The following is a 72,089-nucleotide window of genomic DNA, read 5'->3' as shown; positions in this document are numbered from 1 at the left end:
CTACCCGGGAGGAAATTAAGGTAGGGGCTCCTCGGACCACAGGGCCTGCAGCTCTCCAACTCTTCTGGCTGATGTAATGGCTACCAGAAACACTACTTTCCAAGTTAGAAATTTAATCGAGACGTCCTGCAATGGCTCAAACAGAGACAACATCAATGAATTTAAAACTAAATTCAGATCCCATGGAGCGACAAACGACCTAAAGCGAGGTCTTATCCTTTGAATTGCCTGACAGAACTTCTTCACTAGGATCTCGTCAGACAATCTTCACTCCAACAGGACACTCAGTGCTGCTATCTGGACCTTGATAGTGGATACCGCCAGTCCTCTCTCAAAACCATCAAACAAAAATTGAAGGACCTGCAATGTCTCTGCTTTCAAGCAGACAAACAATTTGGAAGCTGCTCAATCATACCTGGAAATAATTATCTGGTGCTGGAAGGGGGAGGGGTCACAGACAAACAAACAAAAGAGGAAGTGGGGGGGGGTGCAAATCCCCACCCCCAAATTCCCTTCCGCACACCGAAAATTACCTGTAACCATCCCTGAATCTATCTGGTAATAAAATTCAGAGAATTTGTCACAAATGTTTGCAAACACATGTTTAGCTGCTGGCCACTTCACGGCTTCTCTGATACAGCAGTCCTAACTACTTGATAGCAGTGCCCACATTGGGCCATGTAATTTGTCACAGTACGCCTCATAATAAAGGCCATTACTAAAACAGGTACAGGTAATTTTCAGTGTGCGGAAGGGAATTTGGGGGTGGGGATTTGCCCCCCCCCTTCCTCTTTGTTTGTTTGTCTGTGACCCCTCCCCCTTCCAGCACCTGATAATTATTTCCAGGTATGATTGAGCAGCTTCCAAATTGTTTGTCTGCTTGTGTGCATGAGGCATTGAATGGGAGCAGCATTTGGAAGGCATGCTCAGAGCCGTCTTAACAGCAGTGTAGGCCCCTGGGCACAGCAATGCACTGGGCCCCCTACTCACTCTCCAATGGTAGGGGTGGGGGGTGATATCAGCAGCAGCTTTGATGTCCCGCGGGCGGTAGGGGGTGTTCTATCTTTCGCTCAGCATGTAGGACTTGGAGAAATAATTTCTGCTAATTACTCCTTTACTGCACAAATGGGGCGGGAAGGAGAATACTAAACTGTAAAAGGGGCCCTGGTACATGACTTCCAGGGTGGTAGGGGGTGATTAATACACAGGGGAGGACAGTGGAGTGGGCTTAATATTCATCATTTTCCAGGGGTCAGGGCAGATTGCGTTACTGCAGATATCTTCAGTTCCTGGAAATAGATTTCTTAGCTTTAATGGGATAAAAAAATAAAAATAAAAAAAAACTAGAGAGTCCCACCTTTCAGGAGGTACTGGGGACTTGGGGAAAAAAAGAGTTCAGGAGCCAGAGCAAGCCACCAACAAAAATATAAAACTGCATATTAGGCGTGTGGAGCTGCAGCATGGACCAGCTGCTTGAAGACCGATATCTCTGGTTCTGGGTATAGTAGAGACAAGCTGCCAGTGTCCACTGAAAGGGGAGAGTCCCAGCTTTTGGAGTATATCCTCAGAAACTCTATGTCAGACAAAACCCAAGATATCTGGCTGGGAAGAGCAATTAACAGGCTTGGATGGGGACCACTGCTTTGAAGTCGGATATCTCCGGTTCCCCAGGGCCGATTTTAAAAAATCTGGTACCCCTAGAAAGAGGGGACCCTTAGCTATCAGACTAGAGCCCTTTTACTTCTGGGGCCCTTGGGCAAGAGCCCATTCGAGAAGACGGCCCTGGGCATGCTGTTCCTTGTAGTGCCAATGGGAGATCCTGGGGGTGGCTCCCTGGTAAGTTAGCTCTCAGTCTGGAACTGTTTTAGTACTGGCCTTTATTATGAGGTGTACTGTGACAAATTACATGGCCCAATGTGGGCACTGCTATCAAGTAGTTAGGACTGCTGTATCAGAGAAGCCGTGAAGTGGCCAGCAGCTAAACATGTGTTTGCAAACATTTGTGACGAATTCTCTGAATTTTATTACCAGATAGATTCAGGGATGGTTACAGGTAATTTTCAGTGTGCGGAAGGGAATTTGGGGGTGGGGATTTGCACCCCCCTTCGTCTTTGTTTGTATGTCTCTGCAGGTTAAATCTGGAGCCGGACCAGGAAATGAAAGTTTTCCAGACCCTATAGTAGACCTTAGAGGATACCTTCTTTCTTGAATCAGCAAATTAACGACCTGCTCAGACAAACCCTTGTCTTTCAATAATTACGGTTCCATTTCCATGCCGTTAAATGAAGTTGTTGCAAATTCGGGTGCAGCAATGGACCCTGATGTAACAGATCCGTTATTAGCGGCAACGTCCAAGGTTCCCCTGCTGCCATCCTCAGTACTGAAGGAAACCACACTCTCTTCGGCCAATATGGGAGAACTATTATGACCTGCGCCCTCTCTTCTTTGATCTTCCTTAGGATACGTGCAAACGGAGAAAAAACATATGCTAGTCTTAACACCCATGGGAGAGAAGACATCCACCCCACTTGATCCTGGGAGATGATAGTGGAAGAAGAACAGAGGAACCTTCTCATTGATGTGTGTAGCCATCAGGTCCACCTGTGGCTGGCCGAACTTCTGTACAATCTGTTTGAACACTGTCGTTCAATTCCCACTCTCCTGGTAACACCTCTTGCCTGCTGAGGAAATCTGCCACAGAATTGTCTACTCTGGGAACATGTAGCGCTGATAGGGATTCGAGATGACCTTCCGCCCAACGTAGTATGTTTGATACCTCTTCCATTAACACATGACTTCTGGTGCCTCCTTGCCGGTTGAGATAGGCTACCACTGCTACATTGTCTGAAAATATCCGGAGATGTTTCCCCTGTAACTGCTTCCGGAAATATTTCATCGCCTTCCACACAGCTCTCATCTCCCTGTGGTTCGAAGATAATCTTTTCTCTTGGTGGCTCCACCTTCCTTGGCAGTTCTGTTGCAACAGGTGCGCCCCCCAACCAACTGCACTTGCATCTGTCGTTAGAATGAGGAAGTGACGATCCGACAAAGCCGTCTTCCTGTTGTTCAGTTCTGTTTCCATCCACCAGTCTAGGGAACGTCTCGCCCCTTGGCCTAACTTTATGCAATAATTCAGGGAATAACGTCTTCGACAATAACCTAGGATCTCTAGTTGAAGGTCCCTCATCCGCCATCTCGCCCAAGGGACCATGTCTATGGAGGAGGCCATCATACCTAAAAGACTCATCCCCTGCCGCAGAGTCACACTGTTGCATTCCCTTAGTAAAGACAGATTCCGAATCCTTGAGCATCTTTCTTCTGAAAGACCTATTGTATAATTGGCAGTATCCACCTGTACTCCGAGAAACTGAATTTCTTGCCTTGGTTCTAGCTGGCTTTTCTCCCAATTTATTAACCAGCCATGTTCCTGTGAGATCTGCAGCGTCATTTCTACCGCCATTTTTACCTCGATTCTCCGCACACCAGTAAATCGTCTAGAGACGCCCAAATTGCTATTCCTTGTCCTCTTATTACGGTCACCAGTGCCGACAGCAGCTTGGTAAATATCCTTGGAGACGACTTCAGACCGAAAGGAAGGCATGAAAACTGAAAATGCTTGCCCATGACAAAAAACCTCTGGTACTTTCTGTGCCGCGTGTGTACAAGCATATGAAAGTAAGCATCCTTTAGGTCTATGGACGCTAAGAAATCCTCTTTCCTTACCCGACAGAATGGATTTCATCGTGTCCATGCGAAATTTTATCATCTTTATATATTTGTTGAGCTGTCTTAGTATCGTCCTGAAATCTCCCGACGCCTTTTTTATAAGAAATATTTTGCAATAAAATCCGCTCTCTTTCTGAAAGCGGGACAGGCTCTACTGCATTCGTTCAGATCAACTTTTCCAAACTGTCTTCCAGAGCCTTTAATTCCAGACTCGCAGCTGGGCTTCTTGAACTTACAAATTTGTCCCTTTCTGGAACTTCGGAGAACTCTATCCGGTATCCTTGAGATATCACATCCAGTACCCAAGTGTCTTGAATTGAATACCGCCAGAGACTGCCAAACTTCTGGAGCCTGGCTCCCACCGGAAAGGATACCGGACCTCTGCGATCGTCATTGTCTTCGTCCACCTCTCCTGTAAGCCTGGCGAAAGGACTGCCTATTCGTCCCCAAGGAATACCTTCCCATATAAGCTTGCCCTGGCCTATAACTTCTTGCTTCTTTAAATTGTTGTTTAGGGGAAGGAAACAGAAATGTACTTCTTTTGTCCTGAGGTAACCTCGCGGACTTACCCCGACATCTTTTATATAATAGCCTCTAGCTTATTTCCAAATAGGGAACCCTCATATGGTAATGACACCAACCGGTTCTTGGAATGCATATCTGCCGACCAAGATCTAAGCCATAAAGCTCTTCTAGCCAACACACCTGCCGCCATGGATTTCACTGCGAATTCTAACACATCCAAAGAAGCTTTGCACAGATACTCTATGCCTTTGAGCATGATACCTAAACTTCTCTGCAAATATTGCCTTGAGATTTTCTCTTCAATATCTGTGGACAACACTGATCCCCAAACTCTCAGTGCTCTGGAAACAGACGCAAAAGCCACACCAGACCTTAAGGATACTGCTGAGGACATATGTAATTTCTTCAGCGCACTCTCCATACGCTTATCCATGCCATCCTTCAGGACAGCTCCGTCCTCTAACAGAATCGTAATTTTAGACACTGATAAAGCTGGATTCCTTTATCGTATAAACAACCCTTTATGAGGTCTAAGAACACTGTACGCTGACTATGTAAGAAGTACCGTAAGGGTACGCTAGTTGCGTATCGATCGCTTAGCCGTGATCGAGACGCTCAGGCGTCACGTTCACTCACGAGTAAGTGATCACAGGCAGGCACGCTATTGGCTACAGACAAACGTAATGATTCGCTATGGCGTAGCAGACGCTCGAGACCACGAGGAGATCACCAGCGGCGCAGACGCTCACAACGCTATACCTTTATATCTATATTTTTAACAATGAAATACACAGTATACCTTAGTGTTGAGACAGGGTGTAAGTGCAACCTGGTGTAACCTGATTAACTACAAAGCTGCTTGAGAGTCACCGACGCTCAAGTGAACACTTAACACTATAAGAAATACATAGATACTTGTTTAGGGCCCAAAGCCTATTATATGTATTATAACTAATATACTTGCAAAAAGGAATCACAGTACAAATGATACACTACAATATAACAGAGACTTCCTAACCAAATAACTATACAAGAAATACAATACAATACTAATCAAGGGAAAATACGAGAGAGAGAGAGAGAGAGAGAGAGAGAGAGAGAGAGAGAGAGAGAGAGAGAGAGAGAGAGAGAGAGAGAGAGAAATGGCTCACAGAAAGACAATGATTACGGAGAGAAACTTACGCACAAGGATAACGATCGCAAGCGCTTCTGGACAGCCAGCTTCCCGATTATCAGCAATGAGAACCGTTTGATGAGAAGTGCCAGCTGGATGCCACAGGCCCGTCTTTTATGCTACTCACACAATGCAATCCAATGGTCCCTACAATCTCATTGTCCATTGGACGCAGGAATTCGGCTTCGCATTATAACAAAGGTCACAGGTTGATTCATACAGGTGGGCTGTCTTGTATCAGTGGCCTTGGTTATGCAACACAATGGGTGATGACCAACACATTCCTGTCTTCTGGAGAGCTATTGTTTGACGAATACAAAACAGAATCCTGTCTGGGTTTTGTTCTATATTCATGATGTCCACTTTCAGTTGAGACAATGACATCTCAGCCCTCATTCTCCTGGATACAAACCCTAATCCATTCGTAAACACAGGTGTTGGCCCTCCTCATTGAGTCTCAAAGCTCAGTGTAATTAAAGGCTATTGTACTCCGTCTGCGGGAAAGATACTGATTTGGAGTACAATTGATCTTCAATTACTATTCCGGTGCTTACCTTATGCATGTAAAGATATGAGGCCCTCCCAACATGCAAACTATTGTTTGGGGGATCTCTGAGGTCAAAGAGCCATTTGAGACCCACTGATACCTGTCTCCAACTGTTCAGGTGCATGACTAAGTAAGAACAAATAATAATAAAAGGGACATAACTTCTTATGTCCATAACTATTCGCACGAGCGATTAATCCGCTCCAAACCAACACCGGAATATTGCTATTTAAATACTCTTCCGATGGGTACCAAACACCACTGTATGACTCCTGTTAGACCCTTCGCACAATACAAAGAGGGATTCCTCCGTTCAGGGACATTCTATATTAACCAAACTTTCAGAATCTATCAAAGGGACCATGATCTACAAACTACATTAATTGTGAAAATATGTAACGATTGAGTCGCACGCTACGACTACATACTCCTTACCGTAAATACGCATACCGAGTGCACGCAACAGCGGGTATGCGCTATCACGGGAAAGCGCACGCATGCGCAGCGCGGACCAGTGTGAGGTGCAAATATGGCAGTGTGCATAGAGATATTTTTCTGACTTTGACAACACCATTTCTGCCACTGCCGCATCAATCTTAGGCACCGTACACCAGCCCACAAATTGTTCATCCTCTACCGGGAACATCCGATCCACCCATTTAATACTTCCAAGTCTCTTCTCAATGTTTTGCCACTCCTTAGACACTACATCCTTCAACGCTTTGTGAACCGGAAAACATCTGCTCTTTTTGGATTTATCCCCAAACAAAACATCCTGATCTTCATACCCTTTATCCTTCTGCTTATAGTTCATGGCCTTAAATATATTCTTTAAGAGACTGGCAACGAGATCCAAATTAAACTATCTTCCTCCTTCTCTCCTGACCCAGAACTAGAGGAAGCCTGATAATCAGCATAACCGCACATAGAGGCCGACTCGTCCCGAGAGTCAATACTAGCCAGGGATCTAGATCTTTTATTCCCCTGCAAATCACCCAGCTGTTCTTTAGTAACAAAGGACCTCTTCATCTGGTCCTTCAATTCCTGAATCTGACTGGCCCACTGAATGTCACTCTGTATACAGTCCTCACAGAACTTCACATTCTCGGTAGAAGAAAAGATCTTATCACATGCTAAACATTGTATATCCATATGCCTCTTCTTGTACAGTCTCTTCTTAGGTGGAGACACACTACAAAATGAACAACAGTAGCACCATATTAAAATCCTAACTACCCAGGAAAATCAGACCTGAGAAAAGAACATGTCCTCTGAGGACTTACCTCTTCCGGGCACTCATCGGCTTACGGGGAGAAGGCTCTGTATCCATCCTGCTGGTAAGCATAGATCCTGCCCAGCTCAAAGGAGTCTCTCACTCCTAGTGTGCAGCTCCATTATTTAACGTCTTTCAAAAAACACACTAGAGAGCGGCGCTGAGCCGACCGCCCCACAGTCTACAGAGCGGCCGCTCCAGCACTTCCACCTGCCAACCGCCGCATGCTGGCCCTCACAGCGCTTCTGCCCGCCAGCCGCACTTCCCCTTTGCCCCGCTGCCCTTCCGGCCACCCGCACTTCCGTTCCCGCCGGAGATACAGGCGCTGCGGCTAGCGGAGCAAACAGCACCCGGCGAGACGGCTCCAGACAGCGGCGGGAGAGAGAGGGACCAGCAGCAAATACACCACGGGCAGACACCTTCAGCTGAAAAGCGGGGACTTACAGAACCGCCCCAAGCACACTTTGCCTTCCCCAGGGAGCCACCCTCTTCCAGTACGGCTACACAGAGGCGTATCACTGGGAATAGATGTATATTTACTAGTAAAACATCATCCCCTGTCAAGCTAGGAGACAGGAAAAAAAGACTAATGGATGAAGGGGAGGAGCAGGGCTATATACCCAAGGTGGGTGGTCCTAAAATGTTTAAGAGGATTCCCTGACTAAGTTTAGGGATAGGATATAATCCCAAGAGTAAGGGCTGCCATAAAGTAGTGTAGGAGAAAGGGTATTTCTCCCTGTGCCTGGAATGGCTTCACTTAAGGAACAGACAGACCGCAAGGGAGTGAGGTGATTTATTGATGTGGCCAATGGGACACTACTCAGGCCTACCATTGTCTGTGAGTGGGTGAGTAGTGCTATTGAAAAGTGGTCAGAAAACTGGTCATTAGACATTGACACAATAGATTGATATGACCTAACATTAGGAGTATCTCGTCTCTTAGACGCTGCTGCGTACATACTAGAATGCATGAAATATATTGGTTTCTTAGGATCAAGAACCGCTACCATGGCAGTATCGGCTCGGAGGGTGTTGTGGATTCGCCAGTGGAATGCAGATATAGATTCCAAAATAAAATATGGAGGCACTACCGTATAAAGGTGAGGCCTTGTTTGGTAATGGGCTGGATGCGTTAGTCTCGGCGGCTACCGCAGGTAAGTCGACATTCTTGCCTTATGCTCCTACACCGGCGAAAAAGACATCACTCTCACATACAGTTCTTTAGGCCCAACAAATACAAAAAGGCCTCCCTTTTTTTTGCTGGAAGGGAAAAAGGAAAGAAATCCATAGCGTCCCCCGGATCACAGGAGGTGAAGTCCACCCCTGCTTCTGCCAAATCTGCAGCATAACGCTGGGGCTCCCTTGCGGGAGTCCGCTTGGGTGGGAGCATGTCTGAAACTTTTCAGCCAAATCTGGATTCAATCTGGCCTGGACCAATGGGTCTTACAAATAGTGTCCCATGGGTACAAACTAGCGTTTCAAGACGTCCACCCATGCCGATTTTTCAAAATCGACCTTGCTAGCTTCTCTTCCGGGAAGAGAGGCAGTAACAACGGCAATTCCAAAATTATGTCACAATCAGGTCCTGGTACCCTTGGCACAGTAAAGAGGTGTTTTTTTTTTATTCAAGCCTCTTCGTAGTTCAAGCCGGACAGCTCGGTCAGACCGATTTTAAACTTGAAAATCTAAATCTCTACCTGAAAAGATGGAATCCCGAGGGTAGTGATTTCCAGTCTGGAAGAGGGGGACTTCATGGTGTCAGTAGACATAAAAGATGCTTACTTGCATGTTGCCATTTATCCTCCTCACCAAGCTTATTGGAGATTTGCAGTACATGATTGCCATTACCAGTTTCAGACGTTGCCGTTCGGACTATCCACGGCACTGAGGGTATTCACCAAGGTGATGGCGGAGATGGTCCTCCTTCGTTAAGGAGTCAATATAATTCCTTATCTGGACGATCTCCTTATAAAAGCGAGATCCAGGGAACAGTTGGTGCAGAACATCGCACTCTCCCTGTCAATACTCCAACAACATGGTTGGATCATGAATTTTCCAAAGTCACAGTTGGAACTGATGAGAAGATTGTCTTTTTTAGGGATGATTCTGGACACAGAAGTACGGAAAGTATTTCTTCCAGTGGAAAAGGCTCAGGAAATCCAGAAAATGGTCAAACAAATATTGAAACGAACAAGCGTGTTGATCCATCAATGCATTCGGTTGTTGGGGAAAATGGTAGCAGCCTATGAGGCCATACAGTTTGGCTGATTTCATGCCAGAGTATTCCAGTGGGACCTGTTGGACAAGTGGTCCGGATGCCACCTACATACACCGGAAAATAACCTTGTCCCCCAAAGCCAGGATTTTGCTCCTGTGGTGGCTACACAGTTCTCACCTACTAGAGGAACGCAGGTTTGGTATTCATAACTGGGTCCCAATAACCACGGATGCAAGTCTCCAAGGCTGGAGAGCTGTCACACAGGGGGAAAGCTTCCAAGGAAATTGGTCAAGTCAGGAAGCTTGCCTTCACGTAAATGTTCTGGAATTGAGAGCCATTCACAACGGCCTTCTACAAACGGTACATCTTCAAGATCCCGTGCAGATCCAGTTGGACAATGGAACAGCAGTCGCGTACATAAACAGGCAAGGTGGAACGAAAAGCAGAGCGGCAATGGCAGAGGTGATAAGGATTCTCCTCTGGGCAGAAAGACATGTTACAGCTCTGTCAGCAATTTTTATTCTGGGAGTGGAGAACTGGGAAGACTTCCTCAGCAGACATGATCTCCATCCAGGAGAGTGAGGCCTCCACCAAGAAGTCTTCGCAGAGGTGACGAGTCTTTGGGGAGTTCCTCAAGTAGACATGATGGCATCTCGTCTAAACAAGAAGCTTCAGAGATAATTGTTCCAGGTCGAGAGACCCTCAAGCAATGGCAGTGGATACACTGGTGACCCAGTGGGTGTTTTGGTCGGTATATGTTTTCCCTCCACTTCCACTGATTCCAAAAGTTCTCAAAATAATAATAAGAACAAGAGTTTGAGCAATCTTCATTGCCCCAGACTGGCCATGGAGGGCTTGGTATCCAGATCTTCAGGAGTTGCTCAGAGAAGATCCTCGGCCTCTTCCTCCTCGAGCAGGGGCCGTGTGTGTATCAAGACTTACCGTGGTTACGTTTGATGGCATGGCTGCTGAGCGTCGGATCCTAGCCTGAAAAGGTGTTCCCAAGGAAGTCATCCCCACTCTTATTCAGGCCAGGAAAGGAGTAAAGTCTAAACATTACCACCGTATTTGGAGAATATATGTGCCTTGGTGTGATTCCAAGAAGGCTCTTACAGAAGATTTTGAGTTTGGACGTTTTCTCCATTTTCTGCAGGCTAGTGTGGATGCGGGCCTTACATTGGGGTCAATCAAGGTCCAGATTTCGGCCTTATAAGTTTTCTTTCAAAAACAATCGGCCTCCTTTCCAGAAGTACAGACATTCGTGAAAGGGGTTCTGCACATCCAGCCTCCATTTGTGCCTCCAGAGGCACCATGGGACCTTAATGTGGTGTTGCAGTTCCTTCAAACCGGGTTGGTTTGAGGCTCTACAAGAAATAGAGTTGAAGTTTCTCACTTGGAAAGTGATGATGCTTTTGGCATTAGCATCCGCAAGGCGGGTGTCTGAATTGGGGGCCTTGTCCCACAAAAGCCCTTACCTGATCTTCCATGAAGATAGAGCAGAGTTGAGAACTCATCAACATTTTCTTCCAAAAGGTGGTTTCCTCTTTCCACATAAACTAACCTATTGTGGTCAAAGTCTCTGGATGTGGTTAGATCTTTGAAGATTTATGTCGCTAGAACAGCTCGAATATAGAAAACAGAGGTTTTGTTTGTCCTGTATGCTCCCAACAAGATTGGGTGTCCTGCTTCCAAGCAGACTATTGTGTGCTGGACCAGAGATACGATTCAGCAAGCTCATTCTATGGCTGGATTGCAGTTACCGATGTCGGTGAAGGCCCATTCTACTAGGAAGGTGGGCTCCTCCTGGGCAGCTGCCCGGGGGGGTCTTGGCATTACAACTTTGCCGAGCAGCTACTTGGTCGGGGTCAAACACATTTGACAAACATGCACTGTGTGGGGTCCTGAGGACCGAGTTTGAGAACCACTGCTCTATGAGAAAATAGGATTTTGATAACCTACCAGTAAATCCTTTTCTCCTAGTCCGTAGAGGATGCTGGGCGCCCGTCCCAGTGCGTACTTTACCTGCAGTTACACAAGTTGTGTTATCTTGGTTTCAGCATGTTGCTGCAATTGGTTCATGCCTGTTGGCATGTGTTATGTTAAATGCCATGTGTGCGGCATGGTTGAGGGTGTGAGTTGGTTTATTCTCACCACTAGTTAAGTAATTCCTTTCCTCGAAAGGTCAGTCTCCCTGGGCACAGTTGCTACAACTGAGGTATAGAGGAGGGGCATAGAGGGAGGAGCCAGTTCACACCCAATGAAAAAAAAAAAGTCTTTAGAGTGCCCATGTCTCCTGCGGATCCCGTCTATACCCCATGGTCTTGATGATGTCCTCGGCATCCTCTACAGACTAGGAGAAAAGGGATTTACCAGTAGGTTATCAAAATCCTATTTATGGATGAATGACTTTGGCGCACACTGTCCCTAGTCATGTTACGGCTGTGCGGGATAGTGGCGGTTCGGATGCCGACAGTCAGAATACAGACAGCAGCATCCTGACGCAAGTATTCTGGCCATTCGCCTCTGCCCCCCCTAACCCTCCCCGCAACCAGAGCCAGCGGAACCCGCTCAGCAAGGGTATGTAAAGCTGGGAGGTGCTAGGGTGGAGAGGCACTTTCCCTGCTCTGCATCTCACCTGCTGTACAGCCCGCTGTTGCTTCTGGCTGCCGCTGATGACAGGCAGCGGCGGCGGCATTGTAAAGCTGGAACATGGAAGAATATCGCCTCACACTGTACGCCGCTGTCATGTGATGTGGAGAGGATCCGTCTGGCTCATCCCTCCTCCCAGCAATAGCAGCAGGCACCGGGACTAAATACAGAAGGGAGGACCTGCATTCCGGCAAAACAGAAGCCCCACCCTCTCAGGTCATGTCACCGGGCTCCACAAGTTCTTGAATGTACCTGTCAGTTGGGGCTACTGCACCATCACAGCTGTGACTGGGCGCAGTGTGTGATAGATTAGATAGATTAGATATGACACAGCGTCCAAGGTCCAGTACTCCCAGCTTGCAAATAATTTCTCCACCTGGTGTCTTCACAAAAATCTCTATATTCGTGCAAAGATTCGGCACTCAGGCTGGATTAATGCAATGAATCGACACGCAGTCAATGTAGTATCCCCCATCGGAAAAATCCTGCGTTTGCCCCTGCCCAGGTCTACCTACATGTAAGGGGCAATACCACATTATGTGTATAAAGGGCACTACTGTGTGTGGTAACGTGAATAAGGGACACTACTGTGTGGTATAATATGATCTGGGCACTATGTGCAGTATAATGTGAATTATATTGTGCTACTGTGTGGTGTAATATAAATTGGGAATACTATTGTGTAGCCATGTCTCTTCCTTGTAAGTCCGTACCCTTCGGCGTGTACTGACTGTTTATAATGTATGGGAGTTAGGGCGCAAATTTATACTTTGCAGGTGGGCACCAAACACCCTAGCACCGGCCCTGCCTGCAACCTAACCCTCCCCACTTACTAGCCATAAAAATGACCACTGGGAATGGATAACCATGTAATACAGTATGTGATGGATCCCCACAGCCTTTGCATGGGGAAGCCTATTTAACTAGTATTGTAATGATACTTGCAGTGCAAATTACCTGTTTTATTAGCGCTATCATAGGATGGCAATGACAGTTTACATTTGTTTGTTTTTTGTTCTTAAATAGATATATTTGTATATGTAAAGACTTTTTTGTATCATCTGCAGCAGCAATTGTCCCAATTTCTGTGGTGGCACACAATAGGCCCTTCATAAGTCTCAGCTCCAGGCCCACGTGGACATTAATCTGGCACACACTGCGCCCACAGTCATGTGACGGTATTAGCGCACATCTCTGAATGAGGCCATATCATTCTAACAGTAACTACTGCGTATAATGTTACTCACATGTATTAATGTGCGGCCTCATGTGTGACACAATATAAACCTATTACATAGGTACAGGGCTGATACCAGCATTAGCACACAGTCACACGGCTGTACACCGGGGGAAGGGCTGATACTGGCATTATCACACAGCATACTTGCCGACTTCTGGGCTGCTCTCTCCGGGAGAGAGCAGCCAGTCAGCTCAACAGGGGGGGCTGGATGTCAGGTGACGCGCAAGGGGGCGGGCCAGAGGCGGGACGGGGGTGGATCGGAGGCGGAACGGGGCGTGGCTTCGGAAGCTCGTCATTTAAGCCACGCCCCCGCTGTGTAATGCCGCGATTACCGGCATTATACAGCAGGGGGCGTGGTTACGATGACGCGATTCAACAAGAATCGCGTCATCGCCTGCCCGGACCGCCCACTTTACTAGTTAAGTGGGCGGCGGGCAGGGGGTGACCCCCGTAAATCGGGAGACTTGCCTGCTCTTCCGGGGACCCGGGAGGGTCACCCGTTTTTTGGGAGCCTCCCGGCCATTCCGGGAGGGTAGGCAAGTATGGCACACAGTCACACGGCTGTACACCGGGAGAAGGGCTGACACCGGCAGTACCACACAGTCACAGACACCGGGGGAAGGGCTGACACCGGCAGTACCACACAGTCAGACACACAGCTTTACACCAGGGGAAGGGCTGACACCGCATTAGCACACAGTCACAGACACTGGGGGAAGGGCTGACACCGGCAGTACCACACAGTCACAGACACACGGCTTTACACCAGGGGAAGGGCTGACACCGCATTAGCACACAGTCACAGACACACGGCTGTACACCGGGGGAAGGGCCGATACCGGCATTAGCACACAGTCACAGGCACACGGCTGTACACCGGGGGAAGGGCTGACACAGGCAGTACCACACAGTCACAGACACACGGCTTTACACCAGGGGAAGGGCTGACACCGCATTAGCACACAGTCACAGACACACGGCTGTACACCGGGGGAAGGGCTGACACAGGCAGTACCACACAGTCACAGACACACGGCTTTACAACAGGGGAAGGGCTGACACCGCATTAGCACACAGTCACAGACACACGGCTGTACACCGGGGGAAGGACTGATACCGGCATTAGCACACAGTCACAGATGCACAGCTGGGATCAGTATAGGATCCCGGCGGTCAGGGGACTGACGCCAGGAGCCCAACAGCAGGGATCCTGGCGGCGGGCGCAGTGTGTCCCCTCGCACGCTCAAGGTGCTCACCACGCTTCGGGCCAGTGGCGACCTTCAGTCGCCACCAGTATTTATTCCCCTACAGGTGGTGGCGTGGACCACCACCTAAGAGGGATAACCAGCCGGTGGTCAGAACTCAGACCACCGGTATTTCAGCTGGTGCCGGGATTCAGATGTCTGTATCCTGTCCACTGGGATCCCGACGGGCATTCAATTGACTACCTCCCGGATGGCTGTACACCAGGGCAAGGGCTGATATTGACATTAGTACAGTCATAGAGACACCCGGCTGCACACCAGGGGGAGGGGGTGGGGGGGAAAGAGAGCAGATACCGGCATTAGCACACAGTCACAGTCGCACGGCTTTGCAACAGGGGGAATCTCCACCAATCCAGTGCACCCCTGAAAATGTCCCGACTGAGGCACCCAAGGATGCCACAGCACACAGTTTAAGAACAACTGCGGTTAGCTATAAAGTTCTGCTCACTATGTGCAGCATCCCTTATATCCAGCAGGTGTCACTGTAACCTTCAATGTTAAATTAAGCTCTGTTCTCTGCTACTAAGGAGGCCTGTCCCGAACACAGACGAGGATGGGGTTTATACCCCTCTCCTGAGACCTTCATGAATAAGGCATCCTACAGAGGGCGGCATCACCACCAGCACTGTCTGCCTGACACAGACCCTCCCTAGTAGCGGGGAACAGACCAGAACCCGATCACTGACCGCCGAGTTTGCGGATCAGGGGAACTCTGCACGCCAGTTATGGGGAACTTTGTATGTTATAAACTTTGTCAATATAAAACTTTTGGGCAAAAGTTACCATTTGATTAATACATGCTTTTATTATTTAACAAATAGATCTCACCTCTAAAATAGTATTTGGACTGTTCTTAATTTGGGGAAGAAAAAAAAAAAACATCCAAAGAAATACATTAGTAATATTCAATTAAATTTCCCACAGTAAGTAAATTTTGTTATGATTTCTTGCACAATCTCCTTGTTCAGGGCTGCAACTAGGGGGGGCCTAAGGGGGCATGCGCCCCAGGTGCAGGATTTGAAGGGGCGCCAAGGAGTTAGAGGAGCAGGTTTTTTGTTTGTTTGTTTTTTACCGGCAGTGCTGTGCTGCTCCAGTGAGATTGCAGTCAGCTCCCGGAGCTATAGAAGCATACTGTGCTTCCAGTTAGCAGTATCAACCTCCGCTTTGCCTGTCAGATGGGGGTGGGGGGTGTAGTGTAGTGATGTAGAGTACCATATAGGGTATGTAGTGTAGTAATGTATTGCAGTATATAGGGGCATGTAGTGCACTGATGTGGTGTAGCATATAAGGGGATGTAGTGATGTAGTTCAGGGTGTAAGGGATGTAGTATAGTGATGTAGTGCAGTGGATAGGGGGAATATAGTGCAGTGATGAAGTGTTATGATATAGTGCAATATATAGGGACACACAGAGGAGCATGTAGTTGAACATGCTGGTAGGACATATGACGCATAGGGCATGTGAGGCACATAGGGGAATATTGTCCAATAGTATCCCCTTTTTTCAAAGTTTTTTTTGACAATCTGATTTCTTTTTCTGACATGGTTGGTGGTGGTGGGGGGGGGGGGGGGGGAGGGTACACCAAATTACTGCTTTGCCCCAGGTGACGAAAATCCTAGTTTCGGCCCTGTATTGTTACAGTATTTACTTTAGGATTTTGATACAGCAGTTCTCATACACATGGTAGGCAGCATATAGGGGCTCAGTGAAGGTGGCGGAGAAGGTGTGTAAGTGTCTGATGGGGTCACACAGCTGATAGAAGGACAGACGCCCGGCCTCATAGTCCAGGTATATCCCCACTGTCTGCACAGGAGAGCCTGCATCTATCTCTTTATGTATATTGTTATGACATGCTACAAGTTCACCCATGGAGTCCAGACCCCATGACTTGTCATTATAACCAATGTATGATTCATTACCCTCTATCTTTCTCTCTATACTGTGACCGGCCACCCCAATCAGCCAGTCCTCTGCTTTACCGACATCCACTTCCCAGTAATGTCTCCCAGATGAGAAACTACAGGAGCTTAACACCTGCTGGGATATAAACCTCTCTGGTCCTTCTGGTCTGTGTTGATGATATACATCAGTATAAGAGGCAGTTCTGCGATCCCCTGATATAATAATGTAATTACAGGCTGTCTTTATATCCAGTAATATGTCTGCTTTCTCCATCACTGAGAGCTGTCTCTTTGTCTGTAGATCCATCAGATCAGAGAAGTGTAAAAGTCCTCTGCGTAACATCTGTGAGATTATTCCCTCAGCCACACATCCAGCAACTCTTACATCACTGGTGACATCACAGCTCCTGTGACTGGGGACATCACTTTCTGGTTCTTTCTTTAGGAAAGTTAATGGATCAGTGATATTACACATCTCCTCAATGCTACTAATCTTCCTGGACAGCTCGTCCTTCTGTTTCTCCAGCTGTGTGATCAGACCAGAGACTGAGTGTGACATCTGCTCTTCCTGTCTGGAGATCTCACCAAGGACCTCCCTCTCCAGGGTGTCTAACTTCTCCCTGATGTCTCTAAACAGATCAGTGACTCTCTCAGTGACACCAGCGGCTTTCTCCTTCTCCTCTCTCCCGTGAACCTGCAGACGCTGCACTGTCCTCTCAGTTTCCTCTCTCTCAGACTTCAGGGTCTCACTAACCGATCTCAAAGTCTCTTTTTTCCTTTCATAGACCACGTTCAGAAGCTCCACGTGGTGACCCTTGTGTTCTCTAGAAACCCAGCAAGAAGTACAGATAGCAGCTGAATCCACAGAGCAGTAATACTTCACCATCTCCTTGTGTACGGAGCATTTTCTGTGCTCAAAGTTAACAGCGGGTTCAGTTACAACATGTTCAGCAGATTTACTGTGTTTGCTCAAGTGTTTGTCACAAAATGAAGCGTCACACTGCAGACAGGATTTAGTAGCCGGCACAGGAGAGTCACAGTAAGTACAGAAGATTGGGGTCTCCTCCGGATCTGTGTGACTACATAGGAAACGTTCCACAATGTTACTCAGCTTCCTGTTCTTCTCCAGTGCCGGGCGTTCCTGATACTCTGCCCTGCACTCCGGACAGGAATAGCCCCCAGCCCCCTCCTGTGTATCCAGTGCACTCACAATACAGTCCTGGCAGAAGATGTGCCCACATCTCAGGGATACAGGGTCTGTGTAAGTGCTCAGGCAGATGGAGCAGCTCAGCTCAGCTCCCAGGTTTGCAGACGTCATTCTAGGGAACAAGTAAAAAAATGAATCAAAATTTTCTCATGCTATAGATCAGTGCAGAGGGAGGTGCTGAGCAGTAAATTTCAGACAGACATGACGACAGTGACAGTACACCTGGAAATGGCTGTATGGAGAGACAGAGCTGTGACTAGAGCGGAGCACCGGAACATTTTCGGGATTTGTGTTTTGGTTCCGCATGCGTTTAAGCAAAACCTCCCTGAAAGTTTTTTTTATCGGATTCGGGTGTGTTTTGGGTTCAGGTGTTTATTTTCAAAAAAAATTCTCAAAAACAGCTTAAGTCATAGAATTTGGGGGTAATTTTGATCCCATAGTATTAACCGCAATAACCATAATTTCCACTCATTTCCAGTCTATTCTGAACACCTCGCACCTCACAATATTATTTTTAGTCCTAAAATTTGCACCGAGGTCGCTGGATGACTAAGCTAAGCGAACCAAGTGGCCGACACAAACACCTGGCCCATCTAGGAGTGGCACTGCAGTGTCAGACAGGATGGCACTTCAAAAAAATAGTCCCCAAACAGCACATGATGCAAAGATAAATATATATATATATATATATATATATATATATATATATATATATATATATATATATATATATATATATATATATATATATATATATATATATATATATATATACCATGTATGTTCCTGCACTCACATCGGTACTATAGACAACAGTAGGGTGCTCCCTAGTGGAAATCTCCCCAAGCAGGGTGGATCCACAATATTTAACCCAAAGTCCAACAATATGGAGGTGCACTCATCAGGTTCAAATAGTCAACGGTTCTGGTTTGTTCATAACAGCTTTATTGCAGTGTATATTCGGCTCAATTAGTCGACGTTTCGATCCTAATTCGCGGATCTTTCTCAAGACAAGCTTCGATTTTTATACAGTTTTTGAAAGCATCATACATTGATTACTACAAAAGACAAAAGACAATAAATAGAGTAATTCTCTTAAAGGAACAAACACAAAACATATATATATAGACTGCCACACTCCAACAGTATTTGGTTACAAGGGTCTCACAGACACCCATCGTGATTCGAATGTAATATCACACCTATGTCTATATTGGCCAAGCGTGCTCACCAGTCCCACGTCCAGAAAAATAAACACCAATGTGAACTAGGGCATTTCTCTTAAACGTATAATGGCTGTGGTAACAGGACAACATCCACTTACTCAGGGAATCAATGTCTCATGTTCAGACAATGAACGTGCTGCATGGATGGGTCAGACTTAGTACTAACAGGTTTCTGTAGGGGTAAATAGATATATACATATAGACATGCATACATATATGGATGCATATGTACACTCACATATATACACAACAGCATGTGTATGGCCACATATTCAATAAACTTCAATAAATCCCCTCATTCCAGTACCACCAGTGAGACAACTTAAACTGCAATACTTACTGGTGTGCTTACTTAGCCACACAACCTCCGAGCAACTCTGACAACATAGGAGATCACTGTAAGGACAGTTCACATAGTTCATCCTCCAATAGTCAAAATGATATAAATCTACCAACTACTCATGCTAATGTAATAGCAGTACTCACCCACTCTACAGGAGATGCTGACACCTTCTACAGCCACAACTGTAACTGGCAAAATGACAGGACTTTTATACCCCTTACCCCGGACGTGCAGGGACGGCCTCAAATGCGTCCCCCTCCTCGATTTTCTTACCTATATAATTTCACCCCCTACGTGCTTATTGCAGTGTGGATAAATGAACTAATAAGTTAGCAGTCAGGGCCATCCGCGCTGCTGAGTTCGGCTCAGTGTGGTTAATTACTTTACAGCGCCGCTAGTGGAACGCATATGCGTTCCATAGCTCGATTTCCGGAAGTGCCTAGTTCATGCAAATAACTGTTAACGGTGGCCGCAATGGGCCAAACTGAAAACTCGTTTTCCTTCTACAGGCTCTATAAACATGAGGCTTATGTTACCAGGGGAACGTACAAGCTAATTCATTCTTCTGGTTCACCTTATAGAGCTCAATGATGGAAGGACAATTCAATGTCCATTGAGCATCTGGTGGAAAAACTTCTTTAACACATCTTTTTGACTATGTACACTCTAATCGTGCACATTCATGCAATATTAGGGTTGGGGCAAGTGTGTTTACATATATCGGTCCACTAGTCAGTCTGTACTGGTGCTATCACTCTTGGCCAAATAATATCTCGATATCCATATAGGCCAGAACTTTTAATGGAGTGTGGCAGTCATAATTAAACAGACTTAGTTAAACTAAACACTTATTTAAAAATATACATTTGTATATAGAAACATAGAGAATACATATATTAACAAAGGTCATAGCGACACAAGACGAAATACCCAAGTTTCATATCACAATAGAAGAAACTACTTAAAATATTGGACTCAGGCTACACTAGGATAACTAAATGAACCCTATCAGGGTATCTGATGTATTCTACAATTATTAATGTCGGCTTAGGTAAATCCATATTGTGTCGCCAATGACCTCCCCAGTGGTACATCCTATCTGTTAAATCACAAGGCACTGTATTCTGCCTAATGGTGGAAATTATTGGATAGATAGCCTTTAACTGAAAATTCATAAAAAGACATTCATCGCAGAGTGCTCATTAAGGCCTTTAGGTGAGACAGTATTTAGATGTGAAATCCAAAAACTTTCTCTTTTACGTAGGACTAAAGCACGATCACCCCCATTGGGTAAGGGCGGAACCCAATCAATTAATCTGCATTTTAGATTGGCTACCTGGTGACCTCTTTGTAGGTAATGTCTGGCTACCGGCTTATCTGTGGTACCTGTTTGTATTGCTGTTCTGATTGACAGCCGATGGTTTGCCATCCTTTCCCGAAAACATCGGGTTGTGAGCCCTACATAACATAGTCCACAGGGACATGTAAGTATATAGACCACAAAGTCTAGTCTACAATGTAGATGGTACCTTATCTTAATCTTCTTCCCTGAATGTGGATGGGGAAAGGTAGAGCCGGTAAATAAAGATCTACAGGTAGTACACCTCCCACAGGAGAAGCAACCAGGTTTACTGCTCATAATCTGCAGGAAATTTTGTTTGATTTCAGGCTCCATTGTGGGCCTCATAAGCATTTGTTTGAGGTTGGGTCCTCTTTTGTAGGCCATCATAGGAGGATCCATGTATGTAAAGGGTAACTTTTGGTCAGTTTTTAATACTGGCCAGTGTTTGCGCAATGTCTTACGCGTAAAATGTGCGTAGTTATCAAACTTAGTGGTAAAGACCATTCTATTCTCATTGCTGGCTGCCTTAGGCTCAGTCCTACTGTATATTTTTCTGGCTTTTCGAAGACTATTGCTGATCATATTAGTTGAATACCCTCTCTGGCTGAATCGCTGTTTCATCTCTACCAGTTGCTCCTCCCTTATATTTGCCTCATTGCTAATGCGCATCACTCGTAAGAACTGCGAAATAGGCAAATTGGATTTTAACGATGGGGGATGAAAACTGCTGGTCAACAAAGTAGTGTTCCTATCAGTAGGTTTCCTGTAGACTGATGTTACAAATGCTTGATCCACAATGGATACCTGAACATCAAGGAAATGTATTGAATCATAGGAACTTTCATGGGTGAATTTTACAGGGCTCTGAAGTAAGTTAATGTCGTTCACCATCTCAACAAAAGATTCCTGTGTATCCTCCCATACAAGGAAGACATCGTCAATGAATCTTTTGTAAAAGGATATTTTAGATCCATATACCGGTAAGATGTAAGTCTCCTCAAATTTAGCCATATACAAATTTGCATATGCAGGCGCCAGGTTGGAGCCCATGGCCGTACCTGATACCTGAAGGTAGTATGAATCCTTATACCTGAAATGGTTCTGACTCAATACAAGATTGGTGAGTTCCAATACATATTCAGTAGGTACCTCTCCTTCTCGTTTTCCTCTGAGCGTCTCTCTAATAGCTTCTAATCCATCGTTATGTGGTATGATAGTGTACAGTGACTGTACATCCATGGTGGCCAGAAGGCACTTGTCTCTGGGAGCACCATGTAATCCAAGTTGGATAAGAAAATCACTCGTATCCCGTATATAACTACGGCATTCACATACAAATGGCTGAAGTATATAGTCAACCCACTCGGCGATGGGCTGTAACAATGAACCCTCAGCCGCTATTATAGGTCGCCCAGGCGGTTTGGTCATTGTTTTATGGATTTTTGGAGTAGTATAGATGATGGGGCATTTAGGTTCATCTACACTTAAAAATTCAAAAAGATCCTGATCAATCCAATTACTCTCGATGCCTCTCTTCAAGCTCAAGTCAATGGTCTTTTTAATCATGGGGATAGGATTCTTATTAACCCTATGGTACACATTGGTGTCTGCCAGCTGGCGACATATCTCTAGGTCATACTCTACCCAGTCCTGTACCACCACGGCTCCTCCCTTGTCCGCTGGTCTTATTACAATTGAGGTGTCATCTCTCAGGTTTTTAAGTGCTGTTCTCTCACCAGGGGTCAGATTGTCATAGAGACGTGTTGGCTTAAAATGTTGCACATCATTTTCAACCAGTCTAAGAAAAGTCTTTATGCTAGGGTTGTGGGATATAGGATCAAATTTAGAACTTTTTTTAAAAATCTTTCTGTCAGCCACTTTAGGTTGACCAGAGAAGTGTTCCTTCAGTCTAAGATTTCTCCCAAACCTATATTGGTCAATGGTTCCTTGAAATACTTGATGTGGAAAAGTGGGAACAAACGACAATCCTCTAGCGAGAAGACTGACCTCAGACTGATTGAGGCCTCTATGGGATAAGTTGAAAACCAGATCTAAGTTTGTTTCCTGCGGCCCCTTCTTTTTACAACCGCCTCTCCGTGTGACTGATCTGTGTTTCGTGAGTTCCCTTGGGCTGGTGGGAGGCCTTTGGGTCCGGTATTTTTGTCTAAAAAATTAGAGGTGTTACCCCGTTGTACATCAGATAAATCGGTGTCTGAGGTTGATATGGAGGAAACAATATCACGGGAAAATGGGGCTTGCCGGCGTTTCCTGAAAAAACGTCCTGATCGATCACCCTGTTGTGTATTACTGTTTCCTAACAACCATCTATATACCATATGATTTTGATAGTCAGCTGTAACTGTGGCTAATTTTTTTCTTTTGAAAGAGGTGAGTTCCTTCTTATAGGTATCGACTTGTGTCTGCAGTCTATCTACCCATTTATTGGTCTTATCTTCACGTAATGTGGATAGGGAGAGAGTCTCAAATTGCTCAATCTCTATTTTAACCTTTTTAAGTTCGGTTCCCACCTCTTCTATCACTAGTATTAGAAGATCAAGTGAACATTTATTTAGGATAGAACACCACCTGCTGCAAAATACTGGGTTATTCCTACCAATGGTAAGTACATTATTAACCCTAAAACCACGTGGTAATAATTTACGTCTGTGGTATTCAGACAAAAACTGTCCATGTAACAATAGGTCCACCTCCCGCCGTTTTAATCTCAATATCCTATAGAATATGTCTGCTGATGATTCAGCCGGTAATGTTTCAAAATCCAGTTTATCAAATAAAACTTTTTCAATATCATCATCAGTAAAGGAGATAATACCTTGCTCTGCCTGAGATAAAAGGCCTTCATTAAACAGGCATGAGCCTCCTTGGGCCATTACTTACAGTATCTGTGATATACAGAGGATTTTACCACAATACAGGATTACATACAAAAACAACATACAATTTTGTTTTAAAAAAACTTAAAATTCTGTCCAAACACAATATGTTTAAGTTTCAATTCCTTAATTGATAGATATTAGGGTGATAGGTGTCAGGAAAATATAGATGCACTAAGGCAGCCATACGTTATATACCATGTATGTTCCTGCACTCACATCGGTACTATAGACAACAGTAGGGTGCTCCCTAGTGGAAATCTCCCCAAGCAGGGTGGATCCACAATATTTAACCCAAAGTCCAACAATATGGAGGTGCACTCATCAGGTTCAAATAGTCAACGGTTCTGGTTTGTTCATAACAGCTTTATTGCAGTGTATATTCGGCTCAATTAGTCGACGTTTCGATCCTAATTCGCGGATCTTTCTCAAGACAAGCTTCGATTTTTATACAGTTTTTGAAAGCATCATACATTGATTACTACAAAAGACAAAAAATAGAGTAATTCTCTTAAAGGAACAAACACAAAACATATATATATATATATATATAGACTGCCACACTCCAACAGTATTTGGTTACAAGGGTCTCACAGACACCCATCGTGATTCGAATGTAATATCACACCTATGTCTATATTGGCCAAGCGTGCTCACCAGTCCCACGTCCAGAAAAATAAACACCAATGTGAACTAGGGCATTTCTCTTAAACGTATAATGGCTGTGGTAACAGGACAACATCCACTTACTCAGGGAATCAATGTCTCATGTTCAGACAATGAACGTGCTGCATGGATGGGTCAGACTTAGTACTAACAGGTTTCTGTAGGGGTAAATAGATATATACATATAGACATGCATACATATATGGATGCATATGTACACTCACATATATACACAACAGCATGTGTATGGCCACATTCAATAAACTTCAATAAATCCCCTCATTCCAGTACCACCAGTGAGACAACTTAAACTGCAATACTTACTGGTGTGCTTACTTAGCCACACAACCTCCGAGCAACTCTGACAACATAGGAGATCACTGTAAGGACAGTTCACATAGTTCATCCTCCAATAGTCAAAATGATATAAATCTACCAACTACTCATGCTAATGTAATAGCAGTACTCACCCACTCTACAGGAGATGCTGACACCTTCTACAGCCACAACTGTAACTGGCAAAATGACAGGACTTTTATACCCCTTACCCCGGACGTGCAGGGACGGCCTCAAATGCGTCCCCCTCCTCGATTTTCTTACCTATATAATTTCACCCCCTACGTGCTTATTGCAGTGTGGATAAATGAACTAATAAGTTAGCAGTCAGGGCCATCCGCGCTGCTGAGTTCGGCTCAGTGTGGTTAATTACTTTACAGCGCCGCTAGTGGAACGCATATGCGTTCCATAGCTCGATTTCCGGAAGTGCCTAGTTCATGCAAATAACGGTTAACGGTGGCCGCAATGGGCCAAACTGAAAACTCGTTTTCCTTCTACAGGCTCTATAAACATGAGGCTTATGTTACCAGGGGAACGTACAAGCTAATTCATTCTTCTGGTTCACCTTATAGAGCTCAATGATGGAAGGACAATTCAATGTCCATTGAGCATCTGGTGGAAAAACTTCTTTAACACATCTTTTTGACTATGTACACTCTAATCGTGCACATTCATGCAATATTAGGGTTGGGGCAAGTGTGTTTACATATATCGGTCCACTAGTCAGTCTGTACTGGTGCTATCACTCTTGGCCAAATAATATCTCGATATCCATATAGGCCAGAACTTTTAATGGAGTGTGGCAGTCATAATTAAACAGACTTAGTTAAACTAAACACTTATTTAAAAATATACATTTGTATATAGAAACATAGAGAATACATATATTAACAAAGGTCATAGCGACACAAGACGAAATACCCAAGTTTCATATCACAATAGAAGAAACTACTTAAAATATTGGACTCAGGCTACACTAGGATAACTAAATGAACCCTATCAGGGTATCTGATGTATTCTACAATTATTAATGTCGGCTTAGGTAAATCCATATTGTGTCGCCAATGACCTCCCCAGTGGTACATCCTATCTGTTAAATCACAAGGCACTGTATTCTGCCTAATGGTGGAAATTATTGGATAGATAGCCTTTAACTGAAAATTCATAAAAAGACATTCATCGCAGAGTGCTCATTAAGGCCTTTAGGTGAGACAGTATTTAGATGTGAAATCCAAAAACTCTCTTTTACGTAGGACTAAAGCACGATCACCCCCATTGGGTAAGGGCGGAACCCAATCAATTAATCTGCATTTTAGATTGGCTACCTGGTGACCTCTTTGAAGGTAATGTCTGGCTACCGGCTTATCTGTGGTACCTGTTTGTATTGCTGTTCTGATTGACAGCCGATGGTTTGCCATCCTTTCCCGAAAACATCGGGTTGTGAGCCCTACATAACATAGTCCACAGGGACATGTAAGTATATAGACCACAAAGTCTAGTCTACAATGTAGATGGTACCTTATCTTAATCTTCTTCCCTGAATGTGGATGGGGAAAGGTAGAGCCGGTAAATAAAGATCTACAGGTAGTACACCTCCCACAGGAGAAGCAACCAGGTTTACTGCTCATAATCTGCAGGAAATTTTGTTTGATTTCAGGCTCCATTGTGGGCCTCATAAGCATTTGTTTGAGGTTGGGTCCTCTTTTTTATATATATATATATATATATATATATATATATATATATATATATATAAAAAAAAAGGAAGAGGTGCAAGATGGAATTGTCCTTGGGCCCTCCCATCCACATGTTGTATAAACAGGACATGCACACTTTAACAAACCCATCATTTCAGCCACACGACTGTGTCTGAAATGACTGGTTGGTTTGGGCCCCCACCAAAAAAAGCAATCAATCTCCCCTTGCTCAAACAGGCTCTACAGAGGCAAGATGTCCACCTCATCATCATCCTCCGATTCCTCACCCCTTTCACGGTGTACATCCTCCTCCTCCGAGAGTATTAATTCGTCCCCACTGGAATCCACCATCACAGGTCCCTGTGTACTTTCTGGAGGCAATTGCTGGTAAATGTCTCCACGGAGGAATGGATTATAATTCATTTTAATGAACATCATCTTCTCCACATTTTGTGGAAGTAACCTCGTACGCCGATCGCTGACAAGGTGACGGCTGCACTAAACACTGTTTCGGAGTACACACTGGAGGGGGGGGCAACTTAGGTAAAAAAATAAATAAATAAAAAAGCCAGTTTGTGCAAGGGCCTTCAAATTGCCTCTTTTTCCTGCCAGTATACGTACAGACTGTCTGACGAGCCTATTTGGATGCGGTCACTCATATAATCCTCCACCATTCTTTCAATGGGGAGAGAATCATATGCAGTGACAGTAGATGACATATCAGTAATCGTTGGTAGGTCCTTCAGGCCGGACCAGATGTCAGCAGTCACTCCAGACTGCCCTGCATCACCGCCAGCGGGTGGGCTCGGAGTTCTTAACCTTTTCCTCGCAGCCCCAGTTGCGGGAGAATGTGAAGGAGGAGCTGTTGACGGGTCACGTTCCGCTTGAGTTAACAATTTTCTCACCAGCATTTCTTTGTACCCCTGCAGACTTGTGTCTGCCAGAAAGAGAGATACAACGTAGGCTTTAAACCTAGTGTAACCCATTCTTCATATAACCAGGCTAATGAGTTACAAATTTAACAAATGAGCTACCTTTAACATGAAGTGCCTCCACCCAAGTATTTATATATCATGGGGCCTACTTGGGAAAACCAAACTATGAATATTGTTTACATTAATGCCAAGATACTATGTATATTACATTTAACATATATTGTTACATAGATAACCACTTGCAATCTCTCTTGTATTTTCATGAATAGATTTATTAATGTCTTTTGGTTACGACTCCCCTGTTTCACCGTACCCACATGAAACCCTCAGTAAGTGAAAATAAGAATTTACTTACCGATAATTCTATTTCTCGGAGTCCGTAGTGGATGCTGGGGTTCCTGAAAGGACCATGGGGAATAGCGGCTCCGCAGGAGACAGGGCACAAAAGTAAAGCTTTCCGATCAGGTGGTGTGCACTGGCTCCTCCCCCTATGACCCTCCTCCAAGCCAGTTGGGTACTGTGCCCGGACGAGCGTACACAATAAGGGAGGAATTTTGAATCCCGGGTAAGACTCATACCAGTCACACCAATCACACCGTACAACTTGTGATCTAAACCCAGTTAACAGTATGATAACAGCGGAGCCTCTGAAAAGATGGCTCACAACAATAATAACCCGATTTTTGTAACTATGTACAAGTATTGCAGATAATCCGCACTTGGGATGGGCGCCCAGCATCCACTACGGACTCCGAGAAATAGAATTATCGGTAAGTAAATTCTTATTTTCTCTATCGTCCTAGTGGATGCTGGGGTTCCTGAAAGGACCATGGGGATTATACCAAAGCTCCCAAACGGGCGGGAGAGTGCGGATGACTCTGCAGCACCGAATGAGAGAACTCCAGGTCCTCCTTAGCCAGGGTATCAAATTTGTAGAATTTAGCAAACGTGTTTGCCCCTGACCAAGTAGCTGCTCGGCAAAGTTGTAAAGCCGAGACCCCTCGGGCAGCCGCCCAAGATGAGCCCACCTTCCTTGTGGAATGGGCCTTTACATATTTTGGCTGTGGCAGGCCTGCCACAGAATGTGCAAGCTGAATTGTATTACACATCCAACTAGCAATAGTATGCTTAGAAGCAAGAGCACCCAGTTTGTTGGGTGCATACAGGATAACAGCAAGTCAGTTTTCCTGACTCCAGCCGTCCTGGAACATATTTTCAGGGCCCTGACAACATCTAGCAACTTGGAGTCCTCCAAGTCCCTAGTAGGTGCAAGGCACCACAATAAGCTGGTTCAGGTGAAACACTGACACCACCTTAGGGAGAGAACTGGGGACGAGTCCGCAGCTCTGCCCTGTCCGAATGGACAAACAGATATGGGCTTTTTTGAGAAAAAACCGCCAATTTGACACTCGCCTGGTCCAGGCCAGGGCCAAGAGCATGGTCACTTTTCATGTGAGATGCTTCAAATCCACAGATTTGACTGGTTGTAAACCAATGTGATTTGAGGAATCCCAGAACTACGTTGAGATCCCACAGTGCCACTGGAGGCACAAAAGGGGGTTGTATATGCAATACTCCCTTGACAAATTTCTAGACTTCAGGAACTGAAGCCAATTCTTTCTGGAAGAAAATCGACAGGGCCGAAATTTGAACCTCAATGGACCCCAATTTGAGGCCCATAGACACTCCTGTTTGCAGGAAATGCAGGAAACGACCGAGTTGAAATTTCTTTGTGGGGCCTTCCTGGCCTCACACCACGCAACATATTTTCGCCACATTTGGTGATAATGTTGTGCGGTCACCTCCTTTCTGGCTTTGACCAGGGTAGGAATGACCTCTTCCGGAATGCCTTTTTCCCTTAGGATCCGGCTTTCCACCGCCATGCCGACAAACGCAGCTGCGGTAAGTCTTGGAACAGACATGGTACTTGCTGAAGCAAGTCCCTTCTTAGCGGCAGAGGCCATAAGACCTCTGTAAGCATCTCTTGAAGTTCCGGGTACCAAGTCCTTCTTGGCCAATCCGGAGCCATGAGTATAGTTCTTACTCCTCTACGTCTTATAATTCTCAGCACCTTAGGTATGAGAAGCAGAGGAGGGAACACATACACCGACTGGTACACCCACGGTGTTACCAGAACGTCCACAGCTATTGCCTGAGGGTCTCTTGACCTGGCGCAATACCTGTCCCGTTTTTTGTTCAGACGGGACGCCATCATGTCCACCTTTGGTATTTCCCAACGGTTTACAATCATGTGGAAAAAACTTCCCGATGAAGTTTCCACTCTCCCGGGTGGAGGTCGTGCCTGCTGAGGAAGTCTGCTTCCCAGTTTCCATTCCCGGGATGAAACACTGCTGACAGTGCTATCACATGATTTTCAGCCCAGCGAAAAGTCCTTGCAGTTTTTGCCATTGCCCTCCTGCTTCTTGTGTCGCCCTGTCTGTTTACGTGGGCGACTGCCGTGATGTTTTTCCCACTGGATCAATACCGGCTGACCTTGAAGCAGAGGTCTTGCTAAGCTTAGAGCATTATAAATTTACCCTTAGCTCCAGTATATTTATGTGGAGAAAAGTCTCCAGACTTGATCACACTCCCTGGAAATTTTTTCCTTGTGTGACTGCTCCCCAGCCTCTCGGGCTGGGCTCCGTGGTCACCAGCATCCAATCCTGAATGCCGAATCTGCGGCCCTCTAGAAGATGAGCACTCTATAACCACCACAGGAGAGACACCCTTGTCCTTGGATATAGGGTTATCCGCTGATGCATCTGAAGATGCGATCCGGACCATTTGTCCAGCAGATCCCACTGAAAAGTTCTTGCATGAAATCTGCCGAATGGAATTGCTTCGTAGGAAGCCACCATTTTTACCAGGACCCTTGTGCAATGATGCACTGTTTTTAGGAGGTTCCTGACTAGCTCGGATAACTCCCTGGCTTTCTCTTCCGGGAGAAACACCTTTTTCTGGACTGTGTCCAGAATCATCCCTAGGCACAGCAGACGTGTCGTCGGGATCAGCTGCGATTTTGGAATATTTAGAATCCACCCGTGCTGTTGTAGCAGTATCCGAGATAGTGCTACTCCGACCTCCAACTGTTCCCTGGACTATGCCCTTATCAGGAGATCGTCCAAGTAAGGGATAATTAAGACGCCTTTTCTTCGAAGAAGAATCATCATTTCGGCCATTACCTTGGTAAAGACCCGGGGTGCCGTGGACAATCCAAACGGCAGCGTCTGAAACTGATAGTGACAGTTCTGCACCACGAACCTGAGGTACCCTTAGTGAGAAGGGCAAATTTGGGACATAGAGGTAAGCATCCCTGATGTCCCGGGACACTATATAGTCCCCTTCTTCCTGGTTCGTTATCACTGCTCTGAGTGACTCCATCTTGATTTGAACCTTTGTAAGTGTTCAAAAAAAATTTTTTAGAATAAGTCTCACCTAGCCTTCTGGCTTCAGTACCACAATATAGTGTGGAATAATACCCCTTTTCTTGTAGTAGGAGGGGTAATTTAATTATCACCTGCTGGGAATACAGCTTGTGAATTTTTTCCCATACTGCCTCCTTGTCGGAGGGAGACTTGGTAAAGCAGACTTCAGGAGCCTGCGAAGGGGAAACGTCTCGACATTCCAATCTGTACCCCCGGGATACTACTTGTAGGATCCAGGGGTCCTGTACGGTCTCAGCGCCATGCTGAGAACTTGTCAGAAGCGGTCTAACGCTTCTGTTCCTGGGAATGGGCTGCCTGCTGCAGTCTTCTTCCCTTTCCTCTATCCCTGGGCAGATATGATCTTATAGGGACGAGAGGACTGAGGCTGAAAAGACGATGTCTTTTTCTGCAGAGATGTGACTTAGGGTAAAAAACTGTGGATTTTCCAGCAGTTGCCGTGGCCACCAGGTCCGATGGACCGACCCCAAATAACTCCTCCCCTTTTATACGGCAATACACCTTTGTGCCGTTTGGAATCTGCATCACCTGACCACTGTCGTGTCCATAACATCTTCTGGCAGTTATGGACATCGCATTTACTCATGATGCCAGAGTGCAAATATCCCTCTGTGCATCTCGCATATATAGAAATGCATCCTTTAAATGCTCTATAGTCAATAAAATACTGTCCCTGTCAAGGGTATCAATATTTTTAGTCAGGGAATCCGACCAAGCCACCCCAGCTCTGCACATCCAGGCTGAGGCGATCGCTGGTCGCAGTATAACACCAGTATGTGTGTATATACTTTTTATGATATTTTCCAGCCTCCTGTCAGCTGGTCCTTGAGGACGGCCCTATCTATAGACGGTACCGCCACTTGTTTTGATAAGCGTGTGAGCGCCTTATCCACCTTAAGGGGTGTTTCCCAACGCGCCCTAACTTCTGGCGGGAAAGGGTATACCGCCCATAATTTTCTATCGGGGGGAACCCACGCATCATCACACACTTTATTTAATTTATCTGATTCAGGAAAAACTATGGTAGTTTTTTCACATCCCACATAATACCCTCTTTTGTGGTACTTGTAGTATCAGAAATATGTAACACCTCCTTCATTGCCTTTAACGTGTGGCCCTAATAAGGAATACGTTTGTTTATTCACCGTCGACACTGGATTCAGTGTCCCTGTCTGTGTCTGTGTCGACCGACTAAAGTAAACGGGCGTTTTAAAACCCCTGACGGTGTTTTTGAGACGTCTGGACCGGTACTAATTGTTTGTCGGCCGTCTCATGTCGTCAACCGACCTTGCAGCGTGTTGACATTATCACGTAATTTCCTAAATAAGCCATCCATTCCGGTGACGACTCCCTAGAGAGTGACATCACCATTACAGGCAATTGCTCCGCCTCCTCACCAACATCGTCCCCCTACATGTCGACACACGTACCGACACACAGCACACACACAGGGAATGCTCTGATAGAGGACAGGACCCACTAGCCCTTTGGAGAGACAGAGGGAGAGTTTGCCAGCACACACCAAAAACGCTATAATTATATAGGGACAACCTTATATAAGTGTTTTCCCTTATAGCATCTTAATATATAAGCATATCGCCAAATTAGTGCCCCCCCTCTCTGTTTTAACCCTGTTTCTGTAGTGCAGTGCAGGGGAGAGCCTGGGAGCCTTCCCTCCAGCCTTTCTGTGAGGGAAAATGGCGCTGTGTGCTGAGGAGATAGGCCCCGCCCCTTTTTCGGCGGCCTCGTCTCCCGCTCTTAACGGATTCTGGCAGGGGTTAAATATCTCCATATAGCCTCCGGAGGCTATATGTGAGGTATTTTTAGCCAAAATAGGTATTCATTTGCCTCCCAGGGCGCCCCCCTCCCAGCGCCCTGCACCCTCAGTGACTGCCGTGTGAAGTGTGCTGAGAGGAAAATGGCGCACAGCTGCAGTGCTGTGCGCTACCTTTAGAAGACTGAGGAGTCTTCTGCCGCCGATTCTGGACCTCTTCTTACTTCAGCATCTGCAAGGGGGCCGGCGGCAAGGCTCCGGTGACCATCCAGGCTGTACCTGTGATCGTCCCTCTGGAGCTAATGTCCAGTAGCCAAGAAGCCAATCCATCCTGCACGCAGGTGAGTTCACTTCTTCTCCCCTAAGTCCCTCGTTGCAGTGATCCTGTTGCCAGCAGGACTCACTGTAAAATAAAAAACCTAAGCTAAACTTTTCTAAGCAGCTCTTTAGGAGAGCCACCTAGATTGCACCCTTCTCGGCCGGGCACAAAAATCTAACTGGCTTGGAGGAGGGTCATAGGGGGAGGAGCCAGTGCACACCACCTGATCGGAAAGCTTTACTTTTGTGCCCTGTCTCCTGCGGAGCCGCTATTCCCCATGGTCCTTTCAGGAACCCCAGCATCCACTAGGACGATAGAGAAAGATAGATACAGCTTTCAACACAATGTGGTTACATTCCTTACCACATGTCAAGCTCATTTATACTTGGTCAGTTACTTATGTTTGGACTGGTAATTATCATGCCCATTGTACTTGGTTCTCAGATATGAAGTTAGTAGATCATATATATGCATATATATTAGTTGTATATTTAATGAGCTCTCCACTCCCTTTCCTGACTGAAATAGGTTCCTCGTTAGATGGACTGTTGTCGTATGGCTCCTGATGTAGTTTGATGTAGTCCCACGGATTTGTCTTTGGAAATAAGATGTATGTAATAAAGTTGCTGTGAAGCGCCTAGTATACTGTAAGTTCTTTGCTTCACTTCTGGTGATAACTAGATCAGAGGTTTCCCATTCTTTTTCATATTACTGTAATGTTCAGCTCTGTCTATCCCTTCTGTCCTGTGTTACAGGTGGCTGGAAGCCCCGTTACTCAGTCAGTGGAGGGCTATATTACATGCAGGCTGTGCAGCAGAGTAGTGTATAAACCTGTCACAATGTGCTGGCTCAGTCACAAGTTATAAGCCTACTGAATTCTGCTGGTAAAAACAGGTAACCGCTGGCCACCCCGTTACTATCTGTCTCTGGATGTGTGAGATGTGCAGTGAGTTCGTACAGACCTCTCCTTTATGCAGCACTGGTCATCTCCATTAATTAGCTGTGTAGCTCCCACAACTTACTGTACAGCCTCCTCTAGAAGGGAAATGCAGGCACCTGAACGCTGATGCCTCTCCACACCCTTGTCCTCTGAGCACTGTTCTGGCTGTCACTGATACTTGTCAGTGCTGCTGCCTATACTGCTGCTCCTTCTCCCGCTGCCTCAAGCTGCAAGGGACCTGTCTCTTTACATACAGGACCTGTTTCCTCTCCTGAGAGCACGAACTCCGTCTCTCACATGAGGTAAAATCCTCTCCTCAGCTCCTGAGGTACCGCTCTCCTCAGGTACCTCTACAATCTCCTCAACTGATGCCTGTTGCAGGCTCCTCCCCCCTGCTCAGGGCTCATGGCAGTTATTTCTAACTGCACAGGGAGTTTCTAGAAAAGTCTCTGGCACCTTCTCTGCTCGTGTACATTTCTTATGTATATTTGAACAATAAGACATTTAATATACAACTTTTAATAATAAACAGTACATACTGTATATGTACTCTGCTTCTTTCTTATATATCCCATTATGTGGATGGAGGTTACACTAGGATCGAGCACGGTGGCCAAAATGTAGTGCTCTGATTTCAACAGATTAACCACCCGTGAATCCTGGTTAAGCGAATTAAGGGCTCCATCCACAAGTCCCACATGCCTAGCGGAATTGCTCCATTTTAGCTCCTCCTTCAATCTCTCCAGCTGCTTCTGTAACTACGTGTGTGCCAGATGGGCCTGGTACACAGCGCAGTTGCCCTGAGGGCGCACGGGCAGCGGCAGGTAATTAGTCGAATTGACTCATTACATCCCGCCTCTGCTGTGTGCGCCATCGCACTGTGGAGAAGAGAACAGCGCTGGGCAGTGAAGGAGGGAGGGGGGAGGAGGGAGGGAGACTGGAGCCGCAGCAGCGCTATTTCATTGGTAGTAAGCGCCGCTGCAGCATCCCCCTCTCCTTCCGTATTGGCTGCCCGGAGCTGCTGTGGATGCTGGGATGCGGTTCCTCCATCCCAGCATCCACAGCAGCGCCTGGCAGCCAATACGGAAGGAGAGGGGACAGCTGCAGCGGCGCTTACTACCAATGAAATAGCGCTGCTGCGGCTCCAGTCCCCCTCTCTCCTCCTCCTTGTCCGATGCCTGCATCGAGGGAGCTGCACGAGGAGCCTGTCAGCTGGGAGATGGTAAGTATCTCTCTCTCTCAGGGGGACACTGTCTGCCATAATATGTAAAAAGGGGGCCTGGCTGCCGCAATGTGTAAAAAGGGGGACTGGCTGCCGCAATGTGTATAAAAGGGTCTCTACCTGGTGTAGTGGCGCTACTGTGCAGCGTAATTTGAATAATGGAGACTACTGTGCACCGTAGTATGAATTGCTATTATTTTGTGGCCACGCCCCTTCCCCATGAAGCCATGCCCCTATATATTTTCCGCACGCCTACGGCGCGCACTGCCCCTATCTTGCATGGGGGGCGCCAATGTCGTTTCTTGCGCACAGTGCTAAAATACCTAGTTACGGCACTGAGGGGGAATGACCTGGCTCAGGCTGGCAGTGTCTGAACTGACTTCACGTGTGGCAAGTTCAAAGGGTTGCAGAACCTTGCACAACGTTGAAATCATTCTCCACTGCGCTTGAGTCAGGTGCATTCCCCCTCCTTTGCCTATATCGTAGGCAGATGTATAGGCTTGAATAGCCTTTTGCTGCTCCTCCATCCTCTGAAGCATATAGAGGGTTGAATTCCACCTCTTGCTTCACATGATGGTGGGGCAGGTTCAGGAGTGTTTGCTGGTGCTCAAGTCTTCGACACGCGGTGGCTGAATGTGTCCCGCAATTCTTCGGGCCACCGACAGCATCTCTTGCACGCTGCTGTCGTTTTTAAAAAAATTCTGCACCACCAAATTCAATGTATGTGCAAAACATGAGACGTGCTGGAATTTGCCCAGATGTAATGCACGCACAATATTGGTGGCGTTGTCCGATGTCACAAATCCCCAGGAGAGTCCAATTGGGGTAAGCCAATCTGCGATGATGTTCCTCAGTTTCCACAAGGTTGTCAGCTGTGTGCCTCTTATGGAAGGCGGTGATACAAAGCGTAGCCTGCCTAGGAACGAGTGGACATTTGCGAGATGCTGCTACTGGTGCCGCCACTGCTGTTCTTGCTGCGGGAGGCAATACATCTACCCAGTGGGTCGTCACAGTCATATAGTCCCGAGTCTTCCCTGCTCCACTTCTCCGTGGTTAAGTGGACATTGGGTGCAACTGCATTATTTAGGACACTTGTGAGTCTTTCTGACGTCCGTGTACATTCTCGGTATCGCCTGCCTAGAGAAGTGGAACCTAGATGGGATTTGGTACCGGGGACACACTACCTCAAGAAATTCTCTAAGTCCCTGTGAATTAACTGTTGATACCGGACACACGTCTAACACCAATACAGCTGCCAAGGCCCGAGTTATCCGATTAGCAACAGGATGACTGCTCTGATATTTCATCTTCCTCGCAAAAGGACTGTTGGACAGTCAATTGCTTACTGGAAGTAGTACAAGCGGACTTCCGACTTCCCCTCTGGGATGACGACTGACCCCCATCAGCAACAACAGCAGCAGTAGGTGTTACACTCAAGGATGCATCGGAGGAATCCCAGTTAGGAGAGGACTTGTCAGACTTGCCAGTGACATAGCCTGCAGGACTATTGGCTTTCCGGTCTAAGGAGGAAATTGACACTGAGGGAGTTGGTGGTGTGGTTTGCAGGAGCTTGGGTACAAGAGGAAGGGATTTAGTGGTCAGTGGACGGCTTCTGCTGTCACCCAAAGTTTTTGAACTTGTCAATGACTTCTGATGAATGCGCTCCAGGTGACGTATAAGGGAGGATGTTGCTAGGTGGTTAACGTCATTACCCCTACTTATTACAGCTTGACAAAGGCAACACATGGCTTGACACCTGTTGTCCGCATTTCTGTTAAAATAATTCCACACCGAAGGTGATTTTTTTTGGTCATTTGACCGGGCATGTCAATGGCCATATTCATCCCACGGATAACAGGTGTCTCCCCGGGTACCTGACTTAAACAAACCACCTCACCATCAGAATCCTCCTTGTCAATTTCCTCCTCAGCGCCAGCAACACCCATATCCTCATCCTGGTGTACTTCAACAGTGACATCTTCAATTTGACTATCAGGAACTGGACTGTGGGTGCTCCATCCAGCACTTGCAGGGGGCATGCAAATGGTGGAAGGCGCAAGCTCTTCCCGTCCAGTGTTGGGAAGGTCAGGCATCGCAACCGACACAATTGGACTCTCATTGGGGATTTGTGATTTAGAAGAACGCACAGTTCTTTGCTGTGCTTTTGCCATCTTAACTCTTTCCAATTTTCTAGCGGGAGGATGAGGGCTTCCATCCTCATGTGAAGCTGAGCCACTAGCCATGAACATAGGCCAGGGCCTCAGCCGTTCTTTGCCACTCCGTGTCGTAAATGGCATATTGTCAAGTTTACGCTTCTCCACAGACGCTTTTAATTTAGATTTTTGGGTCATTTTACTGAACTTTTGTTTTTTTGGATTTTACACGCTCTCTACTATGACATTGGGCATCGGCTTTGGCAGACGACGTTGATGGCATTTCATCATCTCTGCTATGACTAGTGGCAGCAGCTTCAGCACGAGGTGGAAGTGGATCTTGATCTTCCCCTATTTTACCCTCCACATTTTTGTTCTCCATTTTTTAATGTGTGGAATTAATTGCCAGTAATATTATAATCAATAGCAATGGCCTACTACTATATATACTGCGCACAACAATGCAGCACAGATATGGAATGGATACTTGCAGTGACACGGAGCTGAAAGATACAGCAACGGCCTACTGTACTGTACTATACTGGTGGTCACCAAAATGCTGCACTGTACTACTATATAGTATATACTGGTCACACAACAATGCAGCAGATATTGAGCACTGATCAGGATACTGTCTAGAACCGAGTGACACAGAGCTGCAAGATACAGAAATGGCCTACTGTACTGTACTACTACTGCATAAATGGTGGTCCCCACAATGCGCACTGAGCACAGATATTTTCAGCACACTGAGCACAGATATATACGTTATGGTAAGAACTTACTGTTGATAACGTGATTTCTCTTATGTCCACAGGTATCCACAGGATAACATTGGGATATTGTCGAGCGACAGCGAAAATGGCACCAACATGGTCACGAGCTTTCTGGCCTCCCAGGATGCATTGGGGCCTCCACTATATAGTCCCACCCACTGACTCAGTCAGGTCAGTTCTTTCCACAGCGATTTTAGGCAGGAACATCAGGCAGAGACCTGTTTAGGCGATAAGACACATGCACACCCTTCCATACAAGAAGGAAGAGGTTTTAGTGATTGTCTAGATCAGGGGTTCTTAAACTCGGTCCTCAGGGACACACACAGTGGCGGATTTAGGGGGGGGGCCACCAAGGCACGTGCCCCCCCTGTCATTTTTAGTGCAGACTGACATGCGGACGAGAGCCCGCATGTCAGTCTGCGGTCTCGTTTCCACTTGCCTCCCTGCTGTTAGGAGGGACACGGAGGGCACAGTGCGCGCCTCTCCTGTGTCCCTCCTGGGTCTCCGGCGGCCGCTGGTCTCATAAAGGAAGTGCCGTTCGTGAGCACTTCCTTTATTACAGTGACCCGCGGCCGCCGGAGACACAGGAGGGACACAGGGAGGCGTGCACTGTGCCCTCCGTGTCCCTCCTAACAGCGGGGGAGCGGGGGGAGCAGCGGCGGCAGAGGAAGGGGGGGGACGCACTGGGGGGGAATATCTGGCACTGGGGGCATATTTGGCGAGGAGGGGGGGGAAGAATATCTAGCACTGGGGACATATATGGCACTGGGGGGAATATCTGGCACTGGGGGCATATCTGGCACTGGGGGCATATCTGGCACTGGGGGCATATCTGGCACTGGGGGCATATCTGGCACTGGGGGCATATCTGGCACTGGGGGGGGGGGATATCTGGCACTGGGGGCATATTTGGCGAGGAGGGGGGGGGAAGAATATCTAGCACTGGGGACATATATGGCACTGGGGGGAATATCTGGCACTGGGGGCATATCTGGCACTGGGGGCATATCTGGCACTGGGGGCATATCTGGCACTGGGGGGGGGGATATCTGGCACTGGGGGCATATCTGGCACTGGGGGGGATATCTGGCACTGGGGGCATATGTGGCACTGGGGGCATATGTGGCACTGGGGGGAATATCTGGCACTGGGGGGAATATCTGGCACTGGGGGGGATATCTGGCACTGGGGGCATATGTGGCACTGGGGGCATATGTGGCACTGGGGGGAATATCTGGCACTGGGGGGAATATCTGGCACTGGGGGGAATATCTGGCACTGGGGGGAATATCTGGCACTGGGGGGAATAACTGGCAGGGGAGGGATATCTGGCACTGGGGCATTGTCTGGCACTGGGGGCATATGTGGCACTGGGGGGGGAATATCTGGCACTGGGGCATATGTGGCACTGGGGGCATATATAGCAATGGGGGGGGCGATATATAGCACTGGGGGCATATGTGGCACTGTCGGGGAATATCTGGCACTGGGGGTATATGTGTACCTGGCACATGGGGGGGGGGGGCTATATTTGGCACTGGGGGCATGTGAGTACCTGGCACCGTGGGGGAATATCTGGCACTGGGGACATATGTGGCACTGGGAGCACAGCCCTAGCAACAAGGACTACCTCCTAGCAACGAGCATGACACCCAGTGCATGAAACCCCTGGCAACGAGCATGACACCCTGAGCATGAAAACCCCTGGCACCGTGCATGGAACCAAGAGCATGAAACCCCTGACAACGAGCAGGTATTTGAAAAGTAATTAGAAGCCTTACTGTAGGACTTAATGTGTAATGGGCATTACGGTGTGTGGCATAATGTATCACGGACATTGCGGTGTGTGTCATAATGTGTCACAGGCATTACGGTGTATGGTATACTATATCGCTGGCATTGTGATATGTGGTATAATGTCTCAGGGTCATTGCAGTGTGTGGCATAATGTATCACGGACATTGCGGTGTGTGTCATAATGTGTCAGGCATTACGGTGTGTGGTATACTATATCACGGGCATTGTGGTATGTGGTATAATGTCTCAGGGTCATTGCAGTGTGGCATAATATATAACGGGCATTGCGGTGTGTGGCATAGGGTATAACGGGCATTGCGGTATGTGTCACAGGCATTACGGTGTATGGTATACTATATCACGGGCATTGTGGTATAATGTCTCAAGGTCATTGCAGTGTGTGGCATAATGTGTCCCAGACATTGTATGTGCTATAATGTATCAGGGGCAGTGCAGTGTGTAGCATAATGTATAACGGGCATTGCGATTCCTGTCATAATGTGGCATAATGGCATTACGGTGTGTGGCATAATGTGTCTGGGGCATTACAGTGTGTGCATATTGTGTCATGTGCATTATTGTGTGTGGAATAATGTCTAAGGGCCATTGCAGTATGTGGAATAATGTATACTGGGCATTACTATAAGGAGGAAAAATGACAAATAATGTAAGGGGCATGAATCAGGATTATTTTTCTTTCCTGTGGTGGCCAACGTCTGGGCGTGCAGGTTGCAAAACTGGGGTATAAGGTAGTCTTTTCCTGCAATACCACGCCCATTCCAACGAAGCCACGTCCCTTATGGTGCCCCCCCTGTAATTTTTTTCTGGATCCGCCCCTGGACACACACAGTGCATGTTTTGCAGGTAACCCAGCAAGTGCACAGGTGTATTAATTACTCACTGACACATTTTAAAAGGTCCACAGGTGGAGCTAATTATGTCACTTGTGATTCTGTGAGGAGACCTGCAAAACATGCACTGTGTGGGCAGAGTTTGAGAACCCCTGGTCTAGATCCTCAAACCAGATGCGTCAAGGTGGGATCCCTGTGGATCCCTGTGGACGTAAGAGAAATCACATTATCAATGGTAAGTTCTTACCATAACGTATATTTCTCTGGCTGGGTCCACAGGATAACATTGGGATTCCCAAAGCCATTTTAGTGGTGGGTACGCTCCTAATTGGACAGGAGGACCTTTCGCCCGAAGTCTGCATCACGAGAGGCAAAAGTATCCAAGGCATAATGTCTAATGAATGTGTTTATGGAAGACCATGTGGCTGCCTTACATATCTGTTCTGCTGAAGCACCCTGTTGTGCTGCCCAAGAAGGACCTACCTTACGTGTAGAGTGTGCAGAGACATTAGCCGGAATAGGGAGATCTGCATGAGAATAAGGCTTCTGATATTACCATTCGGAGCCATCTCGCCAGCGTCTGTTTACTAGCAGGCCATCCCCTTCTAAGGAATCCGTAGAGGATGAAGAGAGAATCTGTTTTCCTGATGGCACTAGTACGATCTATGTAGATTCTTAAAGTTCGGACTACATCCAGCGACGCTTCTCCCGCAGATAGTCCCGATACCTGAAAAGCTGGGACTAGAATCTCTTCATTCAGGTGAAACTTTGAAACCACCTTCGGAAGATAACCAGATCTCGTTCTGAGAACTGCTCTGTCTGGGGGAAAAAAAAAAAAAAAAAACTTAGGAAAGGAGACTTACATGATAATGCTCCTAAATCTGACACTTATGGCTGACGCCATTGCCAGTAAAAAAAAAGAACTTTAACCACTTAAGATCCGCTCTCTCAAGTGGTTCAAACAAAAGACCCTGGAGAAATTTAAGAACTCCATTCAAATCCCAGGGAGCTGCAGGAGGAACAAATGGAGGTTGAATATGTACTACTCCTTGAAAAAAATGTATGTACATCCTGTAAATCAGCAATCTTCTGCTGAAACCATACAGTTAACGCTGAAACTTAGACCCTCAAGGAAGCAACTGTCAACCCTTTATCCAATCCTGCCTGAAGGAAATCCAAAATCCTAGCTACTTTAAAAAGATCTCGGATTTAAATTTTTTCCAGTACACCAATGAATATAGGCTTGCCATATTCTATGATACACACAGGCCGAAGAAGGCTTTCTTGCTCTAAGCATAGTTTGGATTACTTGCTTTGAAAATCCTTTAGCCTCTAAGATAGAGGTTTCAAAAGCCACGCTGTCAAAGACAGGCGATCCAGATGATTGTGACAACAAGGACCCTGCATTAGCAGATCTGGACGTTGAGGGAGCAGTATCGGTGCTTCCACGGACATTCTCAACAGATCTGTGTACCAATGCCTTCTTGGCCAAGCTGGAGCTATTAGAATGATTGCTCCTTATGCCTGTTTTATCTTTCTTACTACTCTGGGTAACAGAGATATTGGCGGAAACAGATACGCCAGCTGAAACCTCCATTCTACTGACAGTGCGTCTACAAGGACCGCTCCTGGGTCCCTTGTTCTCGATCCATCATTTCCGTCAGCTCATCTGACGCTGGGAATTCAGCTTTCACTGATTTTGTTCTCTTAAACACAGGTGCTTTTGCTTTTAACACAGTCTTGGCTGGCTCTAGCGAGAGAACAGCCTTTACAGCATTAATAAGTTCAGCTACCTCTTCTGAACTAAAGCTCTGCGACTGATCATCATACGGAGTTGAATCTATTGTATGATCATCATCCGATGTATCATCTTGTGTAGTCTGCCACACAGACGCATCTGCCCCTTGGTTGCTTGTAGAAGCTACTGGAACCAAACCATAGGACCGGAGCTGCATGTATGGGTTCATAGTGTAACCTAACCCTTGAGGTGGTGCTACCGGAGCTAACCTGTCCGCTATTGAAGACAGAGTCTTTGCGAACATATTCCATGGTGGCTCTGTTGGTGGTTGAACCACCTCCTGTTTTTTACTTCACTGAAAAGCGAAAGTTTGCACACAAACCCTCATAAGTGACCAATTGATTCATATTAATTACCCCTGACTTACAAGATAAGCATGTTAGGGCTATAGGAGTGCTTGATAAATTCTCCTCATCACTTTTGCCGCTCATAGACATGGTAATAATCTGTTATCGACTACACAATTTGTGACTGAAAAACACCCTATATGTCAGTATGTAGAGGTGAGATCAATCTGACCACAGTGCACCCGATTTGAGGGTCAGAACAGGACTGACATTACACAGAAAAGTCAGCACACATACTAGCAGTCAGTCACATGTTAAAGCATTAGACATTGCCATATGAGAATACAATCTCCATAACAACTTATACATAACTAGGAAAATTGTACTTCTGTTTTAAACTGGTTCTTTTTTTTAACATAGCATGCAGAAAACACAGTAATATGCAGGTCTCACATGCAATAGGTGCTATTAACAATGCATACTAAGAAGTAGAGAATTTTTAGTACTGTATACCCTGCCTCCAGAGAGCGGGATACAGGGAGACTCACCACACTTCCATATCCAAGCAAAGACGCTCGTAAGACGCTGAGTGGATTCAGACGCTACTGGTATACACTGCCGCTCTTGATAACTGATAACGGACACGGACGCTGAGTGACTCCACGTGTATGCAGATGCTAAGGCCTGCGACTCAGTCTGGGCGGGTTTAGATCCAGTGTACACAACCGCAGCGTCTAAGCTGCGACCGAGTACCCTCGTGGTAGCGTCTGAGCCGGAAGTGAGGTCATTCAGTTCATGAAACGAGAGACACGCGGGAACTGGCCATGAACTCGGAGGAGGGACGGCCAGGAGAGCGTCTGAAACCCCCTGTTGACTTAAACTCCCAGGATCGCGGCCTCTACCTAGTCCTGGCGCCTATGATCCCCGGAGCGTAGCACTGTCGCACTCTAGATATTCGGCGCATCAACACACTGTTTGTAGTCTCCACCAAAGTCAGTGTAGCTGTGTCCTGTCCCCTCTAGTAAGAGGAAGTCCATAGACTCACCGTCTCCCCATGCTCCGGCCACAGCCTGGTAACGTCTGCTGGACCTGCTAGAACAGCCGACACAGACGCCCGTCGAGACAACACTGATACCCGCAGGTAAGCGTTGTTGCGACCCAGTGGGGAGTTGTTGGAGTGACTCTTTCTAGTATACGTTTAAGACGCTGTTTAGAGAAGTCGCTCAAAAACAATATAGTAAGTCTATAAAAATAAAATAAAAAGCTCGAGGCTGCTCTCACAGCAGCCCTGTGACCATGTGGCTTCCTGCCGCACCAAGCAAAAAACTGATCTGACTGAGTCAGTGGGCGGGACTATATAGTGGAGGCCCCAATGCATCTTGGGAGGCCAGAAAGCTCATGACCGTGTTGGTGCCATTTTCGTTGTCGCTCGACAATATCCCAATGTTATCCTGTGGATAATCCTGTGGACCCAGCCAGAGAAATGGAGCTTTTCAGGGAGAGAACATAACCACGTCCTCTCCGTTCAATCTCCAAAGCACGAGTGAAAATGGCGGCGACGCGCGGTTCTTTATATGGAATATGAATCTCATGAGAATCCGACAGTGAGATGATGACGTTCAGCCTCGTTCGGGTTAACCGAGCAAGGTGGGAAGATCCGAGGCTGCCTCAGACCCGTGTAAAATAGGTGAAGTTCGGGGGGGTTCGGATCTCGACGAACCGAACCCGCTCATCTCTATCTGTGACACAGTGTTTATGGGTCTAACCCAGTGGTGTAAGTATGTAGGTAGCTCCAATACGGAGTACCATTAAGAATTTGGCAGCAGGTACGCAGTACCACCCACTGCACACTTTGCACCTGTGACCACTATTACCACAATAATAATGTGCTGTCGAGCAACAAGACCATGTTTGGCAGCGTGACGGCAACTCCCACTTTGTCAGGGCTACAGGGAGCACGACGATGACATCACACTTCCTCTCATGGCAGCAGCGGCTGGCATGAAGAGAGGAGCCTGGAGACTGGACCCTTTTCCCGCAGTGTCTAGCTCAATTGTCTCCAACCTTAATTGGGGTGTGAGCTACTTGAGAATAATAATAATAATAATAATAATAATAATAATAATAATAAATAATAATAATGCTGTACTTGAATGGTTGCTGGCGCTCTCTCAGTGTTAAGACTGGACTCGTGGCCAGTGGCGTAGCTATAAAATTTGCACTCTTGGAAAAAACAATTTCTGGCACCCTTCCCATTGCTATATTAAAAGTAAAGAATTAGCGCGCCATAGGTGCACATGCTCTAAAAAGACGGTGTGGCCTCACTGCAAGGGCCATGGTATTGCAGGAAATTACTACCTTATACCCCAGTTTTGCAAGCTGCTTGCCCAGACATTGGCCACCACAGGAAAAAAAAACTAATTTATGCCCATTACATTGGGCCAGATGTATTAACCTGGAGAAGGCATAAGGAAGTGATAAACCAGTGATATGTGCAAGGTGATAAACCCACCAGCCAATCAGATCCTAACGGTCAATTTACATATTGGATCTGATTGGCTGGTGCCTTTATCACCTTGCACAGATCACTGGCTTATCACTTCGTTATACCATCTCCAGGTTAATACATCTGCCTCAGTATTTGGTATTTTTCCTCCTTATAGTAATGCCTCTTACACATTATGCCACACACCATAATGCCCGTGACACATCATATCACACACAGTAATGCAACTTACACAATATGCCACACACGATAATGCCAACACATTATTCCACATACTGCAATGCCAGTTATACATTATGCCACACACACACACACCGTAATGCCCATTACACATTATGCCCGACAGTATGGCTTCTAATTAATTTTAAATTACCTGCTCATTGTCAGGGATCTTGTGCTCATTGCCAGGGGATTCATGCACACAAAAGTCTTGTAATATCACTGCTGAGACTAACCCAGACTAAATGCTCCTATCACACCCTGTTTGGAGGGTCCGTATAGCATTGGGTGCAGAACACGCCATGCAGCTGCTCAGGGGCAAAGATGGAGGGTATTGGCACACATGCATTGCACTGATTTTTGCAGCCATCACATCACTTTAAGTATGGTGATGGCTGCAAATATCAGCACAATGCAGGTGTATATTACTGATGGAGCATATTGAGGTTGTAGCACAGCCACATTATGCTTCATCAGTAATATACATGTGCATTTGTGCTGATTATTGTGGCGGTCACCTCATACACAGTCGCGTAACTACTGCCCCTGCAGCCCTCGCGGTGGCTTGGGGGCGAGGGGGCTGCGGGGGCGCCACTGATTTACAGCAGACTGACATGCAGACGAGCGTCCGCATGTCAGTCTGCTTTCTCCTTCCCTCCGCTGCTTGTTGGAGGGACACGGAGGGCACAGCGTGTGCCTCTCCTGTGTCCCTCCTGCATCATCTCCGGCGGCCGCGGGTCTAATAGGGGGAAGTGCCGTTCGTGAGCTCTAATTGGCTCACGAACCGGCACTTCCCCGTATTAGACCCGCGGCCGCCGGAGATGATGCAGGAGGGACACAGGAGAGGCACACGCTGTGCCCTCCGTGTCCCTCCAACAAGTGGCGGCGGCACGAAGGAACATCTGGTACTGGGGGGGAATATCTGGCACTGGGGCATATATGGCACTGGGGGGGGGGGGGGGATATCTGGCACTGGGGCATATATGGCACTGGGGGGGGGGGATGTCTGGCACTGGGGGGGGGGGGGGAGATATCTGGCACTGGGGGGGGGATGTCTGGCACTGGGGGGGGGGGGAATATATCTGGCACTGGGGGGGGGAATATATCTGGCACTGGGGGGGGGGGAATATATCTGGCACTGGGGGGGGAATATATCTGGCACTGGGGGGGGGGGGGGAATATATCTGGCACTGGGGGGGGGAATATATCTGGCACTGGGGGGGGGATATCTGGCACTGGGGGGCGGGGATATATCTGGCACTGGGGGGGGGGGGATATATCTGGCACTGGGGGGGGGGATATATCTGGCACTGGGGGGGGGGGATATATCTGGCACTGGGGGGGGGGGGATATATCTGGCACTGGGGGGGGGGATATATCTGGCACTGGGGGGGGGGATATATCTGGCACTGGGGGGGGGGGGATATATCTGGCACTGGGGGGGGGGATATATCTGGCACTGGGGGGGGGATATATCTGGCACTGGGGGGGGGGATATATCTGGCACTGGGGGGGGGGATATATCTGGCACTGGGGGGGGGGGGGAATATATCTGGCACTGGGGGGGGGGGGGAATATATCTGGCACTGGGGGGGGGGAATATATCTGGCACTGGGGGGGGAATATATCTGGCACTGGGGGGGGAATATATCTGGCACTGGGGGGGGGGAATATATCTGGCACTGGGGGGGGAATATATCTGGCACTGGGGGGGGGGAATATATCTGGCACTGGGGGGGGGAATATATCTGGCACTGGGGGGGGGAATATATCTGGCACTGGGGGGGGGAATATATCTGACACTGGGGGGGGGATATATCTGGCACTGGGGGGGGGGATATATCTGGCACTGGGGGGGGGATATATCTGGCACTGGGGGGGGGGGAATATATCTGGCACTGGGGGGGGGGGGAATATATCTGGCACTGGGGGGGGGGATATATCTGGCACGGGGGGGGGGGATATATCTGGCACTGGGGGGGGAATATATCTGGCACTGGGGGGGGGGAATATATCTGGCACTGGGGGAATATATCTGGCACTGGGGGAATATATCTGGCACTGGGGGAATATATCTGGCACTGGGGGAATATATCTGGCACTGGGGGAATATATCTGGCACTGGGGGAATATATCTGGCACTGGGGGAATATATCTGGCACTGGGGGAATATATCTGGCACTGGGGGAATATATCTGGCACTGGGGGAATATATCTGGCACTGGGGGAATATATCTGGCACTGGGTGGGGGGGGGGGGGGAATATCTGGCACTGGGGGGGGGGGGAATATCTGGCACTGGTGGGGGGGGGGAATATCTGGCACTGGTGGGGGGGGGAATATCTGGCACTGGTGGGGGGGGGAATATCTGGCACTGGTGGGGGGGGGGAATATCTGGCACTGGTGGGGGGGGGATATCTGGCACTGGTGGGGGGGGGAATATCTGGCACTGGTGGGGGGGGGAATATCTGGCACTGGTGGGGGGGGGGAATATCTGGCACTGGGGGGGTATATGTGTACCTGGCACATGGGGGGGCTATATTTGGCACTGGGGGCATGTGAGTACCTGGCACCGTGGGGGAATATCTGGCACTGGGGACATATGTGGCACTGGGAGCACAGCCCTAGCAACAAGGACTACCTCCTAGCAACGAGCATGACACCCAGTGCATGAAACACCTGGCAACGAGCATGACACCCAGTGCATGAAAACCCCTGGCACAGTGCATGGAACCAAGAGTATTAAACCCCTGGCAACGAGCATGACACCCAGTGCATGAAACCCCTGACAACGAGCAGGTATTTGAAAAGTAATTAGAAGCCTTACTGTAGGACTTAATGTGTAATGGACATTATGGTGTGTGGCATAATGTATCATGGACATTGCGGTGTGTGTCATAATGTGTAATGGGCATTACGGTGTGTGGTATACTATATCACGGGCATTGTGGTATGTGGTATAATGTCTCAGGGTCATTGCAGTGTGGCATAATACATAACGGGCATTGCGGTGTGTGGCATAGGGTATAACGGGTAGGGCATTGCGGTATGTGTCAAAGGCATTACGGTGTATGGTATACTATATCACGGGCATTGTGGTATAATGTCTCAAGGTCATTGCAGTGTGTGGCATAATGTGTCACAGGCATTGTATGTGCTATAATGTATCGGGCATTGCAGTGTGTGGCATAATGTATCTCGGACATTGCAGTGTGTGTTATAATGTGTCACAGGCATTGTATGTGCTATAATGTATCAGGGGCATTGCAATGTGTAGCATAATGTATAACGGGCATTGCGATTCCTGTCATAATGTGTCACAGGCATTACGGTGTGTGGCATAATGTGTCACAGGCATTACGGTGTGTGGCATAATGTGTCGGGGGCATTACAGTGTGTGCATATTGTGTCATGTGTCATGTGCATTATTGTGTGCGGCATAATGTCTAAGGGCCATTGCAGTATGTGGCATAATGTATACTGGGCATTACTATAAGGAGGAAAAATGACAAATAATGTAAGGGGCATGAATCAGGATTATTTTTCTTTCCTGTGGTGGCTAGCGTCTGGGCGTGCAGGTTGCAAAACTGGGGTATAAGGTAGTCTTTCCCTGCAATGCCACGCCCCTTTATGAGAAAACACGCCCATTCCAATAAAACCACACCCCTTTCTTGCTCCCAATTATGGGGTATGGGGGGGGGGGGGGGGTGTGTGAATTTTTTGGCTTGGGGGAAAAAAAATTCTAGTTACGCCACTGCTCATACACATCACACAGAAAGCCATGTATTAACAGAGGACAAACCCAGACTAAATGGAGGGTTCGGATGGCGTGGGGTGCGGGCTCCGTGCGGCTGCTCAGAGGTGGAGGAGGTACTGTAATGGCGCAGTCAGCTCTCCAGTGTGTGGCAGCATAAAGCCACACACGGCCGTGCATGTGCACACTCCCCGGGTCCCCTTCAATGTTAATATGCCGGGCGAGTTACACCGATTACAGCAGCGAGCTACCTGTCGCTCATGAGCGATGGGTTGGCGACCGCTGGTCTAGCCGTTTCCCATCACTCAGCTCAAGTGATGCATCGGCACCGAGCGGCTTTTGTTCTTCACAGGCTGGGCATGTCTCTGGCTTCACTGTGTGGGGTAATTAATTATATATTATATTAGTACTGTCCACATTATATATTTCTATTATGGGGGTATTACTACAGTATATATTTATTTTGTAGTGTGCACACTACTATATATGTCTATTATACCAGGAGCACTACTACACTGTATACTCCTGTTATAATGGGGGCATTACTATATATGGTTATTAAATTGGGGGCATTACAATAGAAATATATATAATCTCTTTTTAGATCATGCTAATGGTATGAGTCCCATAAAATTAGTAGACAAGGAGGCTGCTCCAATTTTGCCCACTGGGACATAGACACACATTGGAGTGTTAATACGCGTGTATGACAGAATTCAAGTATCTTCCATGCATTATGTGCACTGTGCATTAATAAGCACCAAAGTTCCACAGCAGTCCTTGGTCCTGGCCAGGACTTTAAATATTAGCTTATGCAATTGTCACTTCCACCTGAGGGGTCCCGTTTTCTTCTGGCCCTTTGTGAATCCAACTAGTTTGAAATATACAAGGAATGGGGGGAGAGGGGATATGTTCTGCACCAGCTGCTGGGATTTCTAAGTGTGCGTTGTAAACAGCAAAAAGGTAAGTTAGAATACAGAAAAAGGTGAGTTTTATAATACACAATCAGGAACACACGTATTTGCAGTACCATTAAACTTCTGGTGAGGCTGCAAGGGACTGACCTTGTGAGTGAGTGAGAGGGTCTCTTACTTGGAGTAGCAGAGGGGCTGTGATTTTGTGTGAGGGGCATTTTTTCTTTTTCTTTTTTTATTAGCAGGAGCTGGAAGCCGAGTGAAAAGGAGGTGCAGTGAGCTGGAACAACTGCAACTGCTAAGTGGAGTATAGGTGCCGCAGGAGAGAGTACTACGGCTGCATAAAAGTGAAGGACCAAGAACCGCACAAGGATAGATAAGTATAAGCCAGCATAATTATTGTATAAGTGATATTGCTTGTCTTCTACTTTTTATTTTTGCTGCTTTTTCTTTGAGAGTAACAGGGAGTTAGACCTTACAAACAATATGGGAGGGGCTGTGATTGAGGACCTCACTCAGTGCATGTCGTGCAAGATGTATGCACACCTGGAGCTACCGGCCCAGTGTGATCACATCTGCACGAGGTGTGTGCGAACTGTTGCCCTGGAAGCCCAGGTAACTGATCTAAAGCAAACCGTTACGCGACTGAGGGAGATTCACAATCTCGAGTGTAGTTTAGACAGAACGGTGGAGGAGTTGCGGGAGGAGTCACTGGTAGAAGAGGATGATGATCAAGTAGCCAGTTGGGTCACAGTTAAAAGGAAGAAAAAGAGGGGGAGGCACGACATCTCCAAAATATCAAACCCGAACAAATTTGCCCGATTGGACGAGGAATCAGAGGATATTAGTGAAGAAATGACGGTGCCGGAGGAGACTGCTCCCTCTAGCATCCAGAGGTGCGGTCCTCTGGCACGGTTGGGATAAAAGATAGAGAGGTACCTAGTCAGATGGTGGTGGTAGGGGATTCTATCATCAGGAAGGCAGATAGGGCAATCTGCTACTGGGACCGTGATCGCCGTACAGTCTGTTGTCTCCCGGGTGCTCGGGTACGGCACATCGCGGACCGGGTAGATAGATTGTTGGGAGTGGTCGGGAAAGACCTGGCGGTCTTGGTGCACGTTGGCACCAATGACAAAGTTGGCGGAAGGTGGGATGTCCTTAAGAAAGACTATAGGGATTTAGGAAAGAAACTGAAGGCAAGGACATCTAAGGTAATATTCTCGGAATTATTACCCGTGCCACGCGCTAGTCCAGGGAGGCAGAGGGAGATTAGGGAGGTAAATGTGTGGCTTAGGGATTGGTGTAGGAAAGAGGGGTTTGTGTTCCTAGAACACTGGGCTGACTTCTCAGTCAGGCGCCATCTCTTTTGTCGTGACGGATTGCACCTGACTGAGGAGGGGGCAGCAGTGCTGGGGGGGGGGGGGGGGGGGGGGGAAGGATGGTTAGAAGGTTGGAGGAGATTTTAAACTAGGATCCTGGAGGGAGGTTTAGCTAGAAACTACGGGTCATGCAGTGAGAATAGTGGGGATGGCGGTAGTAAATGAAATGGGGGAGAAGTTGGGGGGAAGGTAAGAGCAGGCGGTAAGGTTACTAACATGGGTACTAAAAGATTTTACCAAAGCACTAACCAATGACGATTACAGGTCATCATTGCTACATAAGGTGAAAGATGTCCCTAACGCAAGGGAAAATACTTATCTTAGTTGTATGTATGTAAATGCCAGAAGCATTACTGGTAAAAAGGGCGAACTAGAAATACTTGCAGCAAGCAAACAGTATGATATTATAGGCATTACTGAAACTTGGTGGGATGAATCTCATGATTGGACAGTCAATCTAGAGGGCTAAACACTGTTTAGGAGAGACAGACTAAATAAAAAGGGTGGAGGGGTGTGTCTTTACGTAAAGCCGGTTTTAAAACCGGATATACGGGAAGATATTCAGGAGGGGACTGTAGACACTGTCGAGACATTATGGGTAGAAATTGCATGCGGGGAAAAAAGGAATAAAAAAGTTAGTATTGGGTGTATGCTATAGGCCGCCTGGTATCAATGCATCTGATGATGAATTGTTACTAAAGCAAATTGAAAGAGCAGCAGGAGTAGGAGACATTGGGGTATATGCAATTGCGGGCGAATCGCGGCAAATTATCACCGTTTTTTTAATTCGACACAATTCGACAGGTGAATTCCAGCAGGTGGCTGCCGGAATTCACCATATTGAATGAAAAACAGATTCGACATTCCCGCGGGCGAAAAATGGCCGATTTGCCGGATTTTGCCGCGAATTTAAAAAACGGGAAAAACACGGAATAAAATGGCGTGGGGTCCCCCCTCCAAAGCATAACCAGCCTCGGGCTCTTCGAGCTGGTCCTGGTTCTAAAAATGCAGGGAAAAATTTGACAGAGGAACCCCCGTATTTTTAAAACCAGCACCGGGCTCTGCGCCTGGTGCAAAAAATACGGGGAACAAAAAGAGTAGGGGTCCCCCGTATTTTTTACACCAGCATCGGGCTCCACTAGCTGGACAGATAATGCCACAGCCGGGGGTCACTTTTATACAGTGCCCTGCGGCCGTGGCATTAAATAACCAACTAGTCACCCCTGGCTGGGGTACCCTGGGGGAGTGGGGACCCCTTCAATCAAGGGGTCCCCCCCCCCAGCCACCCAAGGGCCAGGGGTGAAGCCAGAGGCTGTCCCCCGCCATCCAAGGGCTGCGGATGGGGGGCTGATAGCCTTGAGAATTTTGTACGAATGTTGTTTTTTCCAGGAGTACTACAAGTCCCAGCAAGCCTCCCCCGCAAGCTGGTACTTGGAGAACCACAAGTACCAGCATGCGGGAGAAAACGGGCCCGCTGGTACCTGTAGTACTACTGGAAAAAAATACCCAAATAAAAACACGACACACACCGTGACAAGTAAAACTTTATTACACACTACCGACACACACATACTTACCTATGTCGACACGCCGACTGCCACAGTCTCCGACGATCCGAGGGTACCTGTGAAAAAAATTATACTCACCTGCCAGCGTCCAGAGATAAATCCACGTCCAGAATATAATCCACGAACTTGGCAAAATAAAAAAAATGCAAAAACCCGACCAACGGACTGAAAAGGGTCCCATGTTGACACGAGACCCCTTTCCCCGAATGTGCAGGGACCCCAAGTGACTCTGGTCACTGAGGTCCCTTCAGCCAATCAGGAAGCGCTACTACGTGGCGCTCACCTGATTGGCTGTGCGCTGTGTGCTGTGACAGCGCATCGCACAGCTCCCTCCATTACTTTCAATGGTGGGAACTTTGCCGTCAGCGGGGGGGTTACCCGCGGTCAGCGGCTGACCTCACCGCTAGCCGCAAAGTTCCCACCATTGAATATAATGGAGGGAGCTGTGCGATGCGCTGTCTGCTCAGACGCGCACAGTGCCAATCAGCAGAGTGCAAGGACGTTGCACTCGCTGATTGGCTGAAGAGACCTTTCAGTGACAGCTGTCACGGAGAGGTCTCTGCATTCGGGGAAAGGGGTCCCATGTGTCAACATGGGACCCCTTTCAGTCCGTTGGTCGGGTTTTTGCGTTTTTTTATTTTGCCAAGTTCGTGGATTATACTCTGGACGTGGATTTATCTCTGGACGCTGACAGGCGTGTATAATTTTTTCACAGGTACCCTCGGATCGTCGGAGACTGTGGCAGTCGGCATGTCAACATAGGTAAGTATGTGTGTGTCGGTAGTGTGTAATAAAGTTTTACTTGTCACGGTGTGTGTGTCCTGTTTTTATTTGGGTATTTTTTTTCCAGTAGTACTACAGGTACCAACGGGCCCGCTTTTCTCCCACATGCTGGTACTTGTGGTTCTCCAAGTACCAGACCGGCGGTGGAGGCTTGCTGGGACTTGTAGTACTCCTGGAAAAAAAACAATATTCGTTCAAAATTCTCAAGGCTATCTGCCTCCCATCCGCAGCCCTTGGATGGGGGGGGAGGAGGGGGGGGGGGGGGGGCAGCCTTGGGCTTCACCCCTTGCCCTTGGGTGGCTGGGGGGGTGGACCCCTTGATTGAAGGGGTCCCCACTCCCCCAGGGTACCCCGGCCAGGGGTGACTAGTTGGATATTTAATGCCACGGCCGCATGCGCACTGTATAAAAGTGACCCCCGGCTGTAGCATTATCTGTCCAGCTAGTGGAGCCCGATGCTGGTGTAAAAAATACGGGGACCCCTACTCTTTTTGTCCCCCATATTTTTTGCACCAGCACCAGGCGCAGAGCCCGGTGCTGGTTTTAAAAAAACGGGGGATCCCCTGGCAAATTTTTCCCCGCATTTTTAGAACCAGGACCAGCTCGAAGAGCCCGAGGCTGTTTATGCTTTGGAGGGGGGACCCCACGCAATTTTTTTTTCGGGATTTTACCGTTCCAGCTAAGAAAAAAATAAAAAAAATTATATATATATATATATATATATATATATATATATATATATATATATATATATATATATATATATATATATATATATATTTTTTTTTTTTTTTTAAATATATAAATAATACTTGTGCCTCCTAAAAAGACAAACCAAGTACCTAATCCCTTATAATGTAAATAGATATGCTTATACCCCCCCCCCCCCCCAAAAAAAAAAACAAAAAAAAAAACAAAAAAAAAAAAAAAACATGTTTACATTTTTTTATTGGTTTCACCCTCCAAAGTGTGTCGGATTGAAAATGACGAATTTACTGTCTAAAAGCACTGTTGTCGAATTTCCAAACTTCAATTGAATAGACTTTGGTCGAATTGCAGCATTTTAACATTGCAAAAAAAGTCGAATTTGTCAAAAGTCCAATTTCAAAAAGTCGAATTTTGAAAGTCTGTTTTTTGTCGGAAAGTACTGAATTGCATTGTCGAATTTATTTATTTTTGGCGAAAAAGTGCAGTTTTTCAACAATTTCGGGAATTCGCCGCTAATTGCATATACCCCATAGTAGTGATGGGAGATTTTAACTATCCAGAGATAATCTGGAAAAACGATTCATGCGATACTGCTAGGGTCTATATGTTTTTAAACGCACTTAATGATAACTACTTAGTCCAACTAATTGAGGAACCAACTAGGTACAATGCAATCTTAGACCTGGTATTAACAAACAATGGGGATTTGGTATCAGGTATTATAGTAGGGGAACCCATAAGAAACAGTGACCACAATATGGTCACATTCAATATCAGTTTCCATAAACAGCCCTATACTGGCTCAACTAGGACTTTAAACTTTAGCAAAGCAAATTTTGAAAAGATGAGGGTATTTTTCAGGGATATTGAATGGGAAGGTTTGTTTTTAGGAAAAAAATACTACGGAGAAATGGGAGGTACTAAAATTCCTGCTAGCTAAAAATACACTCAAATGTATTCCTATGAGTAGCAAAAAAAGGAATAAAAATCATAAACCGATATGGCTTAACAAAAAGATTAAGGAACTTATGGGCAAGAAAATGCGAGCATTTAAAAAATACAAATCTGACGGGGAAGCAGAGTCATTTCAGCACTATAAGGAATGTAACAAAATTTACAAAAAGGAAATAAGAGCGGCTAAAGTAGAAACTGATGAACTAGTAGCAAAGGAAAGCAAAGCGAATCCCCAAAAAATATTTAAATACATTAATAGCAAGAGATTAAAGAAGGAGAGTATAGGCCCTTTAAAAGACAAGTTGGGAGTCTTAAGCAAAAATTATAATGACATAGCGGACACACTAAATTAGTTTTTTTTCAACAGTATTCACTAGAGAGGACCCATTTCAGGGACTGACACACAATCTCAATAATGAGAATATCACACTGATAGGTACTTATTTAAGCGAGGAAGTAGTCTGTGACAGATTAAAACATTTAAAGATTAATAAATCACCAGGGCCCGATGGTATTCACCCAAGGGTTCTAATGGAGCTTCACTCTGAACTGGCAAAACTGCTATCTTTGATCTTTAAGGATTCAGTTATATCAGGTATGGTTCCCAAAGACTGGTGTATAGCGGAAGTAGTGCCTATATTCAAAAAGGGAAGTAAAGCTGAACCAGGTAATTATAGACCAGTTAGTCTTACATCTATAGTGGGGAAAGTATTGGAAGGTATTCTAAGAGATAGTATTCAGAAGTTCCTTGAAGTCAATAAGGTCATTAAAAGGAATCAACATGGGTTTATGAAGGACAGATCCTGTCAAACCAACTTACTTGGCTTTTATGAAACAGTAAGCGCAAACCTAGATCAGGGTAAAGACATGGATGTAATCTTTTTAGACTTTGCCAAAGCGTTCGATACTGTACCACACATGCGACTTATCTACAAGCTACAAGAATCAGGGCTAGGAAGCACAATATGCACTTGGGTCAAAAACTGGTTAGATAATAGGAAGCAGCGCGTTATGGTTAATTGATCTTTTTCAGCTTGGAGTGAAGTGCTAAGTGGTGTGCCGCAAGGCTCGGTATTAGGACCGCTATTGTTCAATATTCTCATTAACGACCTAACAGAAGGTCTAGAGAGCATGGTGTAAATTTTTGCAGATGATACCAAATTGTGTAAGGCTATAAATACAGAGGAGGATGCCGAGTCTCTTCAGAACGACTTAGTTAAATTAGAAGCTTGGGCAGCCAAATGGAGAATGCGCTTCAACACAGACAAGTGTAAGGTAATGCACTGTGGTAACAAGAACAAAAATTACACCTACCTACAAAATGGGGTAAAATTAGGGGATTCTGTACTGGAAAAGGACTTAGGTGTCCTCATAGATAGCAAGCTAAGCAGTAGTACCCAAAGTAGGACTGCAGCAAAGAAGGCTAATAAAATATTAGCATGCATAAAACTGGGTATTGATGCTAGGGATGAGAGTATTATACTCCCGTTATATAAATCACTAGTGAGGCCACACCTTGAATACTGTGTACAGTTCTGGGCACCGTACTACAAAAAGGATATCCTGGAGTTTGAAAAGGTACAGAGGAGGGCGACCAAACTAATTAAGGGCATGGAGACGATGGAATACAAGGAAAGGCTTGAAAGACTAGGCATGGTTACATTGGAAAAGCGGAGACTAATAGGCCCTACACACCTAGCGATATTTTGAAAGATATGAACGATCTCGTTCATAAATGAATGAGAACTTGTTCATATCTTTCAGTGTGGAGACTTAAGCGATGAACGATGCGCGTCCCCGCGCTCGTTCATCGCTGGTCTCCCGTCGGCTGTGCATGCAGGCCAATATGGACGATCTCGTCCATATTAGCCTGCACTTCAATGCAGCCGGGTGACGGGGGGAGTGAAGAAACTTCACACCCCCGTCACTGCCCCCCCGCCGCCGGGTCGCTCGTCGGCCGTATCCGCCGTCGGGCAGCTCGGCGGCGGGTCGGCCAGTGAGTAGGGCCCTTAAGAGGGGATATGATCAACATCTACAAATATATAAAGGGACAATACACAGAGCTTGCGCAGGAACTGTTTTTGGTTAGATCAACACAGAGGACTCGTGGACACTCGCTCAGGTTAGAGGAGAGGAGATTCCGCACAATACGGCGTAAAGGTTTTTTCGCGGTAAGGACAATACGTGTTTGGAATTCCCTGCCCGAGGGAGTTGTAATGGCGGAATCTGTCAACACCTTTAAGAATGGGTTAGATAAATTCCTAATGGATAAGGATATCAAGGGGTATGGTGCATAGTCATGCATTATCAAGGGTTTTAACAAAGTCCAGGAGGGAAACATTCTCCAAATGAAGAGAAGCAATAGGACACGAGGACATGCACTGAGGCTGGAGGGTGGGGGGGGGGGTCAGGGGAAAATTTGCGGAAACATTATTTCACAGAAAGGGTAGTGGACAAGTGGAATAGCCTCCCATCAGAGGTGGTAGAGGCTAAGACAGTAGAGCAATTTAAACATGCATGGGATAGACATAAGGATATCCTTACAAAGAAATAAGGATCAAATAAAGTTTAGAGATAAAAAATAATGTAAAAAAAAAAAAAAAAAAGGGGCAGACTAGATGGGCCAAGTGGTTCTTATCTGCCGACAAATTCTATGTTTCTATGTTTATGTCTCTATATTATAGTTACTATAAATAGGGATAAAATGCAATGGCTGACAGCAGCATCAGTCAGAAATTTTAGTCAAATCATCATGCATAGGACACCACAAATAGGTTGAACTCGATTGACAATTGTTTTTTTTCAACCTCAGATACTATGTTACTATGTTACTATTACATCCTGAATTTTTATTATTTAGAAAAGAGAACCCCGATAAAGTATGTCTCTTTGCTGGCGCACAAATAAGGATTAAAAATTAACCTTTAATAAATTCATTAAAATGTCTAACCATGAAATAGGAAAAATACAATAAACCTATGTAATAGAATTACCATATATAGTAAATGGAAATAAATGTATTTATTAAAAGACCGACTACCTGTATCGTGTCTTTATTGGTCCAAATTGAGTGTATCCTAGACAGACTGTACTCAGTTTATATAGTTCATCATGTCAATTATTAACTTGTTAATTAGCAACAATTAGCCTAATGTAGAAATGCTGAGTATTGTGTAATATTTATTAATTATGTATTGGTAATTTGCCAATATGCATCATAAATCTGGCAGTAGTTTTATAGGCCCTACACACTGGCCGATTTTTTGAAAGATATGAACGATCTTGTTCATAAATGAACGAGAACTCGTTCATATCTTTCAGTGTGGAGGCTCCAGCGATGAACTATGCGCGTCCCCGCGCTCGTTCATCGCTGGTCCCCCGTCGGCTGTACATGCAGCCCCCCCCCCGCCGCCAGGTCGCTCGTCGGCGAGTCGGCCAGTGTGTAGGGCCTTTTAGATATCATTCACTGCAACACTCCCTCACTTCAAGCCAACCAATATAATATCATGTAGCAGCTGTTATAATAGACGCACTGTAGCTAATATAAGCGTATTTAATAGTTCTCCCACTATTCAGTAGTTATTGCACATCTATACATTTATAATTGGTACAGGCTATGCGCTATTCTTATATGCCCATTATAGCAGTTGTATATGTGTAGTGAGCACGTGCCTGTATATTTATTAAATGGGGCTGCTGATAGGCACAGATGTTTTGCTAGAAGAATTGCTTTGAGTAAAGAGAATTGTATCCTTCCATAGTAACTGCATTTGTTACAGTGAATGCTATGTAGCCATTATATGGCTCATGTAGCAGTAGCTACCTTTGTTGCAAACCCATCAGTATAATCACCCACAGTGACTATTGTTGTTATAATAAAATACAATGTAGCTAATGGAGAGAGCTTTCCATAAGAAGGGAGAGAGCATCCGTTGTGTCTTCTTATGAGAGAAAATGTTTATGAGCTAAATTGTTTTTAGACCGCTCTATAATGCATACTGTGTACTATATTCATGAGTCCCCACTATATTAGTTCTAGATGTGCATCAGGTGTGAAGTAAGTGGGGTACCAAGAGTAAAAAGAAATATCAAATAATTAACAAGTCACATTATTATGTGCAATCCCTATAGCTGAATAACTGTACAGTGATTGTGTTTCATATATTTAATTTGTCACTGATAGTTTAGTGCATATAGGAGCCCTGAATTCTAGACAGTAAATAAATCTTTGGCTAGTATGTCAGAATTGTAGTTAATACACACTGCAATTGCTGATAGCTATATATTATGTTGTATCAAACTACTGGGTAAGCCTGCTGAATGCACAATTATTGCAGCTCCCAATAGATGTTATATTAGCCAAATAACTCCTTGTTCTCAAAGAGATTAGGGAGAAATCTTCTCTCTCAACAGTAGACAGGGTGAGGGTAAATATATAGCACATGGCTACAGCAACATCACATGGTAACGGAGCCCTGACAAGCTGCATCACCTGCCTGATCACCAATCACACATACCAGACTCTCTTACAGTATGGAAGCAATAACAACTGCAAGAAAGTCAGGTTCCACTGGAAATAAATCTTACTTACAGTAATACAAGTGCTGACCCTATCTCACTGGTTCCAGTGCATCCCTACCGGTCAGTATGTTGGATATACACTCTCACATACAGCGATCCCTACACACAGAATGACACATGTCAGCATTAACCCTTCATGTCAAAATGGCCTCAGGTTTCACCAGATCTGCAGCCAGATTGGTCCCAGAAAGTGATTTTAACCAAGTCCAGAAACAGACCGACACATACACAGGCTCAGCAGGGAATACATGGGCGTTTCTGCTTAATTACTTAATTAATTAATTGGGACAGAGACCTCAGAAACCTTTGTTCAAAATCAGTTTATAATCTCATCAAATAATAACAGGGAAGACACATAACTGCTCCTTACACTATGTACAGAATCACTAATCTACTATATTTCATTTAACTTTCAGTAACTATTTATGTGTAGCCACAGAGATGTGTACCTGCCCCAGGTGTGCTTCTTACCTGAGTACAAGAACTTCCACACAGGATCACTTCTCTCTGATGTGTGGGGGAGGAGAGGGGGGTGTTATATGGTCATGTTCTCTGGATATCACTAATCATGTACAGCCTACAGGTGATTTCATCTATTTTGCTGGTTTAGTGATTGTTCTACCTGTTTCCCAAGAGAGAAATTCTGAAAACATGACATGTTGGGTGTTTTGGGGATTCTAAATATCTGAAAACACTATTATTGAAGTGTTCTGTTTCACATTCTCACTCAGAATATATCTATCTATTTATATATATATATATATATATATACATACATACACACACACTTTATAGATACAATGTAACACTACAGACACTGCAGTTGTGTGAGAATGTACAGTGTATGGATACAATGCCCATAACATTACTGAGAGAGCCAGGATTATACAGGCAGAGGATATAGGGAGGCAGCGGGTACATGTTATACAGTGCCCATAGCATTACTGAGAGAGCCAGGATTATACAGGCAGAGGATATAGGGTGTCAGCGGGTACATGTTATACAATGCCCATAACATTACCGAGAGAGCCAGGATTATACAGGCAGAGGATATAGGGTGTCAGCAGATACATGTTATACAATGCCCATAACATTACTGAGAGAGCCAGGATTATACAGGCAGAGGATATAGGGTGTCAGCGGATACATGTTATACAATGCCCATAACATTACTGAGAGAGCCAGGATTATACAGGCAGAGTATATAGGGTGTCAGCGGGTACATGTTATACAATACCCATAGCATTACTGAGAGAGCCAGGATTATACAGGCAGAGGATATAGGGTGTCAGCGGGTACATGTTATACAATGCCCATAGCATTACTGAGAGAGCCAGGATTATACAGGCAGAGGATATAGGGTGTCAGCGGGTACATGTTATACAATGCCCATAACATTACTGAGAGAGCCAGCATTATACAGGCAGAAGATATAGGGTGTCAGCGGGTACATGTTATACAATACCCATAACATTACTGAGAGAGCCAGGATTATACAGGCAGAGGATATAGGGTGTCAGCGGGTACATGTTATACAATGTCCATAACATTACTGAGAGAGCCAGGATTATACAGGCCGAAGATATAGGGTATCAGCGGGTACATGTTATACAATGCCCATAACATTACTGAGAGAGCCAGGATTATACAGGCAGAGGATATAGGGTGTCTGCGGATACATGTTATACAATGCCTATAACATTACTGAGAGAGCCAGGATTATACAGGCAGAGGATATAGGGTATCAGCGGGTACATGTTATACAATGCCCATAACATTACTGAGAGAGCCAGGATTATACAGGCAGAGGATATAGGGTGTCTGCGGATACATGTTATACAATGCCCATAACATTACTGAGAGAGCCAGGATTATACAGGCAGAAGATATAGGGTGTCAGCAGATACATGTTATACAATGCCCATAACATTACTGAGAGAGCCAGGATTATACAGGCAGAGGATATAGGGTGTCAGCGGGTACATGTTATACAATGCCCATAACATTACCGAGAGAGCCAGGATTATACAGGCAGAGGATATAGGGTGTCAGCAGATACATGTTATACAATGCCCATAACATTACTGAGAGAGCCAGGATTATACAGGCAGAGGATATAGGGTGTCAGCAGATACATGTTATACAATGCCCATAACATTACTGAGAGAGCCAGGATTATACAGGCAGAGGATATAGGGTGTCAGCGGGTACATGTTATACAATGCCCATAACATTACTGAGAGAGCCAGGATTATACAGGCAGAAGATATAGGGTGTCAGCAGATACATGTTATACAATGCCCATAACATTACTGAGAGAGCCAGGATTATACAGGCAGAGGATATAGGGTGTCAGCGGGTACATGTTATACAATGCCCATAACATTACCGAGAGAGCCAGGATTATACAGGCAGAGGATATAGGGTGTCATCTGGTACATGTTATACAATGCCCATAACATTACTGAGAGAGCCAGGATTACACAGGCAGAGGATATAGGGTGTCAGCAGATACATGTTATACAATACCCATAGCATTACTGAGAGAGCCAGGATTATACAGGCAGAGGATATAGGGTGTCAGCAGATACATGTTATACAATGCCCATAACATTACTGAGAGAGCCAGGATTATACAGGCAGAGGATATAGGGTGTCAGCGGGTACATGTTATACAATGCCCATAGCATTACTGAGAGAGCCAGGATTATACAGGCAGAAGATATAGGGTGTCAGCAGATACATGTTATACAATGCCCATAACATTACTGAGAGAGCCAGGATTATACAGGCAGAGGATATAGGGTGTCAGCGGGTACATGTTATACAATGCCCATAGCATTACTAAGAGAGCCAGGATTATACAGCCAGAGGATATAGGGTGTCAGCGGGGTACATGTTATACAATGCCCATAGCATTACTAAGAGAGCCAGGATTATACAGGCAGAGGATATAGGGTGTTCTTGTAGCTGCGCTATTAGCACAGGTCAAACATTAACAAACAGTCTCAGACTGGGACAGGTATTATCTTGCAGCATTACTGGTAGCAGGGTTGGACTGGTCCATGAGGGTAAGTGGGAAATCCCCTTCTCAAGGAATCAGGTTCCACACTCTGCACTTGAATTATACATTATACATATTTTACATTATACTGCACAGGACTATGGGGTATTCTCTATAGTGCATTACTGTTATTAATCTTTTACAATACCATGCATGCACTATCAGTATTTACTATATACAGTATACATATATTTATCAATGGGCCCCAACCATGCACTTGGAGTATAAACCACTGATCGTCTGATGCCTCCTTGACACTTCCCAACCTTTCCCTTTAACCAAAATATTTCCCCAAACCCCCCCCCCCTCCCCATACCTGAAATAAGCAGACGGAGACTTGTATATGTTTGCGAATTGGAAAAGGTCACAGTTTATAAAATTTGAGGATAAATTTACTGATTGAAACTATTGGTGGCCTCTATAGCACTGCGGGTCCCCAGCTCTTCTCGTAACTTAACCCTAACAAAGTTGTAACCGACCCGGGGGCAGGGGGTCCTGTCCTCGCAACTGCAAACTGCAACCGGTAACTGCCCAGGGACCCCCCTTTCTCTGCCCCCTGAAGCATAGGCTCGGGAGAACTCACCTCCGCCCCCTCACCGAGCTTTGGCCCGGCCCCCCATATGGGTAGTACCAGGTGAATCAGCGTATTTCTCGCCGGGGGAGGGTGTCTCCCCGGATGTGCCAGGATCCTTACTGGCTGGCCCGCAGCGCTTCTACCAACGCTAGGTTTCCCGCGAACTGTAGCCCGCCACCCCTACTGCGACCCTAACCAACCCCTTATTGCCCCATCAGCTGTGCGTTAAAGAGCTCTAGTCTGGCCTCGGATAGGTGTACTCCATCTGCTCTGTATAACTCTGTCTTGTGAAATTGAATTTGATCCTACCTGACTATGCTGCCCCCTTCTGAAACAATGAACTTGCCGACTGCTGCATTGATTTTCCTCCTGGCTTCGTCCAGTGCTGGCCCTCCAAGGGGATCAGACCACCGTCTCCTGGGTACTATGTTAGACCATATTATTTTGGTCCCTTTGAACCGGTGCCAGTTCCTCTTTAATCCCGTGTATGAGTTCTATAGATTTCCTCCTGCCTATATCATTGCCGCCCAGGTGTATAACGATGAGCCCCGGAGGACCAAAGCTCTTTTATGCTTGGTGCGCCTTTGCCCTTCTCATACCCCTCTGCCCCAGCCAGCGTATATGCATTGTTTCAGACCTGGCGCCCCTCTGCTTCTCTGCCGCTGCCCTGGGTGCCCAGTGTATATAAGAGTGGCTGAGTATCCAAACTTCTTTTATCACTTCCTCCTTCCTGCCTACAAAGAACATGCGGACGATTAGCACACTCCTTCTGTGTGGCACAGGTACCCCCAAAATAACATTGCAAGACATTGCTAAAGGATGCTGGGTAGGACAAGATTATTGGTGGGTGGGTGATGAAGGTAGGGTATGTTAGTGGACGGTTAAGAAATATGCGCAGAGGGTGCCCCGGCAGAAAGTAGAACCCCAAACCTCCCCTGGGTCCGTGGCTAGCCCTGGCCCTTTTTCAAGGAGGGAAATAGGCAAATCCCTTCCGTCTCCTAAATTCAATGTTGGCGAGAAGATACCTCCCCGGATGACCCTCTACGCAGGGTGAGGTGTTACTTTGCATCCTGTATTTTGTTAGACCGAATATACTATTTGTAGCACCGTTTATAGAGACGTTCTGCGCTAAAATGCCTGATGCCACGCAATTCTTTGAAGCTGCCACAAGCTCGTTTACCCTGAACGCGCCATAGAAAGCCATGGCACATGTGGCCCTCAGCAGAGCTACCTCAAAACCATATTTGCATACTTGCGCCACCGACTGCAGCAGCTGCTGAAGTATTGGCCCGGTTATGGGCCGCCTAGTGTCCGGCCTGGCTGGCCTCTACCTGCCCCAGCCTTTCACCATTCTGCTGACTGTAAAGCACTTTGTGAACTCTTCCTGGCCCGCCGCTTTAGAGAAGAAGACGATCGCTGATAGCGCGGTTCTGGCCTGCACCCTGGACTTCCCCTATTTATACATATCCCATAAAAACGATGTTAGCAGACCTTCACCCTCTTTCTGCCCTCTCGCCCTGGCCCTCCTGTGCGCTTCCCATCTCACCCATACCGAGCTGTAGCTCCTCCGCCTTGCCGGTGCTAAGGAGTCCATTACGAGCCTGCTGATGCCGTCTCGACAATCTGCCATAATTGAGGTGGACAGGTTAGACCGTGTGGCTGTGCCTGTGGTGCTGCTTCCCTAAGGGCTCTCCATTTGCCCCGTGACAGGGCATCGGCTACTGTGTTGTCCACTCCTGGCATGCGTTTGGCTCTAAAGTTAATGTTATGGTGTAAGCATTGGAGCACTAGGTGCCTGATAAGATTGATTGCGGGTGGTGAGGAGCCGCATCACTTGTTGACTGCCTGAACGACCCCTAGGTTGTCACACCAGAATATATTCTCTTTATCTGCCAGCCTGCTTCCCCATAGCTCCACGGCTACTGCTATGGGAAACAATTCCAAGAACAATAGGTTTTTAGTCAGCCCGCTGCTGTGCCAATGTTGCGGCCAACGTGCTGCGCTCCATTCGCCTTCCAGGTACGCCCCAAAGCCCACGGAGCCTGCCGCATCCGGGTACAGTTGTAACTTCCTGCTGGACGCTTGGTGCGCTGGCCAGATGCGTATACCATTGAAATACTGTAGGAACGACATCCAAACCTTTAGATCTAGTCTTAACTCCTGACAGCCTGATCTTGTGGTGCTGCTTCCTAACCCCAGCTGTGGCTCTCTCTAACTTCCTGCAGAAAATTCTTCCCATGGGTATCACCCTGCAGGCAAAGTTCATGAGTCCTAGCAGTGACTGTAGCTGCCTCAGTGTTACTTTCTGCGCTAGCGTGAATTCTGCGATCTGGCTCCTGAGCCGTGCCACCATGTCTTCTGGCAGGCGTCATACTCCGCCTGCTGTGTCTATTTCTATACCTAGGTAAGACAGTCTCGTGGTTGGCCCTTCAGTCTTATCCTCTGCTATTGGCACTCGAATTGTATGAAATAGCTATTGCCGCATTCTGTGGTATGTGCCCGTCCTACCAGCAGGAAGTCGTCTAAGTAGTGTGCTAGCGTTACATTGCCTGTCCCTGCCTCTATGCACCAGTGCAGGAATGTACTAAATTTCTCGAAAAATGCACACGAAATGGCTCACCCCATAGGCAAACATCGGTGGCAAACTTCGGTCAATTAAGAAGGCCCCGCCCCATTTCAGGCCCATGAACTTGAAGCTTTGGGGGTGCAAGGGGAAGAGCCTGAATGCCGATTCTATGTCAATTTTTCCCATCATGTCTCCTTTCCCGCATGACCTATCCATGCGCAGCACGTCCTCAGATGACTGGTAAACCACGCTGCACAGCTGCTCGCCTAATACATTGACCAATTTGCCTTCAGGGTATGACATGTGCTGTATGAGCCTAAATTTTCCTGGTGTCTTTTTAGGTACCACGCCTATTGGAGATACTATCAGTTGTGGAATAGGAGGTTCACGGAAAGGCCCTGCTATGCGTCCGAGTTCCACCGCCTTGTAAATTTTTTCTTTTACAATGTAGGGGAATTCCGCTGCTGATTTTAGGTTGTGCTGGAACGCCGCTCCCTCGCCTGCCCCCTCATTGGGTATCCTGAAACCCTCCGTGAAACCCGTAATCAAAAACTGCATCCTCCCTGTTGTGGTACCACCCTAGCTATTTTAGCATCTTCTCTAGTTTTATTGGGGTTGCGGCTTTACTTACTGTCCCGCCCAGTGGCGGATCCAGGGGGGGCACTCGGGCCCGTGCCCCCCCTGTCCGTTCTCCCTCCGTCGTCCGTCCCCGCACAGGGAAATGACTGGCGCCCGCTGAGATTGTGTTACCAGCGGGCGCCCGTCTCCCTGCACAGTGGCAGCCGGAGGCAGGAGCTCAGTACTGAGCTCCGGCCTCCGACGCTGTCACTGTGTACGGCGTGCGCTATGGGAGAGACGTCATTCATGACATCTCTCATAGTGCTGAGGAGAGGACGCCAGGAGGATGTCTGGAAGCGGGAACGGGGATCGGTAAGTATGTCGTTTTTTATCTTTCTTAGTGCAGCGGGGGCATCTACTGGGGGCAATTTACGGGGGACATTACTACTGGGGAGGAGGCAGCAGCAAGGGGCATTACTGCTGGGGGGGCATTACTACTGGGGGCATTATTACTGGGGGGCATTACTACTGGGGGGGAGTCATCTATTGGGGAATTACTGCTGGGGGCATTATTACTGGGGGGCATTACTACTGTGGGGAGTCATCTATTGGGGCATTACTACTGGGGGGGGGGGGAGTCATCTATTGGGGCATTACTACTGGGGGCAGCTACTGGGGGATATTTTTACTGGGGGCATCTACTGGGGGCAAACTGCTGGGGGACATTAACTAACTACAGGGGCATTACTATAGGTGTAACTACAGGGGCACTACTACTGGCGGCGTAACTACAGGGGCATTACTACTGGCGGCGTAACTACAGGGGCATTACTACTGGCGGCGTAACTACAGGGGCATTACTACTGGCGGCGTAACTACAGGGCATTACTACTGGCGACGTAACTACAGGGGCATTACTACTGGTGGCGTAACTACAGGGGCATTACTACTGGTGGCGTAACTACAGGGGCATTACTACTGGTGGCATAACTACAGGGGCATTACTACTGGTGGCATAACTACAGGGGCATTACTACTGGTGGCGTAACTACAGGGGCATTACTACTTGGGGCTAAACTACAGGGAGGCCAAACTACTGGGCGATAACTACAGGGGCCAAACTACTGGGGGCATTACTACTGGGAGGCTAAACTAAAGGGGGGGTAAACTACTGGGGTCATAACTGCAGGGGCATTACCACTGGGGGCATAACTACTAGGGTGCTAAATGACTGAGGGTATTACTACAGGCAACATTACTACTGGGGGCAATATGGGCATTGCATAAGGGGCACCACTACTATGGGGTCTATATAAGGGGCACTACCAGTACAGGGGACATTGCATAATGAGCGCCAGGCTTGGACTGGCCCACAGGGGTACAGGGGAAACCACTGGTGGGCCCTACTGCCTGGGGCCCCACCTCCTGCTCTGAGGATCAGGTTCTAGACTGTGCACTTGAATTATACATTATACTTATGTTACCTTATACTGGACTATGGTGTATTTTCTACAGTGCATTGCTGTTATTACTCTGTTATTACTCTGGTACATTATCATGCATGCAGCAGCTGAATTTACTGTATAAATTTATGAAGGGGCCCAGACATTGCACTCTCTAATGGTTAGTCAAACCAATGAGGTGGCAGGCCACACCCCCTCTGCAGACTGGCCACACCCCTAAATATGGGCCTCTACCATTGCATACCCCCGGTGGGCCCTACATGCCCCAGTCCGACACTGATGAGCGCTACAACTGTGGGCATTGTATAAGAAGCGCTACTGTGGTGGGCATTATGTGTATTACGGGGTGCTACTACTGTGGGCATTATTACGCTGCCCCCTGCCCCTCACACACTGCCCCCTGTACCCAGCACCTTGACCTTCACACGCTGCCCCCTGTCCCTCAAACGCTGCCCCCTGCACCGAAGCCGCACGCAAATGTACTTGCCCCTTCCATGGTCCCCCCCTATCATTTTCTTCTGGATCCGCCCCTGGTCCCGCCCCCCATTTGCTCCGCTTCCTGCCATCTCCCTGGCTTTCTTGAAGTAGCTCTTTGCTGGGTGTTTTACCCCACAATGCGTACACGCGTGTTTGAACCTGCACCGTTCTCTCTCGCACTGTGTATCATTAAACCCAAAGCACTTGCCCTTCTCTTGCCCTTGTGAGCTAGGCCTCCCTGATTTGGCCCCGTCCTTGCCGGGCTGGCCCCCCTCCTTCTGCTGCGTGACCTCAAGCCATACTTCTATGTCCTTGGACCCGAAGCCCAGCGTCTTACGACCGCTGTGCTTCTCGCGAAACCTCTTGTCGTAGTCCCTCCATGCGCCCACTTTACTATCCTCGTACATGTTGTGTATCATGTTCATGTACTTCAAAACATTCATATGTTCTTTTGGACGGGTTTGAATGTAGCTTGCTGCGAACTTGTACATACTATTCAGCCATCTTGTGTAAGTTCTATATGCCAACAAAGCCTCTGGCCCCCTACCGGCTGCTTGGTCGCTCGCCTTTTTGGCCTCTGCCGTCATTGTAAACATGTCAACGTATTTTCCCTTGTGTATATCTTTTCTGACTTTACAATCGACGGGAGTGCGCAGCAGTGTGTCACAACTGAGGGCTGGTGTCGGCTGTGGGAAGCCTCAGTTGTAGGGGCTGAGGTATATGTGAACTTGGGTGGTGAGATAGGACTCCTAGACATATGTATGGACCTACAGCACCAAAGCCCAAAGGCGTGACCACGACAACAAAGGAAAGTTCAAAGGTTTTATTGAAACTCAGCTCACAAGCATATGTCGGCAGTTAGCAATTTTAAGAACAGCATAAAAGTCACAGTTCCCAGGAGTGCATATAGGCAGTCTCTAGGTGTGGTATAATTAAGCACAGTCTAGAAGGACTTAAAGATATGTCCTTACCAACACCGATGCCCTGGGTAGCTGATGGGAAACAGAAGCTGATGACTGAACAGCCGGGTTGTGCCAGATGGGACTGGTCCAATGGTACAGCTGAGTTTATAGTGCAGGAACGCACTAATGTAGCTTGAGTGCAAGGAATATACAGGAGATGCTTGGGAGCATATACAGGAGATGCTTGGGAGCATATACAGGAGATGCTTGGGATCGATGGCGAAACACCGATGATGGAACGAAGATCGATGGAAGAGCACCGATGGTGACTGGAGATCAATGGCAGAGCACCGATGGTGACTGGAGATCGATGGCGGAGCACCGAAGATGACTGGAGATCGATGGCGGAGCACCGATGGTGACTGGAGATCGATGGCGGAGCACCAATGGTGACTGGAGGAGATCGATGACGGAACACCGATGGTTACTGGCAGGGCAGAGCACCACTGGAAGCTGGAAGCCGGAAGCCGGAGTCGTGTAACTGCCGGTCACAGGATGCAATGCTGGGACACTGCAAGGTCTGGCTGCACCATGGAGAGTGGAACTGGTGCGAGTCTCTAGTGGAGTTTGCAGGCAGGAACGACCACAATAGGAAGAGACTGGTTTCACTAGGATAACAACTGAAGCACTGACAACTTTCCAGCCCAGGAACAGGATATTTATACCAGCTGGGAAGCAGGGATTGGCTGGCTGATTAAGCAGAGTCTAGAGTGCAGCTGCTGGATAATTAGGCAGAAACCAGAGTGCAGCTGATAGACTGAAAAGTAACATGTGAAGAAAACAAACATGGCTGTGCCCATGTTTGAACTTGGAGGGAAAGATTGTTTGTAACTTGCATGTGAGTTCTAACCATGAAGCTGCCAGAATCACAGTGAAGAGACTTAAGACAATGAGATGCAGCGTGCTGTATGCAGACAGTGCAGATGGAATCCAGGCTTGGGATGCTGGGACAGTCTCAGGAGGCATTTGGAAGGTAAATACTGATAAGGAATTACCTGGATCGTGACATAGTGGTTGCGCATGTGTGTGACTCTTCTAGGTCTGGCTCTTTCTCCTTCACCTTTTTTGTGTCTGGCTTCTCCAGCCCTCGCTGCTCCCTCTTAAAACGGTTAAACATTCTGATGAACTTTGCCTGCCCTGGGTTTGCTACACTAGCATTGTCGCTGCTGCTGTCCGAGTCTGAGTCATCGTCAGATGACCCTGCACCTGACTTACCCTCACTTTCCTCCGCTTGTTCTCCACTAGAGTCCGTGCCGGCCGATTGTTCTTCCTCGTCGCTCCCTTGCCGCCGTCCTTCCCTTTCCATTCTGGTTGACGTCCTTCGCTTCCTGGATGATGACCCATGACCGCTCCCCGAATCATTGCTCTTCTGAGTATTTGTGTTTGGGGAGACAGAGTTATTAGTGACTGTGTCCAATACGCGGCCCTGGTTTGAGTGCGTGATCCCTTCAGAGAGTTTGCTAATCTGATTGATTTAGTGGGGACTGTGAGACACGCCCGTTGCTCTCTTGAGCTAGCGGTTGCATGGGGGCGGAATGCGTTTGCTCTGTGATTATGCGTTTCAGCAAGCACGGCTGCAATGCAGTATCTGTGACTTGGGCGGGGGGAAGGGCAGATTCGGGAGCGCTTGATCGGGGATCTACCTGCTGCCCGGTTGGGGCTGGGGGTATGGAAGGCGGCTGTGAGGGCGGCTGCTGGTAGGCTGCCCTTGCAGCAGGCTGAACGCAGGGAGCTGGCACCAGAAGTGGTTAGGGGGAGGGTTGATGTGGGGTAGGCGAGGCAGATCCTAACTGTTGTGAGTACTGGGAAGGGGGCTGCGGTGAGTACGGTGCCTGCGGCTGTTGAAATGCCGCGTACGGTTGTACTTGCAGCTCGTGTTTCTGGAAGTATGGGTCTGGCTGCGTTAGAAGCTGCTCGGTGTATGGGGCTGTTAGCTGCTACCCGTAAGGTGGTGCCTGCTGCTGCCCAAGTGTTATGCACACCAGTGCCAGCAGGAATGTACTGGTGTCTGAACGGAGAGGGATGCAAAACAAATGAACTCACAGACAGACTGGGGAATATGACATTACATACACAGAAGGTGATAGAGTAACAAAATAAACACAAAGTGAACAGAGAAGCCCAAAGGCTAAGAAACTGGGGGTCTCCATAGTATTAGGAATGCTCAGATGGAAAGAAGCGAGATGTTGTGATTTAATACATAGAGAACCCGAAATGCTGTTGCTAAGGGCAACAGCAAAACCCTATAGGGTTACCAACGGGTGTGGCAGTAAACTCCTTGGTCAGAGATGGAATAATAGACACAAGAAGAGTCTCCACAATCCTAGTCCTCACTTGCAGTGCACCAGTTCAGCTTACTGCCACTAAACTGACACCTGGACACCTTGCACAGTGAGAAAGGATTTAGGGAGGCAAGTCCGAGAATACAGCCGCAAACTTGCTAGGTTCACAGAGTAGCAAAAGAACCCAAGGAAGGTTAAACGACTGACTCCAGTCTTACTGCTAGGTCTGGATTGGCAGAGTGTAGTACCAAATCC

General features: G+C 46.9%; 1 protein-coding gene across 6 annotated transcripts; it reads right to left on the bottom strand.

Annotated features, from left to right (window-relative positions):
- Positions 1-14,849: 14,849 nt before the first annotated feature.
- On the bottom strand, positions 14,850-60,445 carry LOC134945891 (E3 ubiquitin-protein ligase TRIM7-like). 6 transcript variants are annotated; one of them, XM_063935444.1, is made up of 3 exons: positions 19,292-19,332; positions 19,050-19,123; positions 14,850-17,837 (listed from the first exon to the last, which is right to left on the bottom strand). In XM_063935444.1, exon 3 carries the CDS (start codon positions 17,834-17,836, stop codon positions 16,262-16,264), a length of 1,575 nt encoding a protein of 524 aa, XP_063791514.1. In that variant the 5' UTR covers position 17,837; positions 19,050-19,123; positions 19,292-19,332; the 3' UTR covers positions 14,850-16,261. The 6 variants fall into 6 exon arrangements, with proteins under 6 accessions (XP_063791514.1, XP_063791512.1, XP_063791513.1 ...); XM_063935442.1 differs by lacking the exons at positions 19,050-19,123; positions 19,292-19,332 and adding an exon at positions 60,360-60,445; XM_063935443.1 differs by lacking the exons at positions 19,050-19,123; positions 19,292-19,332 and adding an exon at positions 59,899-60,006.
- Between the last annotated feature and the right edge of the window lie 11,644 nt (positions 60,446-72,089).

Source organism: Pseudophryne corroboree, chromosome 7 (assembly GCF_028390025.1).
Source record: "Pseudophryne corroboree isolate aPseCor3 chromosome 7, aPseCor3.hap2, whole genome shotgun sequence".
Classification (NCBI taxonomy): domain Eukaryota; kingdom Metazoa; phylum Chordata; class Amphibia; order Anura; family Myobatrachidae; genus Pseudophryne; species Pseudophryne corroboree.
Note: the sequence above shows the minus strand (reverse complement) of the source record. Positions and strands in the feature narration are given on the sequence as shown.

Bases quoted from the DNA above. Each gene is read 5' to 3' on its own strand.
- LOC134945891 (XM_063935441.1), bottom strand. From the start codon at position 41,008: ATGGCTCCGAATGGTAATATCAGAAGCCTTATTCTCATGCAGATCTCC. The intron at 17,838-40,922 runs GTAGGTCCTTCT...CTTGTTCCCTAG, and splicing joins CTGCACACTCTACACGTAAG to AATGACGTCTGCAAACCTGG.